Here is a 72,089-nt window from a genome sequence, read left to right as displayed (position 1 = left end):
TAAAATTGAATTTGTACCCTTCAGAGGCGAAGCCAAGTATTATGGTGTTCACGCTGTTCAGGTGCCTGTACAATTCATCATCTGTAAAACAGATATCATCGACATAAGATAATGCCTCATCATCATACGTTTGTAGTAACTCTGTTACTCTAGCTGAAAATAACCCTGGACTATTCTTGAATCCCTGTAGGAGACGACAGAAGTGACGCTGTGTCCCCATAATTGAGAAAGCAGTAAAGTACCTGCTTTCAGGTGCGATATTTTGACAGAAGAAACTGTTTGAAATATCTTATGTTGTTTTATATTTTTTGCGCACAATGTTATTCGTCAGTGCTGCACTGTGTGCATTTTGTACTGCAAACGTTTTGCAACAAGAATTTAAATGTCTGTAGTCCAAAACTAGATGATATGTATTGTCTGGTTTGGAGACAGGAAACAAAAGATTGTTCATGGATGAGGTGCATGTTTCAATCACCCCTTGGTATTCAAGTTGATCTAGGATCTTCCTGACCTGTTTTTTAGCTTCTTGCTTAACTTGATACTGCCTCTGAGCAGTAGGTTGATTTTTTAACTGGATCTTTTGGTGAGGAGAGTCCTCATCCCATCCCACCTGATTTTTATATAATGCTGGAGCCTGTGCTACAGCCTATTTTCGGGCATAAGTGTATTTTTTATGAATAGGAATATGATTGGAGAAGGCTGGCATGATGATCTCCTCGCCATGTGGGCACTCCCTGACAAATTCAGGTGGCCAGTCTTTTTCAGCCAGAAGGATGTCATAACCCTTAGATAGCTTTTCCTAAAAGAGTGCTTTTATTTTTCTAGTTATGTCCCCCTCTATCCGGAGCGTTACTCCATATAAATTATGGGGTACACTAACCCTGGTATCAGCAGTTTCAACCTAAATGTATTCATTCAGGTCCACTGTCTCCAGATGATCCTTCAGGATCTTGCGAGCTATGGTAACTTCTGCTGCGCTGTCCCGCATTGTCCGGGCCCACTCTGTATTCTTGAGTTGTGTCCTCAAGATCCTCAGTATGTCTGATTTTTAGGCTTGCTGCCTTCTTCTTGGTGAATTAAGTTTTCCTATTTTTTGGAATGTGTTGATTGTCTTTGGACTTCTTGCGTTCTTCCTTGTGTTCTGATCGTCCTCTTCTTTCGGATTTTTGAGAGGAAGTATGAAAGGTACCAGAGGAACGTGTATCAGTATCTTGATATTTATCTTATTTTCTCTAATTATCCCTGTTTCTGAGGTTATACCTCTTTTCAGAGGGCTTCTTTTGAGGAGACCTACCTCTAGATTGTAAACGCTTCTCTTTAGGAAGTGTCTGTCTAGTATTTTCCCACTTCTTTTTAGGAGTAGTGAGTGTATTTTTAATAAAAGCATTTTCAGGAATTTCTGTCAGTTTGGACTTTACTGGTTTCCCTCCAAAACTATCTCTACCTAGTTCTTCATAGTATTTTTCTATTATTCTGGCCAGTTCATATGGTTGCTCAGTTTCATCAAGTTGTTTTAGTTTTTGGCGGATTGCCACTGATGCTGCTTCATCTTTAATATTAGCTAATATTATAGCTGAGACCTGTTTGAAATCCTTCAGTAACTTCATACCGAAATTTAAAGCAGGCTCTGCCCTGTATTCATTTTGAATCTGATTCAGGACGTCCGGTATCACTGCCATAGACGGTACACCATGAGTTTTTGTGTAGATTGCAGCAAAGACTGTACCCCAAGTGTCACAGTCCTCCAGATGTGGTGCGATCCCCATTGGTAAACATATTGTTAGAATCCTGTGTTTCTCATGAGGTGTACCATAAGGAAATACTGCCTCGATCTGAGTAATTTTTTTAGCTAACCAGAATGGAATGTGTTCCCTTTTTGTGGGTAATTCACCAATGACTGATTATATAATCGGTGGTGTGATTTTATTTGTGTTCCCTTGATGAAGGGTTTGCTGTGGAATCCTGATAGTCGGTTGGACTGTTGGAGTCCGCATGACATATTGTACAAATTGTCTATGTATTTTAATTAATTGTTTTAGCTGAGCTAACAGTTTTACATCTGTCAATTTATCAATGTCAGGTTGTGGTGTATAGCTGGCTAGTACCGGCTATGTCGCTCCTGGTCTACCTAGTGGACCGAGCCTGATAATGTGATTTTGATGTTGTAGGGCGCCTTTAAACGAGAGCTGATGCTCTTGGTAAGTTAGTGGAATTTCAATGTCCTCGAAAGGAACGTATTCCACTGGGGGTTCCTCTATCTCGTAGAAGTGGAACACATGTGTTGCTCGATTTGCTTCTGGGAAGATAATCCATGAATATAATTCCGATATTCATGTGCCTCTATGACAAATATAACCCTACCACCTCTTGGTGATAGGCCATTTTTTATAAGCTTTAGAGCTATTGTTTTCCTTAGGTTTTCAGGGATGATTATAGCATCCGCGTCATTTTGTTGGAAACCTGTCACATATAAACCTGGTTGGGCTGTAGACGCTGCAGTTCCACTGGCCCCGGGATTATCCTTGTTGGCCATTTTGTTAAAAGTTTTGCAGAGCAAGTTTCAAGGAGACAAAAATAAGGTGAACAATATTTTTGGAACATTGTATCCTTCAACGTTGAACAAAACCAAAAACTAATACTTAGGATTTTTTTGTCTTACTCAGTTATGGCGGATATTTTATCCTTTAACCCACTCCAGACGTTTATTGGAGTATTTTACTGGAAAAAGTGGTCTCTGTGAAACGACTGAGTTACTCTAGTATCTAGTGTTAAATTAGTGCCTTACCAAATGTATGTGCCGTACCAAACGTTGGGCGCCATGTAGTGTAGTTCCTATATTCCCAGTAGGCTATGTGCATTGGAATAATATATCCTATAGATGTGACGTAGGACTTATGTCTACTAGGTCTCTATCGTATATATTAGACTTAATTGTGAGTGCCAGCCAGCTCAGAGGTCACTAGAATCTTTTTCGAATTTACAAGAAGGGATTAGTTTCGAACAACTTTGTTTCCCCAAGATAAAACTGATTTTCAGAGTTGTGGAAACAATAGATAGATATTTTACTCAGCCATTTGTGCATGATTTGTTTCATCAGAGGTGCAGAGAAATAGAGAGGCAGGCGTTTTCAATAAAAGTATTTATTGAACAGTCTTCTTCCTCATGCAGAAGAAATGAACTGCTACAATCGTAATACTGGCTATAAAGTATAATGCATATAGCATTTAAAATAAAACTGTAAAAGCATAGTATGGTTTCTAAGCCATAAAATACATACATAAATAGATAAAGACTAAAAAGCACTCAACTGGTGCTTCTAAAATACACCTACCTCGATGTACCTAACCTAAGTCTAGTACGAGTGAAGAAGTAAGTATGGTGTAGCATAAGTTTAGTATTTTTTTGCCAAGAACCTATCTCTTAGGGTCTAATCAGCTCCATACCTTGGTTTAGATTGAAGGAGGTCAGTCTCAGGAATCGACTTTCCAACAACCCGCAAGGTTAGCTTGGAAACACTGGAGCTTGATTTCTCGGCAAGAGAAAAGACAGCATCTTTCTCAGTGCATCTGCTGGAGGGTCAGCTTCCTTCAGCGCTTGCTGTAGCGAGATGCGTCGGGCAAGTAGATAGTCGAACAGCTCCAAATCACTGTGCCTTTGCAATGGCAAGTGGGGGCATATTTATACCTTGATGGTGCCGAGTTTGACGTAAAGGTGGACATAATAACGTCATCAAAGAGTCTCAGTTCTTTGAAAACTCCATTAGTTCTTGGACAAATCAATATTTTTAGTGGAAGTAGCCATGCCGTATTTGGACTGCATGAGCTACGTCTAAATATGGTTATGATTCCCATGCCTATATAAGGACATGGTGATTTATACCTATATAAGGGCATGAATCAGGAAAATTACACTAGGGTCCAAAAATGCTGTCGCTCCACCATCGTAATGAGCCCCTGAATCTCAAATCATTGCAGAGCTTTCACTCTTGACGATTTTATTGAGGGAACAAATTAGCTTAACTACTCTGCCTCTGCACCAGAGTTGGAAGCAGGAGAAAATATCCAGCACTTTAAAACTTTTGGAAAGGGGCGACCACTCGGTCCCCCCGAACGTATGGTGGAGTACCCGATCCCCCCGGGAAGCCATTTTGGGCGGGAGGCGCGTCTCGGCTGGTATGCCCAAAGCGGCGTAGCCGGGGCGCGCTTTTTCCCGCCCAGGAGTGGGTTGTCCTAGACACTGACGCCGTCAGCCAAGCCCCCGGAGGCGGGAGGAGGCGGGTTTACGCCCGCCCAAAGGAGAATAAAAGGAGCGATAATCCAAGGAAGCATCCTCTTGTTCCTGTGCTCTGAAGCTGCACCTCCTCGCTGCACGTGAGCTCGAGACGGAACGAAGAGCCAATTTTGAAATTTGTAATTTCTCTCTTTTCTCTTCTAGCACTAAAATGCCGGGCAAAAGAGTCGCAAAGAAGGTCAGCACCGACCAAATGCTCCGGATGTTGGTGAAAGACATGGCAGAGATGAAGAGGAAAATGGCGGCCAGGGACGGTGCGGGAAGGCCAAAAAGATCCAGCCCGGTGGAGGTCCCGGCCGGGAGAAGGAAGAGGGCCAGGAATGGGGCAAATGAGGACGAGGTCCCAGTTCCGGAGGCTCCCCCGGCGAGCCCTCCCAGACCAGCGGAGACTCCCGCGCCGGCTCCCATCGAGGGCCAGCCGATCCCCGTGGTGGTTACCCCAGTGAACGAGGGGGACATGCCCCCGGAGTTGGCCGCCCAGCTGGCGGCATGGTTGGGTAATAGCAGCGGGGGTTCCGTGGCTCCAGGGGACACGGCCGAGGAGGCCAAGCAATTATTGAGGCAGTTGCGGCAGGCACGGGAGGCCGCAAAACCACCTTGTCCTTTTGTTTCCCCGCAGGCTCCAGTAGGTCAACCCGCAGCGGGCACAAGTTCGGCAGCAACTGCGGTTACAGCTTCTAGCTCAGGTAAGCAGCTAATGCCGATTGCGGGGAAGGGGTGTGTACCCTCGAGAAGGGAGTAGTTGGCTCAGCATATTCCGATGGAAATCAAAGAACGGATATGGGCTGAGAAATATGTAAACATGTTTTCCTTGCTAACTGATCATTACGAGATTGAGCATGTGAAGGATCAGAAAGAGCTTATGCACCCGAGTGTTTGGCGCGCCAAAATGGCCGCTTTCAGAGTCGACGAGACGATAGGTAATTGGGGCAGAGCATTTGGCATATTCACTTCAATTATGGGGGAACGGAGGCCTGAACTGTTGGCCGAGTTACCCGTGTACCAGACACGTATTATGGAGTTTTCTCAGACATATGCGGGCAATGAGTGGTTTTGCTATGATAATATTTTTCGCAAGGCCAAGGAGTTCGACACGTGCCTGACGTGGGACTGTTACGACTCCATTTCTTGGCAAAAATTGAGAACTCAGGCATGTTAAAGGCGCCATTGTTGGGGGGGAACGGGGGTGAGTTTTCCCGCCATTCATCTGGGGTGCCCTTTCGGGCGGGGGCAAGCAATGAGCATCACCCAAGGTCGAATGGCAATACAGGTAAGAAAGGGGTATGCTGGAATTTTAACAGGGGAAAGTGTACGAGGCCCCAGGGGTCATGCAAGTTTAGGCACGACTGTGGAGGGTGTGGACAGTCCTCGCATCCCGAGACCATGTGCAGAGCCAAAACGGGTGATAACGGAAGTAGGGGAAGCGCCAAACAGGTCTGACATAGTCCGAGGGGCGCCTTTACCTACACCAGTTGATACCATGGCAATGATTCCTTGGCTCAGTGAATACCCGGATCATGTCTCCGCTGGGGTGTTGCGAGACGGTTTTTCGTATGGTTTCCGCATCCCGGAGGGGAATTTTCAGGGTAAAGCGCATTGTAGGAACCAACTATCGGTCCTGCAGAATACGGCGGTGGTGCAAGCAAAGATTGGGAAAGAGGTGACCCGGGGTCGGGTTGCGGGACCATTCGACATGCCACCAGTTCCTAATTTTGTTTGTTCACCCTTGGGAGTGGTCCCCAAGAAGGACCCGGGTGAGTTTAGACTGATACATAACTTGTCAGCTCCGAGAGGTCTGGCAGTTAATGATGCGATAGACCCGGAGGTGTGTTCGGTGCGGTACGCATCCTTCGATGATGCCGTCGCCATGTTGAATCGCCTGGGGCCCCGAGCGCTGATGGCCAAGTCAGACATCGAGTCAGCGTTCCGGTTGCTCCCGGTACACCCAGACGATCAGCGTCTCCTGGGCTTTATGTTTCAAGGGCGCTATTACATGGATAGATGTATGCCAATAGGCTGTTCCATATCTTGTGCTTATTTTGAGAAATTCAGTTGTTTCCTGCAATGGGCATTCACAAGAATGACGGGGTTTCAGCATGTTATGCATTATCTTGACGATTTTTTGTTCCTGGGGGCAGCCGGGGATACAGAATGTGCACAGGCTTTAAAAGAATTTTGTGGTCTGATGAATCAGTTTGGTGTGCCATTGGCGCCAGGTAAGACTGTGGGGCCATCAACTTCGCTCGAGTTTCTTGGAATAGAGCTCGATTCCGAAGAAGGTTGCTTCCGGTTGCCCGAAGAAAAGGTGCGGAAATTCAGGACCTCGCTTGAGGCATGCATTGGGGAGACTAAAGTGAACTTGCATCAATTGCAGCAGACTGTGGGTCAGTTGAATTTTGCCCTTAGAATAATGCCAATGGCCCGCCCTTTTTCCCGCTCGATTGCACAAGCCATGGTCGGTCTTAAAGAGGGGCACCACCGCACGAGGCTCTCGGCAGAGATTCGCCAGGACATGCGCATTTGGTTGGCATTCCTGATGGTTTTTAATGGTCGGGTTGTCTGGACCAAGCCGGCGGTGTCCTCCGAGGAGTTGGGGCTGTGGACAGATTCGGCGGGGAGTATAGGGTTTGGCGCCATATTTGGCAATCACTGGTCGGCTCAAACGTGGCCGTCATGGTGGCACGAGGGTGGGCTTACAAGTAACATTGCTTTTCTCGAACTGTTCCCTATTCTGGTGGCCTTGAAAACATGGCCTGAGGGGTTTAGGGATCTCTCTGTGGTGTTCTGGTCTGATAACATGACCGTGGTTGAGTGTATCAATAGTCAGGCAGCACGATGCAAATGGATTCTGAGGTTGCTCAAAGAAATTGTTTTACTATGTATGCAATTGAACGTGCTCTTTAGGGCAAGGCATGTGCCAGGGGTGCTGAATCAGGCTGCTGATGCGCTTTCTCGTTTCCGTATGCAGGCCTTCTGGGGTTTTCTGCCCACAGCGGACCCGGTGGCGGCACCATTTCCCGAAGCTCTCTGGTCTCTCGGTGCCCCGAATTACAAAACCTCGTGGGAGAGAGTTTAGCACCCAGGACAAGGAAGGCATATGAAGGGGCGTTCCGTTCCTATTGGTCCTTTTTGGGTTCTGCTAGGGGGGAGCTTTGGGGCCAGGAAGAATTCGTCATACAGTTTTTACTGTCATTACGCAGGGCGGGCAAATCGGTGGCCACGGCCCAGAGGCATCAGGCCGCCATTTCCTTCATGGCGCGGGCTCATGGTATCCAGGATCCTACAGCGTCTTTCGTAGTGCAGAAAGCGCTGCGTGGGTGGCAACGCCTTGAGGGTCGCAGAGTAGATGAAAGACACCCGATAGGTCTGGATAGGTTGGCCCTGTTACTGTCCGTACTCCCTGCGACATGTTCATCCCAGTCGGAAACAGTATTATTCCGGGCCGCTTTTGCATTAGCATTTCATGGGGCTATGCGGGTAAGCGAACTGGTGGCAAATAACAAGCGGGATACGGTGGGTGGACTGTGCCGAGAGCACATTCAAATCAAGGGGGAGACGATGATTGTCTCGTTTGTCAGGTCCAAGACCGATCAGGGGGCGGTCGGGGACAGTGTAGTAGTCCAGCGGATTCCCGGATCTCCCATGTGCCCGGTTGCATGCGTTGAGGAGTATTTGGCGCAGAGGGCTGCATCATGGGGGGGGGACCTTGCTGAGGCACGCAGATGCCACCCCACTGACGAGGTTTCAGTTCCAGCGGGTACTTGCAATGGCAATTTCGGCCGCAGGCTTGAACCCGGGCGAGTTTGGGACCCATTCCTTCCGGATAGGGGCTGATACAGAGGCTACAGTCAGGGGTCTGAGTGTGGAAAAAGTGAAACAGTTGGGGCGTTGGTCCTCGAATTGTTACAAAAGGTATGTGCGGTTGCACATGTTGTGAAGCTGATATCATGTTCTCACGCTTCTTGTCTTTGTTTGGTTACAGTTTCGCAAACCTACGAGGCGGGGCGGACTGTGCAGTCGACCCGACACCTGGGAACCAGCGGTCAGAGATCACCGGCTGATGAAAGAGTGGTGTGGGTCGTGGGCCACTCATACGTGAGGCGTGCCGCGGACGTATTCAAGGCAGGTGACATGATTCACACGGCTGGGGAATACGGGTACAGGGTGACCTTCTACGGAAGGGGCGGGCTCTGTATTGACCAGTTTCAACCTTTTCTTGAGGGTTTGTTAGGGCGGACAAGGTCACCGCCATCTATAATCATAGTACATCTTGGGGGCAATGATTTGGTGACCACTGGTAGACGACTACTTCTCGAGGCGATACTATCCACAGTAAGTTGGTTGGCGAGAAGGGTTCCAGGGTGCACGATTGCATGGTCCCATATGATTCCACGAAGGGTGTGGCGGGGGGCTAATTCAGTGTCTGCTATAAATCATTCTGTGAAAAAGGTGAATAACAAGCTTGGTAGACTGTTCCGTACCAGTACATTGCATTCGATTCCTCATGGTTGTATCAGGGGGGACAATATGTATCTAGAGGATGGGGTCCATTTGTCCCGGGTGGGGAATTCTTTACTCATAGGAGACTTTGTAGCCTGGTTAAGGAGTTTTACAGCATGACCTTTAGGTAGGAGTTTTTGTGGGGGGTCCGGATAGCTGGTCAACTATCCGGCCTGTGGCGGTAAGGTCATGATCGGTGAGCAGTCATTGGAAGATCCCTAGGGGGGGGCGTCACCCATTACGGATGGGAGCGCCCGGGGGGAGGTGGCCATTGGCCCCTCAACGGGGAGGCGGTCCCTTCTAAAGGACGGGACGCCTAAAGGAAAGGGAAGGCGGTCAAGGCCCCTCCCTGGATAGGAGGGGCTACGGGCCCTTCCTGGGAATTTCCCGGGGCCAGGACATCTGCGACGGCAGATGTGGTAAGTTGTGTGGGGTGGGGAGGGGAGTCTACGCTACCTTCTAGACACCTCACACGAGTCCTCGGACGACCACGTAGATGGCGTTGAGTTAACAGGAGCCCCCGTCAAGACAAGGGAAATTGGTATGGCACATGAGGTACAGTCCTCTGTGCGGCCGCCCCTCACAAGTGAGGGGGGAGTTCTGGTTTAGGGATCTGACACCGGTTACGACCTTGCCGTTGGCCCTTAACGTTAGGATGTACAATTTCAATTTGAAATGCATTTGTAAGGATGTTAGTATCGGCTAGGAGAACCTTTGTATTAGAAATGTGTTAAGGTTAGCCAAAACATCGTAATGTGGATATGAAATTGTACATGATATGAAACTGTTATCTTAATGTTTTTAATTTTGTTTCATATTTTAATAAATACGGCCGGGAGGGTAACTCCCTCCCGCCTTCCAAAAGTTCAGTACTGTTTCCGGTTTCCCAATTCTTGGGGATTGTGTTGAGAGGGGGTGGCGGGTATCTCAGCCATATGGAAAGGGGCGACCACTCGGTCCCCCCGAACGTATGGTGGAGTACCCCGATCCCCCCGGGAAGCCATTTTGGGCGGGAGGCGCGTCTCGGCTGGTATGCCCAAAGCGGCGTAGCCGGGGCGCGCTTTTTCCCGCCCAGGAGTGGGTTGTCCTAGACACTGAAGCCGTCAGCCACGCCCCCGGAGGCGGGAGGAGGTGGGTTTACGCCCGCCCAAAGGAGAATAAAAGGAGCGATAATCCAAGGAAGCATCCTCTTGTTCCTGTGCTCTGAAGCTGCACCTCCTCGCTGCACGTGAGCTCGAGACGGAACGAAGAGCCAATTTTGACCCACCCACCAGCCCCTGAAGACAGCAAGTTGTTTTGGAATAAAGTCATTTGACGTAGTAGTTGTTTTCTTACAGGTTGTTCTGAATAAAGTTTGTGATTCGGTTGCAATAAAGTGGATAATTCTTCGCAGTATGCTTTATTAAAGACTTGCATCAGAGTGATCAGTAATGTTTCTAGAGAGTTTATATTTGATTTGCTTAAGGTATAAATGTCTTTTCTCTCTTTAGTAATTAATCTTGTCGTATTTATTGTTTGGTCTGGCGGTAAGGTCATGATCGGTGAGCAGTCATTGGAAGATCCCTAGGGGGGGCGTCACCCATTACGGATGGGAGCGCCTGGGGGGAGGTGGCCATTGGCCCCTCAACGGGGAGGCGGTCCCTTCTAAAGGACGGGACGCCTAAAGGAAAGGGAAGGCGGTCAAGGCCCCTCCCTGGATAGGAGGGGCTACGGGCCCCTCCTGGGAATTTCCCGGGGCCAGGACATCTGCGACGGCAGATGTGGTAAGTTGTGTGGGGTGGGGAGGGGTGTCTACGCTACCTTCTAGACACCTCACACGAGTCCTCGGACGACCACGTAGATGGCGTCGAGTTAACAGGGGCCCCCGTCAAGACAAGGGAAATTGGTATGGCACATGAGGTACAGTCCTCTGTGCGGCCGCCCCTCACAAGTGAGGGGGGAGTTCTGGTTCAGGGATCTGACACCGGTTACGACCTTGCCGTTGGCCCTTAACATTAGGATGTACAATTTCAATTTGAAATGCATTTGTAAGGATGTTTGTAAGGATGTTAGTATCTCCAGTGAGCCCAGTCATTCAGTCCTATGGGAGGTAGCCAAATACATATTGCAGCCAATATGCCAACCATTCAAAATTTCAAAAGTATCATTAGTAGAAAAAAGTAATGTGCAACTAAAACAACCAATATTACCCCAGAACTAACTGAATCCTTCAACCATGAGCCTTTTCTTCTCTATGACAACAAAGACTCTAAGAAAAAAGTCTAATATTTGCGACTGCGTAATACCATAAGATAAGAGAACAATTAAATCTGGATGGGATGTTCAAATCAACACCATATACATTCAGATGTGCACTATTCATAGTAATATAAATAACACTACAATAACACTCCTCTGCATAATCTGAATTGGTAACAGTAACAAAAGATAAAACAGCAAATAAAAACCTTTTGAATATAATAATTAATTTTGAGTAATCAATTATCACAACAATAAAAACTATCCTTTTGAACAGATGAATGGATATTTGTTTCATGTTTCCCTGACATATTGGAAAAGAATACAAAAACATCCTTAGCAGAAGAGTATATGTCGGAAGCAATCTACAATTTGAGTTGACAAAACTAACTGTGTTCCGTTCTGTATCTTCTGAACATGGAGATGAATTCTACACAATGAAAATTCCATCCAACACTTTTTTCAAAATTGAGAAATATTGGCATTAAAACTTAATTATTACTGAGGAACTTCAATTTGCCATCTAAACAAGTTGTGTCATATGATGAGTGGCAGAATGGCTATTTGGCTTGTGTAGAGAGAGGTGCAACAATTAACATATGTCATAGATGATTGTAATACCTCCTTTGGGAGTTCTATAGAGAAATGTTAACATAACTTATCATTCCCTGGAAATTTTGTAAAACAAGCAGAGATTCCAGGAAATCAGGCAAACACAATGTTAAACAGGTAGCCTGCAACCCAAAGATACTAAAAAAAAGCCTAAAGAAGTGAACAAGAGAGTCCTAAAAAAGTTCATCAATTTGCAATGTTTGGGGGGACCGTGCCTAGAAAAACACATACTAAATGACTAACTGTACTACCAAAATAGAATTGATAAAAAGGGAAAATAACTTTGATATTCTGCTATGACAAACTACAAAATAATAACTGGCAAACCTCTAATTGGCTATTCCATGATATAAAATTGAAACAAACTAATTTTAATATTCTATAAAACTGAACAAAAAACATTACATCATATTCCTAAAATTGTAAATAAAAATGATATCTTACCTTCTTTTTCAGGTATTGGTAAAATGTTACATTCATTCTTCAACACCATATGGCAATGTAATTATATCTCCACAATGCAAATATGAATCCAGAAAAAGCCTAAGTCCATTGCAAGAATGTTCACAAAATAGTTTCTTTTGTTTTCCCAAGTTGGAAAAAAATGAAACTATAGATGTCCATGCAGAGTGCTGAATCCCTTAAAAAAACAAAATAAAAAGGAATATAAAAAAAATACCCATTTCCACTGGGAAAAAAGATATGCATTGTAGCAGGCACTAGGACCGCCCGCCTGTAAGGTGGCGGTCCTGCAACCCCGATCAAGATGCGACCGCCACCGTGGCAGTTGCATTGCATATACTTAGCAATGCGGAGGGAATGCGTTCAGCAACCCCAGCCACAATGCAAATACAAAGGCACTTACATATCCTTGTACTACGTGGCAGGCACCATGTGGTGCCTGCCACATGGTGCAGGGATGGTGCCCCCCACTGCACTTGTCTAAGGCCCAGAGATGAAGGGGGTAAATCTGTTTCCACCTTTCTTTTCGTGGAGGGTTGCCCACCGCAAAAAGACCAGCAGAAAGGGATATCGTAATCCCTACGGTGGTGCCTTCAAGGCACCACCGCAATGTTGTCCTATGTTTTCTTTCAGCAGGGCAGTCGAAAAGCACCACCTTTGCAGAACCGTGGTGGGGAGTCTTTGAGACCGCCACCTTTTCACTTCAATTCCCCCCACCTTTAATATGGCAGGGGAAAAATAGCGGTTCAATGGTGAAAGTACCGTCACCACACGGCTGGTGGTGGCGACCCCTCTGCCATCATTATGATGCCCTTAGGGAGGAAATGATTTTGTGTAATAAACCCAACACCCACTATATTCGAGGTTATCTCTCATGCTTGACCATTAAAAATCCACCTGATGGAAGAATACAAATTAGCTGGTTATAAAAGCAGAAATAACTCACCTTTCAAGAAAAAACACTCAAAAAATAATAAGGCTTTCACCAACAACAATAACATTCAAATATAATCAATTATATACTTCCTATTATTACACACCTCCCTTAAAATCTCATTGCATTAAATATACCCACCAAAGCGGCTGATTTAGATGTCAGATGGACCCGAGCCAATCTGACATCGATTGGGTACTGGGACTGACCGACCTCCTGTCAGTCAGTCCCAGTATCTTCCAGTCCAGCAATTTAGATGCAACCAAACACCGTTCGGTCGCAATCCTATTCTTTACAACAAGGAGCATGCATTCTGACTGGAATGCAGGCTCTCATTGTAAAGAGAAGAGCTGCAGTTCATTAAATCCTGCACCCCATGGCAGGCAAGGTGCCTGCATTGGGGTGCAGGGATCACCAAAGGGCAACATAGGTGCCCCCTCGGCCACCATTCAGAGGCCTTGCACCCATGGGGGCCCTGCTGGGGGTCCCAAAAGTCTACTTCAAACTGCCTTTCTGTGTCGGAAAGGCTGGCAAAGAAAGGCTGTCAGAATCCGACATTGTAATCCCTCGGGTGGATAGAGCCGCCCTTGGGATTACCGTTGGCTTTCTGAATGGCAGACAGGCTCTCTGAGCCTGTCGGAAGCCATTAGGAAATCGAGTTTGGATTAATTTCTGACCAACTCCATCCAAATGGGTCAGTTGGAAATTAACCCAAACTGTTGATTATGATGCTGTTCAAACAGCTCTGTCTGAGGGTCGCTGACGTTTCCTACGGCATAATAATCGCCCCCCTAGTTTTTATAAGATAAAATAAATATGATTCATACGAGAGCGGACTAGGTTTAATACAAATGTTTCTAAATATGTTTTAAATAAATCTTTGTGTATACTTGTTTAAACATTTTTGATTGTTGTGTTAACTGAAATGTCTATATTGTATTATTAAAATGTAATTATTAAATAAAAAATATTGTGTATTATCTTTTTAGACAATTTTTATTAAATGTTTAATATTGTAAAATGTCATTACAAAGTGAAACAATGACACATTAAACTTCTGAAAATAAATTCCCTCATCCCCCCAAAAATACTCAAACTCCTAAACTGAAATAATTGCCAACCTCACCCCCTAATCTTTTAAAACATGCTTTTTTCTAAAGAATGATTTATTCAAAAATCAATACTCCTCTAATTAAATATTTACAGCCTTGAATTGAACACCGCACCTTTTTTTGTATAACCCTAACATTCTGATCCTAATACAATTATTTTATTTAAAACACTTTTTTTATTAATTAAAAATGTTAATGTAAAAAAAAGCAATTAACATCCACATCCAAAAACAAAAAGCACACCTAATTATAATTATCCATGTATTTAACCACTTCCAATCCTCATCCTCTATAACCTTGCATGCCACTCCTAAGGACAACAAATACAATTTTATAAAGTTCTTTTTCTTTAAATTAAAAAAAGATTTTCATCCTCTCTCAAAATTTAATGTTCCTGTTATTTTACAATATTCTTCACCCTAATGCCCTATAAACCAGGAATCCTGCTCTTTTTTTAAAAAAATGTCCAATTCTAATAATATTGCTTTGAAAAATAATCTGACACCATGAATACCAACACCCTAACCTTAAACACACTACATACTTAAAAATCTTTATAAACAATGTTTTCAATATTTTTTATTATGTTGAGTTTTTTTTTACAATCCCTCACTTCACTACCCTTACAACATAATAACCTTTTTATAAAATTTTTGGGTGGTAAACCTCCAAATTCCCTTTAAAACTTTCAACTGTACAACCTAAACATTCCCCAAAATAGAAGTCTTGAAGTCCTACCTTTCCTCCTATCATTAAAAGGGGGAAGACCTCTAAGCCACCTTTAAACACACTCTGTTAAACCATATTTACCTTTTAGTAACTTTCTACCCAACCAGCCCCCCACCAAACCCACTTGAAATCCATTACATCTACACCGCTTCAAAAAAAAAACATTATTTTTTGGGGCTTGGAGCTACCCACCCACACCCCAATTCTCCTAATTTCTTAAACCATATTTACAATATTTTCTCCTTTAACATAATCTATTTCACTACGAAATCCCCCAAATTCTGTTTGTAAATTAAAATGTTGAGGTTTAAAAAATATATACATACATTAATCCACTAATTAAATACACCCCAGAATAAAATACACACAGCTCAAATATTATTAAGCTTAAATAAAAGAATCACCAACCTCTTCCCTATAATCCTAACTTCCTTCTTCAAATTAAAAAAAGACAATTGTTATTTAATTCTTAATTTATATTCTAAAAAATTCTTTAAGAAAAAACTAAGAATTAACTCCTAATGCCCTGTAACAAAACGTCTCGCTCTTAAAGAAAAAAAAAGCTCTTTTATAAATAACTTGTTCCACGTTTTAGAAAAATACAAATGAATTCACACATAGATCCCTAAAAAAATTCTCATAGTTACCTAAGTTTACCTGCAGACTTACATAGATATGTAGTAGACACGTGTGTTAAAGACATGCGTGGTGAAGGCATGTGTGACAAATATATACTCATGTTAAACTCTGTGCGGTAAAGGTACCACATGGAAACACTGTATTGTAAAGTCTGTATAACCCGAGAACTCCGCCTTGTCTACATAGACCAGTATCCTACGTAGAGACTCCTCTGTCTCCACCCTTGGACACAGGTGATTTTGGATGTCAGCATTATTTAGTGGGCTTCTGCCTCTCCTACTGCTGAGCATCAATTGTCTTGTGCTTTCATGTGTTTTAAATTCACCTGCCAGCAACTCTACCACAACAAATCCTAGTTTGCCAGTTGCCATTGTTTATCAGCACTCACCATTTGACAGAACTTATCCATGTGCAACTGAAGGACTGGGTTCTTTTAAAGACCCAGCGGTGCCAGGGGACAACACCTGAAACCTTCGTGGGTAACCTGTTCCGGCGTACAAGTGACAGAGACACGGGACACTTCCTTCGGCGTCAAAGATTCGAGGTTTATTACTGCAGGGAACACAGAAGTCACAGCAAGTACAACACGTGCAACTTGGGGAGACTGCTTCGAATTGCTACTGTGGATCGCTCCTTTTATACATATTTCTCCCATAGGTTTACATGGTACACAAAGGTTTACGACTCGGTTCCCATAATTATCCCCGAGAGGGGTCGCTTTGGTCACTTTGATACATTCAAGGTCCGGAACATAAGTGCGGAAACATTTGGCGGTTCCCAACTGTAAAAACCCATCTTCCCTCCATTAGTACATTCCAATCAGCAGTAAAACAGATCGAAGAAGGAACAAGGACAGGTGCAGAGGAAGATGGAGACAGTGGGGAGAGTGGGAAGGGTGTAAAAGGGGAGGTATCGGGAAACACGAGCTACAGGCATCAAAGGGACGTGCCTAATGAGATGCACGGCTGAGACAATAAACCGGCATGGCGAGATGAGCCTCGAGCGGGGCCATCTGCCTTACAGTATCATCCCCCTCGTCATAAAGACACTTTCAAAGGACATGTGTCTTCCGCAGATATCTTGGGAATCCCAGGGTCGCGAAGCGGACAACGTCCGTTCGCTGGCTACTTGAGGGCAAGAGACAAAATGGATGCCGTATCTAAGATGGAACCCGTGGGTACAGATAGAAAAACCCACGTAACAGACGAACGGTTTAGGTTAATGCAGCGAAACTGCGTACGCCCACTAAACTCGTCAGTTGCGGTTCGTAGATACCAGACTCGACCATTTTCGTGCGAGTTGAAAACACCACTTACAATTTCCACGGAACCTCAGACGCTCCTTTTGCCCTCATGTAGGCAAGCACTAGTCGGAATCATACTCGATATTCATCAGACCATCGAGATGTTGCTGTAACATAGCTCTGTCCAATCGAGCTCCTTTGGTGACAGGCGGTTGTCTTATACACGTTGTAGCACAGAGGCCACATAAGGCAGGACCACACTGCACACAAAGGCAACACGTGAACAGGAACGCCACAACAACTCCGATAATCATCAGAATCTTCCAACCCCAAGTCGACATCAGGCCCCAAAACCACCCAAGTAGCGTCCAATCCCCTACATCCACGTGTATGGATTCAGAGATTTTATGCAACTTTGAGATGGCTTGATAGACAGTCGGAGCGTTATCTGGAATGAAAATACAGCAGCTCGAATGGATCACCTTACATACCCCACCTCGATCTGCTAAGATCACGTCTAAAACCATACGGTTTTGTAACGTCATAAGTCTATCCGCCTGAAGTTCTGTGGTGATATTACCAAGGGCACTGGCAGTAATATTAGCTGTCGATTCTACCACTCGAGTCAACTGTCTCAGGTTCCTACTATTAGCCATAGGCCCCCAAAACGGGAGGAAACCCTTGAAAAAGTCTCCTGCCTCTTGACCGGCAGTGTCCTCTTCGCTAATTACTCCTCTCACAACTCTAGTCTTGTGATAGTCTGCGTCTACAGTGAACGTCGGAGGCAACAGATTTGCGATAAAACATGAGCCCACAAAGTCGGAGGGCAACCATGCATACGCACGATCATGGCAGACAAAGTATGTACCCTTGGCAGCCAGAAACAAAGGGGACGAGACCATCGGCAGAATGTAATTCTCGGTGCAAGCACTCTCTCCAAGTCGAGCTTTCGATCTTCGGCCACGACCCATTAAACAAAAATTACCAATGTGGGGTACGACCCATATGGGAGGCGAGCTCTTAAGCTGTTTATCACTCGTGAGCACACTATACTCGACCTTACTCAGGACCCTATAGGCTTGTACCTCTTCCTCCGGGATGAGCGATGGCTCATAGATATCTCTATCCAAGTCTTCTATCGCTATAGACAAAGGCTTGTGATACGAGCCAGGGCCAAAGTAGGGAGAACGTGGCTCTCGACTGGGGTAAGAATCTAGTGCGCTTCGAAACATTGTTTGAAATGCTCGAGCGGAACCCTGAGAACTATACGGTAAAACCAGATATGGAATTCCCTTATCTGTGGTATGGGGCATCAGCCCACACACCCAACAATTAGTAGTGTTAACCACTAACTGGTGCTGGTGAAGGAGCTGAATAAAGGAATTATTGCGGAATTCTGCACGTCTAGCCTGCTCGTGTTCAGGTAAGATATGGAAAGAATGAGGGGATGCAGTGGAGGTAAGTTTAGGGTCAGAAGTAGGAGTTGGTATGGCAGAAGGTAAGAAGTAAGACATCGTGTAATACACCCCACCCGCCAATAGTGCAGAAACAGTCAAAAGCAATATGAATATCTGAAACATAAAACATTTGGTACGACTAAGTTGTTGTAGCTTGAACCTTTGCGCCTGAGCTTCTTCCAAGTCCATCAGCTTTGAAAACGTCATCCCCTATGACCGTCCGCAACGTTTCTTGACGCACTTCGTTCTGTGTAGCAGTAGTCAATCCCTAGGAGTTCCCAGGAACCGACGGTCTTTAACCTAGCGTCAAGACCTGCTAACCAGAAGGAAGTACACGCGCGGCCCTACGGCCTTTATTTACAATGTATATGCAAAATGTCTCTCAGCTGTGGAAGCAAAAATACATGTGGAACGAAACTTCAATATATACAGAAATAATTACAATGATACAGGTGTTCAGACTGATCGTGGAAAACGGGATAATGCAATTGTCAAGGGACAGAACGAAATCTTTTTATTTGTCCTTAGTACTGGATCGCAAAAAGTATCGAGTTTTCCCAGGACGTGTCTGTTCGTCAAACAAAGGATCCGTTGAAGGAACAGAGTTCTGTTGATCAGTCGAATGTTCTGGTCTTGAGTCTTTTGGTGACAAATGTTCAACAGTGTCTTTCTGCTGCACTGAGGATTCTCCGACAGGTTGTGCGTCGCTAAAAGGTACAAACGCCGGCAATCCTTCGGATTCAGCTGAAGCAATGCCCCTCCTCACCCACGAGTCTGCCGGTAACGGTATAGGAACTTTCTTCGTATGGGTGGCATGCACCCAATTTTTCCGGCCCTCTAGACGAACAGCAGTTCTCGTGGCGAGGAGGACCTGGTAGGGTCCAGTGAACCTGGGCTCCAAATTCTTCTTACGCGCAAAGTTTCTGGTTACCACCCAGTCTCCGGGCTGGAGCTGGTGGCCTGGACCCTCCGTCTGCGTCGGCAATGCTTCGTAAACCTGTTGGTGAATTAACCTCAGTGTAGCAGTCAGATCATGAAGATAGTCAATCAACATTGGATATTCAAGGCTGGAGAACACTCCCGGTCTAGGGACCCCCCAAACATTCGCAGGACGACCGAACACTATTTCATAGGGACTGAGCCCTACTCGGGAGTGCACGGTTGCCCTTGTTGACAGTAAAGCTAAGGGTAAAGCGTCAGGCCACGAAAGACCAGTCGTAGCCTGAATCTTCGCTAGCTTTAGTTTAAGGGTGCCGTTATACCCTTCAACCAAACCAGCTGACTGGGGGTGGTTGGCGCTATGGAATTTTTGAGTAATTCCAAGGCCCTTACACACACTCTTCATCACACTCCCCACAAACTCACTTCCGTTATCAGACCACACAATCCGAGGCATTCCGTACTGAGGAAAGTATTCCTTCAGTAGGATTTTTGCAGTTGACAAAGCAGTGTTGTCTTTGAGAGGATAGGCTTCAATCCATCGGGAGAACGCGCAAACCACAACTAAAACGTATTTCAGGTTATTGCATCGCTCCATATGGATGAAGTCTAATTGAATCACCTCAAAGGGACATGAAGGGGGAGCAAAACTACCAGGAGGTGTTGGAGTTCCCTTACCAGGATTGTATAACATACATACCATACAATTCTTAACCAATCGTTCAGCACATTTCGTGATACCATCATTCTTCCACACAGGAGACAGCAACTTACAAATACCTTTCACGCTGATATGTGCTAACCCATGTGCCATTGTCACAACAGCCAGCACATACGCATCTGGCAGCATCCATCTCTTTTGTTCCGACAAATCAATCCAACAACCATTCGCATCCAACTTTCCCGTACTTTCTTTCCACTTCGCCTTTTCAGTTTCGGTGGCCTCATTCTGTATCGCTTTCACACTCTCAATAGTATCCTCACACATACTAGACTCTGTAGGCCACCTAACCGAACTCATCACATACATTCGAGTGCTAAGGTTCCGGGCAGTCTCCTTAGCGGTCTCATCCGCAAACGCATTACCACGTCCAACATCATCCGTCACCTTACGATGCGCACTACATTTAACAATCGCTACCTGCTTAGGCAGCGTAAGTGCATCCAAAAGATCATTCACAAGCTGACCATGCTGAATCTTCATACCATGCGATGTCATAAAACCTCTCTCTCTCCACAACCGTCCAAAACTATGGGCGACGCCAAATGCATATTGGCTGTCGGTAAACACATTCACACGTTTCCCTTTCGCTAACACACATGCTCTAGTGAGAGCGATCAGTTCTGCAGCCTGGGCAGAATTCTGATTTAATCTCGCAGCTTCAACAACAGTATTCAAAGTTAGAACAGCATATGCAGTAGTCACATCACCATTCGGCAATTTAAAACATGAACCATCCACATACAACGTTCCATCTGGATCTTCCAAAGGAGTGTTTTTAAGGTCCACTCGACCTTTTGTTTCCTCTTCGGTCCTCAAATAACAGTCATGTTCTGCTATGTCATCTGACTCTGTGCTAATGGGTAACAAAGTCGCCGGGTTCAGAACATTGCAATGTTTTATCTGAATATGACTTGCCAACAGCGTCAACTCGTATCCAGACAACCTCGCACTCGTCAAGTGCTGAGTTTTTGTACGATTTAAAAGAGTGTCGACTGCATGCGGAACCATCACCGTAAGCATATTATCCATGACCAATCCTGCTGATTGTCGGATGGACACCGCAGCTGCCGCTGTTGCTCTCAAACAACTCGGCAATGCTCTAGCTACCGGGTCCAAGGTCGAGGAAAAATATGCACATGGACGTTGCTTACCACCAAAAGGTTGCGTTAAGACACTCAAAGCACAACCTTCCCTCTCGTGAACATATAATGTGAACGGCTTACTGTAGTCAGGGGTACCTAACACAGGAGCCGAACACAATGAATCACGCAGTTCAGAAAAACTCTTCTGACATTTTTCCGTCCATGGTAAAGGAGTTGAAACATCCTTGCACGTAAGAGCCACCAATGGTTTCGCTAGCAATGAAAAATTTGGAATCCATTGCCTGCAGTACGACGTAATACCTAGAAAGGCACGCACATCTCTTTGGGTTGTTGGCACAGTCATTCGCGCAATTGCTGCAATTCTCTCTGGGGTCAACCGCCTTCCCTCCTTTGACAATAAGTGACCTAGATAGGTTACTTCTTGACAACAATATTGGAGTTTAGAAGGTGACACCTTGTGATGTAAGTCACAGAGATGTTGCAGCAACGACACCGTAGCAATTTTGCAAATGTCCTGAGTATCCGCAGCCACCAATAAGTCATCGACATATTGGATTAAGGCCGCACCAGCCGGCAACGTAAACGCATCCAGTTGACCCTTCAAGGCTTGACTGTAAATCGATGGACTCTCACAGTAGCCCTGAGGAGCGCGTTTAAACCGGAAGCTGCGTCCACCAAGAGAGAAACCGAAAAGGTCTCTGCTCTCTTCTGCAATCGGAATGCTGAAGAACGCATTCTTCAAATCGATCACCGAAAACCAAGATGCAGAAGCTGGAATCAGAGTCAGTAGCGCCGTGATGTCAGGCACAACGGGCAACTGAGGAATCACAATTTTATTTACCTCCCGTAAATCGATAACAAAACGATAAACAGGTGGTTTCGAAGGATCAGTACGTTTTAGAATGGGCAGTACAGGGCTGTTGCACACGTTTCCCCGAGTTTCTTCAATAACGTCTTTCTCGATCAAATCATAGATGATCGCTAACAGTGCTCGTTCACCATCAAGAGAGATACGATACAGGGGAATACGTGGCAATCGCACATTAGATTTCAGCTGAACAACATAAGGGGAGATGTCAAGCAGGCCCACATCATTGGGACCTGTTGCCCACAAAGATGTAGGAAGAGAACTCAATTCCGGTGGAAGCTTATCGAGAGACAAGTACATAGGAGAGACAACCCTCTCACCTAACGTAAGCTTTACACCCGCAGGAGAACAATACAAAGTTGCATACAAACGTTTTAGCAAATCCAGGCCCAAAAGATTTTCACCACAACCCGTAGTCAAAATCAACGGAGCTTGAAGCTCACGTGGCCCAATTGTAAGGGGCAAAGGGCGCGAAACTGGATTGCCAACGGGGGCGCCAGAGAATCCAATGGAAACATTTGTTAAGCCAGACAAAGGTGCGCCAGGGAGTTTCAAATGCATTATGGAACTTTTCGCTGCACCAGTGTCCAACAGAAAAGGCTCAACGACGCCCGATGTAGCAACTGCGACGTAAGGCCCTCTCTGATCAACCGGAACTGATACCACTCCCTCTCCTTGTCTGGGCTGTCCTAGTAATTACTGTCGTCAGTTCCCTGATCGACGTAATAATCGTCTACATTGTACTGCGCAGATCGTCCTTGCGATGATCCACGTTGATCGAAACAGTTATTGGAATTCGATGAGTTATCTGAACGATCATTTTGAGCACCACGACCTCTACCGCGTGATGTCTGCTGCGAACCACCACGACCTCCCCTAGAGGAGTTACCACTATTTTGATCATTTAGAACAGGACAATTGAATTTTAAATGACCCTCCTGTCTACAATAGGCACATTGATTGTACCCTAATGAAGATCTTTGGGAAGAGGAGTCATTTCGAGATTGTGATCGATTAGATTGCGACTGCGATCTATTTTGCTGTGAAGCATTCTGATTCGAACGCGGAGGATACGCTTGCTGTAACAACACTTTAGTTTTAAGTTCTTTCGTCTTTTTATCAGCGCGGTCGTTCTCCTCTTTCTCTCTGTTCTCATAATACTGTGCTGTAGCCAATATTTGAGCCGAGGTAGAAACCGCCCACGCACTTTCAGAGTTTTTCAACTTATTGCTCAAGTCGGGCAATAAGTTAGAGACAAATTTGTCCACGAACAACCGTTGACCACCCTCAGTGCCCATATCCTGACCACTATGATCGATGAATGCCTCCTCAAATCTCGTAAAGAAATCGGAGACACTCTCGTCCTTCTTCTGTCTACAAGCTGACAATTTGTCCCAATTCACCCTCATAGCTGGCATAAGAGTTTTCATTAGCGTAATTATTCTCTGAGGAAGAGCAGCAATCAACTGCTCGTGTTTAGCACCACCAGTTTGCAACCCATCCGCCGCTACAAGGGCAGCCCAATCACCGCCTAATTCGTTAGGATGGTTTTCCTGACGAATCTTAGCCCATACCGGTTGCGGTACTACATTGCCAAACAGCATATCAATATCGGCAAAATTCATTATCGTAGTGTCTACGAGCTGCGACAATTCCTTATAGTACCCTGCAGGATTTTTGCGAGGGTCAGGCAAAGATTTCTTCACCTGCAACACTTCTGATCGTTTCCACGGGAGATGAATCCATACTCTCTGGAAATGCGACAAAATCGGTGGCTGAACTTGAGGGTTAGCTGGCATCCATACTGGAGGGACTTCATGCATGGGAAACTGACCAGACGCATCTAACTGCCTCTCAACGTCCTCAACAAACAAGGCTTGAGGTATAGGAGTGGGACGGAAAGATAGCAACCGCTTAACAGCACGTCGAACGTTGGTATCCACTATCAGTCCGTTCGAAAACTGAAGCTGTATATCAGACAAAGCGGTCAACACCTCGTCAGGTGCATCGGCCGATATCTGATCGCGCAAAACCTTGCACATTTCTCGAACACATATCTTTGTGTCGGTACATTGAATTGACAGAACGTATCAAGTACAGCACGTGGAGTATTTCTAAGAGGGTGTCTCATCCAACCCATCGCCATATTATATAGTGAAGCACGTTCCCTGTTACCGGGAAGCTGACTACGTCTCTGAGGACCATCTAAACCAGCGGACCCAAGAACAGGTCCGAGAGAATGAAAGAAGCTAGCCGCAACAGGAGAAGTACGACTACGAGTAGATGGAGAAGTATAGCACAAGGGACTAACAAGAGAAGAGGTAGAAACAGAAGAAGCAACAGGAGTAAGTAGAGCAGGAACAGTAGCGGGAGCAGGAGTATGTGGAAGTGGAGGAGCAGTAGGAATAGCAGTAGGCAAAGGAGCAGGAACAGTTGGAAGAACGGGTGCAGGTTGAGGAACAGGTTGAGGAGCACGTACGGGGGGGACCACAGGAGCTGCGGTACCCTGTACATACGGAGGTGGTGACTTCATAAGATAAGACATTAAAGGATCCTCAACTGATTCTTCCTTCTTATCCGACTCCGTAGGCAAAGCAGGATAGCATTTATCTATGGACATACGCTGTAGCCTATCAAACACTTCCTTTTCCTTATCCTCCTTATCACGCTGAAACTGCTCTGCTTTCTTTACAATGGTAGCAACACCATCTCTCTGATTACGTTTAGTCTGTCTGATCTCTTTCTATCGGGCTTCTTTACGCCACAACTGAAAGGCATCAAACATGGCCGGCCTCGACTTTTTCGCAAACAATTTAGCCTCAAGATTATCTAAAATCGGGGTCTCAAAGCTACCATGAGGTGGCCAACTAAGGACACCATCCTTTTTAGTGTAACGAATCCAATATTCATTGAAAGTAATCGGGCCTAGCCCGTGTTTGCTGTAGAGCTCATAAGTGGGAGTTCCAACCGGAGGTATCGGACACGAGTCCTCCAGTCGGGAATCCGTACCACAACGTCTGAAACAACTAAACAAAGTACAGCGACCAGGCATCTTGCACACTAGCCGTGTTTCACAAACTTCAAGGGTTACGGGATTTACCAAGTCCCAGCAAAGAGCAAAAACCCTCGGTTTTTGGCGGCTGCAGTCGTCAAATATCACAACAAAGTACCAAGAACCACAAATGCAATGGAACCATGCAACAACTAAGTAACCACAACCAAGAACTCTGGGAGCGACCCACAAATACTTAACTCAAAGATCGATGGCGTCACCAGGAAGGCCCGTCAATCGTCTCGCTATACCAAGGTCTACGCCAGGCGCCATTTCAGGTCTACAGTCAGGGCAGCAGTCCGTCGCAGCCGTCAGGAGGCGGGAATCTTCGCGGGAAAAGTCTTCGGGCCACTTATTTCGACAACAGGATCGATGAAGCGGAGTGCACCTTCCCTCGGAGATTTCACACGAAGTTCCTCACGATCGTCGAGCTTGGACCGGTACCACTGATGCAGCCCCACGTTGGGCGCCAACTGAAGGACTGGGTTCTTTTAAAGACCCAGCGGTGCCAGGGGACAACACCTGAAACCTTTGTGGGTAACCTGGTCCGGCGTACAAGTGACAGAGACACGGGACACTTCCTTCGGCGTCAAAGATTCGAGGTTTATTACTGCAGGGAACACAGAAGTCACAGCAAGTACAACACGTGCAACTTGGGGAGACTGCTTCGAATTGCTACTGTGGATCGCTCCTTTTATACATATTTCTCCCATAGGTTTACATGGTACACAAAGGTTTACGACTCGGTTCCCATAATTATCCCCGAGAGGGGTCGCTTTGGTCACTTTGATACATTCAAGGTCCGGAACATAAGTGCGGAAACATTTGGCGGTTCCCAACTGTAAAAACCCATCTTCCCTCCATTAGTACATTCCAATCAGCAGTAAAACAGATCGAAGAAGGAACAAGGACAGGTGCAGAGGAAGATGGAGACAGTGGGGAGAGTGGGAAGGGTGTAAAAGGGGAGGTATCGGGAAACACGAGCTACAGGCATCAAAGGGACGTGCCTAATGAGATGCACGGCTGAGACAATAAACCGGCACGGCGAGATGAGCCTCGAGCGGGGCCATCTGCCTTACAGTATCATCCCCCTCGTCATAAAGACACTTTCAAAGGACATGTGTCTTCCGCAGATATCTTGGGAATCCCAGGGTCGCGAAGCGGACAACGTCCGTTCGCTGGCTACTTGAGGGCAAGAGACAAAATGGATGCCGTATCTAAGATCGAACCCGTGGGTACAGATAGAAAAACCCACGTAACAGACGAACGGTTTAGGTTAATGCAGCGAAACTGCGTACGCCCACTAAACTCATCATTTGCGGTTCGTAGATACCAGACTCGACCATTTTCGTGCGAGTCGAAAACACCACTTACAATTTCCACGGAACCTCACATCCATTTCTTGTCAATTGAATAAACACAGGCCTCAGTGGAGAAAAATTCCAATGCAGTGCACTAATGCCTAGAGTGTGACATAAATGACTGTGAATTGAATTAATATGTAGTTTTTGAGTACTAAGTAAAAAACATTTCATGTTATTATTTCAATATGAGATATGTTTTAAATAATAAGTTTACTCAAACAAGGAGGGCTATCTGTATTCTAGGGTATATAGATTAAATCATGCTTTTCAGTAATTGATAAAGAAGGGAAAAATAAAGCATAATAAGGGCCTCATTACTAATTTGGCAGTCCGACCACTCGAACACCAAGGCGTCTAGGAGGCCGCAGCCCAGTGGTCTATAGACCGCCGTATTACAAGTTTTCTGAGGTGACCGCAGTGTGGCTGCAGAGATTTTGCAGTGGTGGTGATTATTTTTCCCTATGTATTGATGACTATGTGAGCATTTTGACTGAATATGTGTTGGATGCACACATATGCATGATACATGTGGAAAAATATCACCTACTCATACCCGGAATCGGGCCCATATGGAGCAAGTCAGGCAATGAGTATATGGTACAAAAAAGGACTCACCTGTACATCGCCGCAAACAGGGTTGTAATCCTTAGAGTCAAGATGCTGCGAAGGGGGGTCCTGAACAAAGGGATCCACATCGAACTCTTGCCAAAAGAACATGATAGGGGTAAGTACGCACCCCAAATACTATGTTTCTGCTAAGTTGAAGCTGGTGGGCTCACCGTCATGGTCAGCTTATGGAAAAGCCGACTCGTAATACCGACAGCATTGAAACTCTCCTTTACCATCCTATGACAGCAGCCTTTCCCCATCTACAATGCCTATGGTCTGTGGTATGCTGGTGGTGTTGGCGGTTCAGCCGTGGTCTTCCCCAAGTAATCTACATCCCCCGACCGTGTAATAAGACCCTAAGTGTTTAACCCTTTCGATGCTGATGACGAGCTCAGCTCGTCATCACCCACGGGTGTCGTGTGCTGATGACGAGCTGAGCTCGTCATGGGAACAGCAAAATGGCAAAATCCAGCACAGGAGGGGGAAAACGCCTAGCAGCCAAGGTGATAAGGAGATCTGCCACTTGGCATCTATTTTATTCCAACTGTGATTAATTCTATATTATCTTCTACTATGTTATTAAATTTGAGGGATTTTTTTAAATAATCGCATACATTTTTACTTATTGGGATTACTTTGACTAAACAATACAACTTTTTTCATTGATTGCTTTAAAATGGTACTATGTCTCTTACTGTCTCTTACTGTCAAGGCAATGGCGGCTACGGAGAGAGGAGACGCTTTGTAATGTGCTGCTCAGCGGACCGTCTGAGGCACTGTGAGAGCGATATTTGAGCATATATTGTTAAACTGTTGTTAATTCAGGAAGTACCCAGGTACTCACAAACAAGAAATGCAATTGGAAGATTACAATTTCCTGATGGGACACTAATAGTCATTTTGAGTTGAAACATCGACAACACCCCCCAACACTTTTGGTTGCTTAGCAGTTGTATATCACCAGGAGCTATTGAAGACATACATATATTTTCTCCATTTGCATTATGCTAACTCATTGATCATCATTTGAGGCATGTACAGTGTCTTTGTAGGAAAGTAATCCTTTTTGCCCCAATCACCCCAATTTTTTGGACTCATACTGGTGGGTACTGACTCTGAAAGTGTCCTTGAGATCTGTTAACCAGACCCAGGGCCTTTGCTTTGTCCTTAAAAGGAACATGGTCATTGGTGTAAGACACCTGGGTGGACTGAATTCTATTAAGTGTGCACTGCTGTGGTGTCTGGTGTCATTTTAAATCCAGACCTACCTTGAAGACTGGTTTTATAATAATACTGTGTTCTTATTCAACTTTGGAATTAGAAGTATTTACAAAGTCCAAAACTGCTTATTTGTTACCTACATGCCACTCCTAAGGTCTGCCCTAGGTGTCCCATGGGTAGGGTGCATTGCTATAAAAAGCAGGGTCAATATGAAATATGTTTTATGTGCCCTGATAAGGGAAACAAAGCCAAAGTCCTTCTTCCTCATAGTAGTGCTGCTATCTGTATAGGCTATCATTGGAAGGCTTTATTAAAATTTTATAAAGTATAATGTCTCACATCAGTTTACCAGCAAATTAATTCAAAGTGTCACAATTACAGTTACAATAAATCCAACAACTTTTCAATGCCAGATTTATTATAAGTATTGTTGGAAGTTCATTTTTGAGCTTACTTTCCTGAAGTTACCTAAAATAGCCCTGCAGCAGCCTCTTCTGATTATCCAGCCTCTGACAGCATGAGTCAATGAGCTCCCTGATTAGGTGTGAAGAAGCCTGGGGCTATAACAATACAGCCATTTGGTGGGAGGAGATTTTCTTCCTGGAGCAGCCAGGAACAGGAAGGGGGCTGCGGAAATAAACTGGTCTTCAAAGTTAGGAGCACAGATGTCACAGGACCCAGGCCAACCCTCACTTCCTTGATCCCCCGGCAGATGGGAGACCTTCTAAAAAAATAAGGAGAGGGGCTGAAAGAGGGGTGTAGGCAAAGTTAGCCACACCTAGGTGTTGGGTTAGCAAGACCTATATTCCAAGGAGAGATTTTCTCCATTTTGAATTTCAAAGAGATGTGCATTCTAGGACAAAAATATGCCATACTTCCCAGGATTTTGTCATAGCAGAAGGTGGCAACTTGAACCATATTGGTTGGTGTGTCCCTCCTCTTGCCAACCCAAAATGGACAATAAATATGGAGAGCTGCAAGAGCACCTCCGATCACTATCTGAAACATCTAAAGAAGGGCTGCCATTTTGGACCATTGGACTGCACAACAGAAGACTACACTCAGAAAGAATGCCTTTGCCTGTCTTTAAGGTTAAGGATTGAACTGCCTGGGCAGCAACAGGCAGAAAAGTGCTAAACGAAGCTACCTACAACATCCATTAAGAGGACAGCTCAAGCTGACTAGCTTTACCTGGGATTTCCTGGACTGGCCAGGTGCATTGTGGGAGTTAGAGCCCCAGACCCCCAAGAGGATAACCAGAGGTTCTGAACCTTTAGCTGGAGCTGCAGAACCTTTCTGGTCCTCAAAGAAGGTTTCAGGAGAAGAACTGAATATTTTTTGGACCTTTTTGCCAACTTTGAGAAAAAGTTCCAGAAGAAAGCCAGCATTGACGATGAGAGTCAAGCCGGCGACATTGAACAGCGACTCGGCCTCACTCTACAGGTTTGCCCAGATGAGAGCTCTGGAGCGCCTCACAATTGACAACAAAGACAAAGACCTCTAGGGCTCACTGAGCATTGCACTGCAACAGGCTGCCATTGTTGAATCGAAACCTGGATCCAAAGACATGATTGAAAAAACTCCCAAAAATATGACTAAGTCAGAAAGTCTTTAGCCCAGTCCAGTGCAATCAGGTAGTCACAGTTGGCGGTGTACACTTTTTGGCACTAGAAAGCACTTTTTTACTTCATCTTTAAAAAAAATCATATCTCTAGTTCTCTGCATTGGACTTTTGTTGTTTTGACTTTGTGTTAAAGATAATAATATTCTCTATTTTCATAAATTAGTTTTGGATTTTTATTGTACTCTGTATTTTACTTATTTACTGTTTTGGTAATATTAAAAGTTTGACACACCTGTCTCCTGAGTTAAGTCTGACTGCTGGTCTGCTAAGCTGTCAAGGGTTGAGTACCAATTAATTTGACAGGACCTTATTTGTGATTGTAGTGTAATTGCTAGCTGTTAGTAGTTACCTGCACCTACTAATAAACTACCTTCCAAGATTCTTGTTTTGTACATATGTTTACTATTTGAGCACAGTGTCGTCTGCACTTTGATCACATTGTGTATTTCACACCTTGCCCAGATTAAGGCTGAGTAAGAAAGTGTGTCTACAGAAATAGAGTGTCCTGTATTTATTTCTAATTGTATTCATGATGTATTAAGGATTGAAATGTACTCTTGAATTGAGTATCTCGGATGCATACCTGAGGTACCTTGTGGAATAAGTGCTAAAGGACAATTGTTAAATTATAATATATGTTTCACATGACAGCAAATATTAAGTAAATAAAAATTATAATAAAGCATTCAGTTGAAATTCTGGAAACACAGAAAAAACGAGGATTCATACATTAAACAGACCGTAATGCGGGAGAAGGGATTATCATTCAGAAATGACAATCAGCATCATAGATAAAATATGTAATCGCATAATGGAGTAAATCAGCCTTACGTTTTTTTCAACGAATTTATCCATCATTGTTTTGAGCAGTCTGTTCCCCTGTCATTCAGCTCGGAGGCAGGTGATGACATCGTCTCAGACAAAGCACAAACCCGGAAAAAACAAGAACAGTGCGGGTCTAGCTTGAGTGACAGCGGCATCGTGCCAAGGGACACCATCTTAAAGATTGCAAGAGATTCTACGGTTCTAGGAAGATCTACCAGTCCTTGGTGTGAATGTGGAAATGCATTTCACCGTGCTTCTACGCACAATGAAGTTACACTTCTCCATTTTAATATTCTTAAGGCGAAATCGCGCTATTTTAGTTAGCAAAGGAAATCTAACCATCAGCAGGAAGTAAAGCGAAATTTCCATTACCCGCAGGCTTCCCATCTGTCCAAGTAGGTATAGCTTAGGCAATATGGACGCATTGACGTAAATGCGCCATTGGTCCGAAAATAATCCTGGAATACCAATTGGCCTACATAGTGTATACATACGGCATTACATTTCAGAACTCTGTATTACATTATATTAACATAGACAGTGCATTGTGTGTAAGTAAACCTCCCACCTGTCAAAATGTTATGACAATAGTATCACAAGATGCCATTTTCTTGCTGACTGTGCATTCGTTTTATTTCAGCATCTTCAGGAACACAAGAAACAGACTGTTTTTCACTACAACTTAGAAAAAGAGCTCCATAAAAATACATGGCTTGACTGATAAGGATATTGTACAGAAAGATAGAAAGCTGACAATTACGGAATTCAACTGAAAACATGAATATACACGATCCCAAGGAAACCGCGCATGTATTCTCAGTGTTAGAGAGACCTCTATTCAACACTGCAGCTGCATGAGCAAGTCGCGTTTCTATCGAATGTTTTTAACAAGCGGCATTTCCCTTAGACTTTTTTAATACACACATAAAATATTTAATGCACTGTTTCTTAGATGCGAATCTAGTGTATAATAATATTTCCACGTGCAGTAGATTTAGAGGTTCTTTCGCGCTGATGGTAAAATACTGCTTCTGAGTTTAAAAACAAATGAATGAGCAGAAACAAAATTCCATATTTTGCACAGCCCAATATTATTTGCGATTACAATTCTGCTTATCTTGGTTGGTTTCCATAAGCTATCTTTTCCATCTATCCAAACGTAACCGTTTGTTAAGATCTGCCTTATGTAAAGCTTCATTGATTAGCACGCTGTTCTCAATATAAATGTACTCATTCATTTTCCTGCCTCATGTCAATAAACATATTCTATGAGAAAACAAAAAAGTCAAAAAAGTTGAATCTTTTCGCCTCGAATAAGTAATGGCTGCACATGTTTGAGGGGTATTGCTAAGAATACTCCCGTGTCAGCTACCCCTCCCTCATCTATTGAGACAATGTCTTTCATCAGCCATTTAAGCCTTTGTAACATTGTTGTATTACAAAGGGTTGATATAGCTGGCAAATTTCCCAGGCAAAGTGCGATGAGCTGCTCCAGTCCAGGTCTTTTCGTTGATTTCTAGAACTTATAGTCCTGGATTTACATTGGTATAAACAGTTCTACAAGTCCAATGATTCAAAGAAAGAAAACCTTGTCTAGAGCAACTTGTCACACATTGACATGGAAAATTTGGCAGGGCTGGCGTGGAAGTAAATATCCCAGCATCAACAGGTCATGTCATAGCCAGCATCACACAACGAAGTTTGGGTCATTCCGGGTTATGCCCACAACCTGACGCTCAGCTAACATCAAAATATTCCCTAGCAAACTCAGCTGACCGGCCGACAGATAGGATTATTTCTAGCTTCTTCCATAATTCATTGGTTGCTTTAAATATACGATGTTATACACACCTTTCTATCAAAACACCTCAAAAAGAAATTCAAAACTCTGACACCAGTAAACAATATCAACCTCTATCTCGTTCCATCTTTTTTACCAAAGACCAGAGTCTCAATCTCTCCTGCAGCAGGATTGGAAGAAACATCACCAGACTGCTTGACACCAACCTAACTTTGATTTGTGGCTGCCCTATGTTATGAGTTCAGGCATTACTTCACCACCTCAACAATACACCTGAGAGAAAAGAAGTGGGTCCTTCTCCATGTTAGTTAGTTGAATGTCTTCTGCATCACAGTTTATGCCATCATTGAGTAGAAGGTAGACCCCACTCTTGCTATGTTATTTATATTTCTAAAGTGCAGCTACTACAAAGATTCTGGACACTGAATGGGTATTATAACATTTGAAAAGAACGACGGAAGGGAGGTGCTACAGCAGCCAGGATTTAAAGGCATTTCTGAAGCTGGCAAGAGATGATCCGAGAAAACAGCCAGAGGGAGAGAATTCCTACGTTTGGCTGCCAAGATTGAGAAGGAGTTATCCCCTAGTGTAGCCATTCTGGTGTGGGGCACAATTTGCAACAGTGGGTTAGCCAAGTGCAGAGATCTATTCAGCTGCTAGAGCTGGAATTTCAATGTCCAGAATTGAGGGGAGCGTGGACGAGTGATTTTGTTTACTATGTTTAGCAATTTAAAAGCTATTCTTGCCCAAATGGAGAATACATGTAGAGGGTGTAATATACTGTATCTTTCGAAATTTCTGTGAGATTCTGGCTGCAGTGTTTTGTACCAGCTGGAGACGATGAATTGGTTTTACCCGAGGTAGCCAGATAGTCAGAAATGGCATAAGCTAATCTGCATTGTGTTAGTGAATTGACCACTTGTATCTGCTACTGTGGAACTTTAAGATGTACATAGCACACTCTAGATACCTTTGTTACATATGTTTCTATTGTCAAATTGGATTTAAGATCAATCCCACATTACAAATAGCTTTAGTAGAGGAAACAGCTTGCATGGTTTCAGTGTAAATTTCACTAAGAATAGACAAAGTGGTATAATGAGTGAGCAGAACCTTTGTCTTTGTTTGATTACGTTTTATGAAGTGTGTTGTCATCCACCAGCGTATTACAGACAGGTAATTGAGTAAAATGGTGTTTCCAAACTCAGTGAGCTGATTGTTCTAATAATCTGATAGTTTGAATAGGATTTGGGTATCAGACGCTCCCCGACCATGAACACGTTCAGGAAGGACCTCAAGACCTGGCTCTGCGACTGATCCGGAGCCGCCCCCCCCCCCCCCAGTGCCTTGAGACCCTCATGGGTGAGTAAACCCCTGATTGATTGATTGATACATGTGGAAATGGGCCCGCAGATGTTGCAACGTACCAGCCAAAAGTTCAATGTACAAATTAAACAATAATAGGGTCAGATTTAAACTCTGTGGGACCCAATAGTTTTGATAAGTATGATAGCAGAGAAGTAATCTGCTGATGGTCAAGTAATGATGAAGAAATCCAGTTGATGGTAATAGCACTGAAACTGGCTTTAAGACTATGCTTTTATGAGATTGGAGCGGTCAACAATATCAAAGGCTATAAATAGGTATAACACCAAAGTTCCAATGTCCCCATTGTCCATCAGATGGTGTATCATTGTTTGTTCTAGTCCCTGCTAGAACCAAACCCTAGCCCAACTCAGAATTCCTAAATTTCATACAAAACGTATGAAATGTCATCTTACTTTAAGAAAGTGAATCTAGAAGGATTTGTCGCAGGAGCTCAGGCAGCCTCATTCTCTCCAGACATTCAGAAGAAGCATGAAGACTATGTGAATGTTTGATTTATACAGCATTCCGTCCATCATTTATTTGTGTAGCACTTTTCACTTTAAGTAGGGTGGGCATGCCCAGACGTGGGTCCATTGATCACTGTGCAACTAGATTCAAGCTAGACTGCGGAGGAGGGGTGATATCCTAAAACTGGTTCAGGGAGGACCTGGCTTAGCAGTTTGGGCGGACTGTTCCCATGAGGAGCAGGGTAAATACTGATTTGCAAAATGGCTGGGTCTAAACTTGGGTGGCATGGTGAGCAAAATAACAATGGATTTAAAACGGATCTCTGGAATGGGGGGTGAATTTTGATTCATTTAGCATTCTGTCAATCATTTGTTTGCGTAGCTCTGAAGGGGACAGTGACCGGAACTCAGAGCTGTGCATGAGATGAGAGGTTGGAGTAATAATTTCCACTAACAGTGGAGGGAACAGATTTCCCACTGCCATGAATTGCAATGGCTGGCTTTTACTGCTTTGTAGCATTTACCAACCAAAACTTCAAACTGTCAACACCGACAGAGTTCTAAGCTCTTCTGTCATGCACTACCATTTGCCTGCAGGTTTACAGCCCCAACCCTCAGTGACCAAACCTATCTCCTGCCCTGCCCTCATACTGTCTGTTTTCTCTTCTCTTTCCTGCACCTCATGCCTGTTCACACATTTCCAGCCACAGGGTGCCGACCGAGAGGGTATCTTGCAACAGGATTTCCTAACATGCAGTTAGCATGGCAGTGTTAGTGTCTCCTCTGGTGAGGCATGCAAAGTGGGCATTTGCTCGCAACTTATAGGAATACCAGTTGCAGTAGCGGCTCCTGGAGGGAGTGCTGTGGAGCGATGGTGTGGGGCGGGGGAGGGCAAGGGGCAGGGTGGGGGGTAGTAAACTCCGGCATACAGCTGATCGGAGTTCGGTAAAAAAAATATATATAAAGCTTTGTGTGCGCTGCAATGCATTTGGCGTTGCAGCACGCGCAATATAATTCATTTTGATTTATTTCTTTACCTAACTCCGATCTGCTATATGCCAGAGTTTACTACCCCCATCCTGCCCCTCCCCCGACCCGCCCCGCAGCACTCCCTCCAGGAGCCGCTACTGCGCGTTATTAATGGCCTTTTAAAAAATACTGACCGTACACGTCCATCTACCCTTGTTTTCTTAGCTAATGATTGTTTTCTCTTGTAATAGGTACGTTGAAGTTCCTGTCTCTACATTTATTCATACCCTTAGAAGTCTCGGCTTTCAACAATGTCTGGACAAACAAATAATCTAACTGCTTGGCTTGGAGCCATTTGGTCAATGTCCCATAAGAAACCATAGACTAAAAGTAAAAATTACATCTGAATTACACATGAATAAATGAGTTCAAGACATGTTTAAGAGATGACACACTGAGGACATACATATATGCTCATTTCAAAGCAAATAAATATTCCTGCAAAATCACTCATGTATGGCGCACATACGCATGCTTATTCAATAAGATACAATCTCTTTATATCTCTGCAAAATAGAGAATATGTGGGTAGAGGATACTTCTTTCATTATGATTCGTTGAGAACATTATCATAGCCATGGTACATCAACTATTTTGAGAGTATAATGTGTTCAATGCACAGGAAAACAGTTATCAAAAATTGCCTTTCCCACTTTATGTTGCCATTTTTCATCCAAAATTAAATGTTTAATACTGAGCCAATACGCGTTTACCAACACTCCCGATCTGTTATTAATGCTCGTGGCCTTCACCTTCTATCATCAGTTTAATGTGAACATATTTGTTTCAAACGATCCTTTTCCTCTTATTTCAAATCCTTTTGTTCATAGTTTGTATATTCAAAGTCATCAAACTAGGTTTTCATACAATTTTAAAAACATCTTAGCCTCAAAGATTTTATTGTGGCGTCAGACATGAATGGTGGAAATTCAAATTTTATAGCCATTTCATATTGACGTACTCCATGGTTTATTCGTTCATCGATTTAATCAACGACTCAATAGCCGATTGGCTCAATGATTGATTAAAAACACAATTGATCGTTATTGGCTTGAGATAATAAATGAATGCTTCAGCCACCAGGTATATTGACCAGAAATGAAGTCTTCAATCAACAGATAGCTGTCCCTGTATTCTTTCTTTATAACATTAACATACACTTATTTTAACCCCTTTCAAACTCACGAGTTACACAAAGATTTCTTTTAACCTAGTAACCTACCAAAATGTAAACGGGCTAATTTACAGTAGATATTTTTAGAAAAGAGTTTTCGAACTTAGTAGCATATGTGTGACACTGCACTCATACACACTGGAACCTTTTCCAGCACCACCATGAATTGTGGCCAAGTGCTATAGCTATTTGCATAGTAGGCAGCAAAAGCAGTTTTCTATTACTTTAAAAAGCTGCACGTGTACTACTGCAGAGCCATTCCAAGCACAGCACATATTACAATTTATTGCCATATTATCCCACAAGAGTAAAACCTCAATCAGTGTACCTCCGAGTCCCCTTCTACTGATAGTGCCACGTACAGTCAGCTAAAGTGTATTTTGACAGACATCTTTTGCATAGAGCTTTCCTATGTAGAAATTGAAGCAGTGTACTATGAGAATGCTATCCTGCCTACGATGTGTTCACACCATTCCACCCAAAATGCCACCCGGAAAGCACTTTCAAGGCGCAAACTGGGCACAGAGTCATGTCACCCAGCTTGACATCATGTACAACCCCACAGTGCCACCTAAGCAGAGCAGATATTGCACTCGATGGCCACGTTATCCCAACTGAGTGAAACCTCAATCAGGGTACATCCCAATGTACTCCCCAAGCAGTAGTGCCACCTACAGCTACAGTGTAGATTGGCATGCCATTACTCACTCAGTGATTTCCCTTCCACCGAAATGTATTTACACAGACAATACTACCCACAGTGTCATCCCATACAAGGTGCACCCCCATTTGATTCTAGGGGGCTATCCAACCCACAGTGCCACCCTGGATACTGAAATACCTCTAACACACACAAGGATTGCTGAAGTTATGCTACAAGAACAATTGATGGACAGAATGCAGAACAATGTAATGCATTCACCCCAGTACGGAGATCTGGGGGCATATTATCAAGACTGGGCGATAAAATTATTGCCGCTTTATCGGCAGGAAACTGCCACTAAAGTGTCGATAATGGGCTTGATAATGTGCTCTATGAAATTCCAATCGAAGCTCATGTTAATGTCCTTCACATCTAACATGAGCTTCGATTGGAATTCCATAGAGCATATTATCAAGCCCATTATCGCCACTTTAGCTGCAGTTTCCTGTCGATAAAGCGGCGATAATTTTATTGCTCAGACTTCATAATATGCCCCCTGGGCCTAAATCCATCGTTTTGTTGCTCACCATGCCATTCCAGTTTGGACCCAGCCATATGCAAATCAGTCATGAACCTGCATCCAATGGGAACAGCCCAACCCGAACTGTCATGCCAGGTCCTCCCTGGACTGGAAACAAGCATCCTAGGACCGGTTGGAAGTTATCCTACAGCACCCCATCTCAACCATAGTGCTGATCAATTTAAACTAGCAATTCAAGAATATTTTACAGCACCATCCTCGTCTGAGTGTCACTAAAAACACTTAAGCAGTGTCATCCCTTCCACATAGCAAATATCACTCCAAATGACACTTGTAGGAAATGGCCATCTTTCACATGGTATATCCCCATAATGCTGCCGTAACTCCTGACTGTAGAACTCAGTTTAAACAATGGTAAAGTGCTGCGTGCCTCTTTTCAATATTATGAAATTGTTATATCCCTAACTAGTAAACCTAGCTTGGCTATATATATAATTCCCTAGTATATAGTACAAAGTGCACCCAGAGACTGCACATTAAATGCCCCTAGTGGATTGCCAACACTGTTAGAAATGGTGGTCTTTAGTTGGCAGAGGTAGGTACCTCTGTTCAATTAGGGACCCTTCTTACTAGTCAGGATAAGGGAGTTACACTCCTAAAATAACCCCTGCTCACATGCTTGGTAGCGTAGTATGAGCAGTCAGGATTATATTAGAAGCAGTGTGTGAAGCATTTACACCTATTCAACAGTAATACAGTGTAAGCACTACAAAAGGACACCACACCAGTATAACAAAATACCCAATATTTTGATATACTTAAGACAAGACCAAAAACGATAAAATCCACAATACAGTACTTAGAAATCTTTAGTAATCACAATAACCTTAAAATACAGTTCCTTGAAGTCGATAGCCCTGGCCGGGGTTATCACAGCATTGTGAACAAACAAATTCAAACAGTTCTGGTTTTCTGCGGTGTCGCAGGCCAGCTACGATGTCGAGAATACCCACAAAACAGTACCTTTAGAAATGCAAGGCATCTGCAACCTCTTGTTGAGCTTCCGAAAGCACGGTTTCTGCAGGCGTTGATTCTGGAGGTCCATGTGGGAGTCGCCGGGCCCTTGAAGTCACACGTGTTGCAGATCAAACTCCTCGCGGTTGAAGTGTCTGGTGCTGCGGTGCAAAGTGCAGCGGTGCGGCGTGCGATGCATTCAGGTCGGGGTGCGAGCAGCCACTCACTGGCGGCATCAGATGGCCTTGTAAGTGAGACCAGGGTCGCGGTGTGAAGTGATGCGGTGCTCATCACGGTGCTGGCCGGTCATGGTGCAAGCAGCATCGTTGCTGAAGCACTGTCATCGGCTGATGAACTGGAGTCGATGGCGCCAGGGTCAGTAGGTCAAGGCTGCGGTGCGGGATGAGGGCGGTGAGCCATGTAACTTTGCGAGTGGTGCCCTCGAACCAAGATGCAAGCAGAGGCATTGATTTCGGCGTGGAGCAGAGTTTTCAGGGATACCAGGGTGTTGTTGTGAAGCAAGGCGATGCAGAGTGTGGTGCCCACACTTCGCGGTGCAAGTAGTGGCTCTGTGGCAACATCAGCAGGCATCGTCATTGAGACCAGGGTCGCGGTGCAGCATTGCGGCGGTGCCCTATGCAGTGCCTTCAAGACATGGAGTCAGCAGCGGTGTCGTAGACAGCGTTGGGTTGCTTTTTCTTCTGTTGCAGCACAAAATACACAGTCCCCAGTGCTGAGGGCAGAAGAACTCGAAGTCTTTGCTGTTCCTGAGACTTCTTGAACAGTGGTCAAGCTCTACCTCAAGCTCTTGGTGACACTCACAAAAAGAGATTGAAGAAAGTTCAAGTACAGTCCTTTCACTACCCAAGACAAAAGCAGCCTCTGTAGGCCAACACAGCAAAGCACCCAGCAAAGTGGTAGTTCCTCTTCACAGCTTCTCTAGCTCTTCTTCTTGGCAGTCCTCTTTGTCCAAAAGAGTTCTAAAGTTCAGGGGTTTGGACCCCACTTTTTATGGCCCAAAATGTTTTGTCCTCTCAGGCAGAGAGTGTCTGTGCCCAGCCAGAACCAGTTCTGCCCTCTCTGGTGTAGCTTCCTATCAGGAGGTGGAGACGGCATTTTCAGCGGCAGACCAGGCCCATTCAGGTGAAAGGAATCTCCTCCCCCTACTCTAAATGCAGCCCAAGTCCATTCAGCCTTTTCCTGACCCACCTAGACTATCTGGAGCCACTGCCCTTCCCCAGCCCCTGTGATCCAAAATCCAGACAGTCAATCCACAACCCCAGCAGAGGCCTACTGGATGGCTGAGCTAGAAAATACCTACTTTCTAAAAATGTTATTCTCAAACACAGAATGTAAAAATCACCTTCACTAAAAGATGCACCTTTACATTCTGAGTTCAAGCATACTAAATTTTATTGTTCTACCTAATTCCCAGTGCCAGTTATGTGTATAAGATGTAATAAAAAAAACTACCCATTCTGTCCTATAGGAACAGGTAGCCTTGCAATAGTGAAAAACGAAATTGGCAGTAATTCACTATCAGGAAATGCCACACACACCAGGGCATGTCCTACCTTTCACATACACTGCACCCTGCCCACAGGGGTACCTTGGGCCTACCTTAGGAGTGACTGACATGTAAGAAAAGGGAAGGTTACGGCCTGGCAAGTGGGTACACTTGCCAAGTCAACATGGCAGTCGCAGACTGCACACAGGCTCTGCAATGGCAGGCCAGAGTTACCTTTTCAGAGCGTCTCATGTGGGTGGCACAATCAGTGCTACAGGCCCACTAGTAGTATCTGATTTACAGGCCCTGGCATACTCAGTGCACTTTACTAGGGACTGACAGGTAAATCAAATATGCCTATCATGGCAATACCAATCCATAATACAGTTTACAACAGGGGCACTTGCACTTTATCACTGATCAGTAGTGAGAAAAGTGTGCAGAGACACTAAGCCAGCAAAAACAGAGTCAAAACCGGGAGGTCAGAAAGCAAAAACTCAGGGAAAACACACCAAAAGATACCAAGTCTAACAAGCACCCATTGTGCCAGCCAGTAACGTGACAGGCCAAACTTGCCTGCAGACCTACCATTTGTAGGCAGGCTGTGGCAACTTTAAAATGCAGTTTGACCTCTCAAAATGAACACTTTTGAGAGGTTAAAACCTCATTTTAAAATATTAATATGTCTCCCCTAAGTAGGCCTTAATGCCAATAAGGTAGGGTTCATGATATTTCAAAGTAGGACATGTAGACAAATGTACTGTTATACGTCCCTACAGTGGCACAGCCCTAAAAGCTGTTTTCATTGTAGTAAGGCTGGCTGTTGCACAGTAAAGCATTGGGATGCAGTACTAAATTCAATAATGATATCTCTAGTCGGGACACACCTTGAAATATTGTTCTTGGACTCTTTGAAATACTCATTAACTATTGTGGAAAATGTAGTTTTAGAAAGGTACCTTTTACCTGCCCACAGACTCGCGAAGCTACTGTGCATTAGCCTCCAGCTGCAGCACTCTGACTACTTAACCCTGAAAAAGGTATGAAAACTCTCAGGCTTGGGTGTGGGGGGTGTTTCTGTTTCTCTGGCAGGGTGGGCCTATTGGGCAGTGTCCAGGAACTTAATTATCTTTAAAGGCATCTCATATATCACAGGCAGATGTCAGTTGACACTTGCATAGACTCCTTCTCTATTCACTCAACCAGCCAGGCTTAACTCGAGTGGGATAGGAGCTGCCCACAGAACTTGTGTGAACTGACTACAGAGGAGAGGTTGCTCATTTTCCTGGCTACACCACTGGGGTGGGCACACAGGTTCTGCACCAGGGGAAAAGGATTACACCATCTTGGAGTGAGGCAGAGAATGGCACTGTGGGATTATTTGATGTAGGGCACACAGGAAATGCTGCAAAAGTGGGTTGCATAAGCCCTGGGTACATTTGCTCAATTGTTTAGGGAGAAGACTGGAGTCACCCCTACCCAAAGTCTGATGCCAGGCATAAATGTGGCACCCACAGTACCCTCCTTAGAAGACCTATGGACATGTGGAAGATCAGAAGAGGACTGAACCTGCTGTTTGAGACCTGAAAAGTGCCTTAAAGACTGGACCGGCTCTCCCTGTTGTACCCAAGACAAAGAAGTGGAGATCAAGGATCACAAAGCTGACCTACTGTTCAAGCTACTGTGAAGATCCTTTGATCCTGCCATGGGGTGGTACTATTTGCTACCGTGTTGCTACATGAAGACCTCTTGTGACAATGCTTCTATTGTAAACTCTAGTTTGGAACCAATGTTAATTCACACACTTTGCAAATCCTCCTGGAAATTTGATCCACTCCAGTTTCCATTCCAGAGTTTACTTATAAATTCCTAATGCATTATGTTTCTTGTATGCCTTTGCAAAGGGTGAGAGCTGGCGAGAATTTATTGGATCCTATTATACTACGACCTCTATCCTTGGTCCTCTGTGAAGTTTTATTCTACCCACTGGTTGCTACCTGGAACTTCAGTGCACTCCCTCAGGCAGAGAGATGAAAGAGGGACTTTCACTGGTCTCACTTGAACTGTGCTGGTGCTGGCACTCACCTGTTTTGAGTTTCAGTCATCCTGGGTGACTGTGAGCTGGAGAGGTATTGAAGACTGGCTTCTACAATCAGAATTTGTGCTTCAGCTGCCATTGCTAGGAGCTTCTGATTTCTTCTCCAGTTACCTGCACTGCAGAACCTTTGAAATCCTGAGGAGTCATGTATCCTGCTACTACGATTTGTAGTGTCCTGCTTTCCTGTGGCTACCCTGTGCATCATTGTGCTTACTGTGTTCTTCTTTCTTTACAGTCTCAACTTTCTCTGTTTTCCTTGTTAGGATTTTGACCATGAATTCACTGACCTGGCATCATTTCCCTTTACTTCTTTGCTCTGATTTACTGTTCTGACCCTGGTCTAAATATCTGTGTCAATTCTATGTGCCACTGCCACCATGACATTGCATGTTGGGTACTTTCTTGAATGCCTTGGACTGATTCTGATTTCCATTTCCATGTACCAACGCGGCATTACTTCTCCCTGTGACTGTTGGGTACTGCCTTATCTTGATCCCAGTAGTCCTGTTCTTGATTTCTAAAAATGTGTTCATAATTCCTTGTCTTTGTTTTCTCATTGTCTACTTGCTGCCTTGTCTGTCTTGTATTCTGATTATTGTTTCCAAACCACTGGTTTTCTGTTCCATTCCAAATTGTGTCCACAAGGAAAGGACTTCTGTTGCATCCAGGTACCTTTAGAGTCTTGCCGTGGTTCTGAGTTTGCTCCATCATGCACTGAATAGCAAAGTCTCTCTAACAGCAGGCCAAACTATGGCTTCACTATATGACTGTTTGTAGGTGCAATGTGCTGGTCTCAGTCCAAAGGGCGTTCTCAACAGTACTAAGTGACCTCTTGTCATATACCAGTGCATCCCTTACTTTACTCGACCTTGTTCTTGACTGTCTCTGCTTACAGTCATCTCTTCTCCAAACTTCATCTATGACTTTAGTTATACTTTAAGTAGCCTAGTATTTACTTTGCCATGTTTTCTTGCTAAGTGTTACCACTGCAATCACCTGCCCCTTCCTTCTCACCCTGACATCTACAGAGATACAACAAGCTATGGGTGGCCTTTTCTGCAGCTGCCCTTCTCACCAAGTCTAAGTGGACCTGCATTGGTCACTGCTGGTGGCTTCCACCGGAATGAGTCTTAACCCCTACATTCAGATCTTGAGATCCTGGAACCCTAAGCTGTGTCAAAGTGCCCTCCTCTGAATATCGCCTGAAACCAAAGATCTCTGGAGGACTGTGCCAAATCTGCCAAAATGATTCAACAAAGGTGCATTGCCGCTGGGCCGAAGATTCAAATTCCTCCCACTCAGAGATTTTATGTATTATCAAATCTGATTCAGCTGGACCATCTGGAGAAGTTATATGTCCTTGTGGAGACCTTTTTTGAATACAGCCTCCAGCCTTGCTTCACTGAATGAATGTAAGCTCCAAAAAGCTACTAAGCATTAACATTAAATCTTTACCGGGCAAAGCCATCAAAAGCATGTGGCTAGTGATGGACCTTCCCTGGGTGTGTATTTCAAACTTCTCCCACTCTGAGATTTTGTGCCATAAGTCAACTTCATGTAGACCTCATTTACTGGATATCTAATGACTTTGTGCCCTCCCTTATTACAGCCTGCTGCCTTGCCCTGCTGAGGGTTTTTGACTTAAATTTCAGAGTCTAAATTCAAAGGTCAAACTTCTGTCCAGGTTGAACCTGGTTTCTGTGACCGACCTGAGCTTCATCATGGTCACCCTCATATCGTGCCTATGTCCCAGTCCACTGTGACAGGTTGACAGCAGTTGATGCTTAACCACTTGGCTGCTAGGCGTTTTCCCGTCCTGCGCTGAGTTTTATTGTTTTCCTTTATTTCATGACGAGCTGGCCTTGTCATCCGCGCACGGCAGGTAAGCGCCATGACGAGGCCAGCTCGTCATTAGCCTCGAAGGGGTTAAAGCTATTTTGCACCTTAAAAATTCATATATCCATGTCACTTATTGGATTTTTTCCTTTGGAGTCTTTTTATTTATTAAAATGTGCTCTATTTCTCTCATTCAGTTTGAGAATATTCTTATGTTTTGTTTTGACTTTATCCCTGTTTTGATGCTGTATAATTACTTTATACATTGCCTCTATGTTATGCCTGCCAGGTATGTGCCATAGCTACCTGTTGGCTCATCTCAGGTTAATTTAGTGATTTTAGTGGATCTCCCTGACAAGGATTGTAACTATTGCATATGGCGGGTCATCACCCTCTTAACTTAAACCCCCAATTATAACAGTGTCTTCCAAAAGCCATGTGAAAACTTCAAAGTTGTAGGTGCACTCCACACTTCTACTACTTCAAGAATACCAGGCCATGCACATCTAATCACACCATATGTCAGACTTTACACTTTTGGTCCCCAATTGGAAAATGCTGGATGATGTGGTTCAGTGATCCCTTTGTTGTGACAGAAAGTATGTGTCTTTGGTTTGTACATGGACACGAAAGTCGAGGGGGAAGGCGTAAAACAGAGGAGTATTTACTGTCATACTAAGTTGAACAGGTCCTGGAAATAGCATTGTAGTAATAATATTATAATGCTCTGGATATGGAAACATTACTACTAATAGTAAATGTAAAATAAAGAATAGAAGGAATATTGTGAAGCACTGTAAGTGAAAGACCACTATTATTGACAACACCCTTGCAAAAATGATGGTTAGAAATTTGCAAATTTGATTTGAGATCGGAGTACGTGTTCCAGTGCTATTCTCAATTGATGTTACAGAGGAAGTGATGACATTTGCCACTTACAAGAGATGTGCAGCTGCTGTCCAATATATGTTCCCACTCATTGTGCGAGGACTCAGAAGGCGACCATAGTTTATGCAGACTTTGAGCCTCAGGTCATGATTCACGGATCGAGTCCATGACTGGGCATTGACACATTTTTGCGTATTGGGCCCTAACCAATGTTATAGCCCGAGGTGGTGTCTTGCATGCGCATTATATGCCTCTTGCATGTTTGTACTTCAGCCTTTTGGTTGGAACCATTAGAAAACTGCTGCTTTAATGTACTTCATGCCTAGTGTATGCACAGTAGTGTTTCTGTGTCCGGCAACTGAAAAGACCATCATCTGCTTCCCTTGCTTGAGGTGAAACATCTGTCATCTCATCATTCATATGCAGAGCATTTTTCCTGCATCCAAAAGAAATTCCTCTGATATCTTCTGCTCAACAGAAGGCAGGGCAGGATTTGCTTCAAAGGAGCGTCTGCACAACAGAAGGTTATTAGTAAAAAGACATTCAGTTGTTCCTTTACGACGCACCACATTCAGCTTGGCACTCGCCACTACAGAATGCCTTTTAGGTGACTCCATTTAAGCAATTTCTTTGGAGTGCACTAAACGTTTATTCTTGGTGAAAAGTTTCACTTTTTAAGTTTGAAAAGCTGAACGTTTGAAAGCAAATTGTTCAAGCTTTTAGTTTTGAATTTTATTACAGATTATATCATCTGCATTACATTTGAAAAAAGTTTCGATTAGATTATAATTGTGCTCATATACATCATTTTCTTAGTAGTCTATCATAAAGGGAAGTACCCTAACTCCAACAACAACCTCCTTACCCGAGGTCTAATGCAAACCTAATCTTGCACCTGTACCTTAACACTTCCTATACCCACACCTCACACCCCCGTAATCTCATACCTTACAATTACCCTAGCCAGATATCTCACTCTCTAACCCTACGAGTAACATCTTCACTTTCTCCATGCTTCAAAGTAACCTAAGCTTTGATAGTCCAAAGCTTACGACATCTCAGGACCGTACCCAAGTCTGGACCTTACAACAAACCCAAATGAAGGCCCTCAAACCCTGTCTCCCAATCATATCCATAAATCCAACCCTAATTCTAATGCTAGCCTAAATACTATTCTTTGCTATATACTCAGCTCTATCCCTAACTTATCCCCTTACCGAACTCACATCATGTATTCACTGAGAAAAATATATTTTTGACATTTTATAATGTTTCAAGCTAAGTGTTTTCACGTTTTAGTTTTTTTCAAGCTTCCAGTTTGGGGTTTAGTTCTATCAATTGTTTTTAAACTTTCAACTAAAAACTATACACCTCATATAACCACCAGTAAGGTGAAATGTAGCAGATCTCAGAAAACATTATTTGATTAAACGAACCCTGTCCTCCCACACTTGGAAAATGTTTGCAAGCATCTCGAGACCCTGCTTGCTCTATGCTGGTAGTGTTGTAAATACAAATGTGTACATGCTTGTTCCATATAAAAGTAAGGTCTCAATAGGCAGGCGTACTAATGCATTTAAAAATGGCTCTTTATATATGATTTGGCACGTGACAAAAAAGTCCAACCATGGCATCCTTTGCCCAGCACTGAGCTTCACATTCCTGCAGCGGCCCTTCTCCTCCGCCCTTCTGCCCAGTTCCTGCACCATCCCTACAGGTGACAGCAAGGCACAAACTCCAGAGGGATCGTGGTGGTTTAACCACATGCTGAGAACTACTTACAGTGAGATGCTGCCCTCTGCGGGAGAACCACACTTTCTCCCGAACACTTGCAATCTCCGATGAGCTCTTGCCACCGATGTAACATTTCCTTACACAAGGATATATTGGAAGGTTTTTTTGTAATCTAAATGTATTTTGAAAAATGGCCCCCATCGTGTGAGGTAGAGCAATGAGATGATGAGTGACTCTCTGGCCTTAGATTATTTCCTTCTAGACAATGAAGTACCTAACGAGCTGGAATTCGGTATAATGACTATGACATATTAATAGACAATTGGACTGTTGGGAACTCTGTTGAACGCAGTGGTTTAGTCAAGGATGATTAATGGATGGACCATGTCCTTTGCATTATCAATTCAGTGTTTGGCTTTCTGTGTCTCTCTGTTTAATTTAGAACATTCTGCCCTCAGTGGATGGAATGATCTATTAGCATTATGCCCCTCCTGCCGAGAGGTATCTATTGCTATATTATACTTGTTTCCTCAGGTCAAAAGATGGATTATTGTATCGGTTACTTCAAACTACAAACATTGGAACTTTTGATGAATACCCGACAAAGCTAACAGATCATTTAACAATATTTCTGCTTTAGAATATTGTATTTCTTTGTTAAGCCTGATACAGAAACTGAAAGAATGAAAAATAAATACAAACTAGGGCTTTATATCATCATGAAAGAACATATTTTGCAACGGGCTGTCGATCACTCATCTCTATCACTGTGTTTCTGCCTCCTGTTGTGTATATAGCAGTATTGGCCATGCCACCTGCAACCAACTCTCTGATCTACTTGCTCGATGGTTGTGATAATATTTTGCTTGGTGGTTGCTAGTGCATTATGTACACAATTTCTAATTTTCTGCAACAATGTTCTTTTTCGTAGCACTATTTTACTAGTTTGTGATTTTTGTTATTTTACTTCCAGCAGCAAAAAGGCTGAACATATTTCTCTTGATTTAATTTTAAAATTGTAATCATTTAGAATTGTGAAATTGTACTTTTTTTGAGCATGGCAATGTTTTTTTAATGTCAGTTAACTGTAGATTATCAGATCACAATGTTGGTAAACATTCTGAACTCAGCTTCTCACACAAATGGCTCGGGGAATAGAGCTGGAAACCATGAACAGCTCATTTCGAGATATGTTGAGGGACTAATTAATTTACATAGAAGCCGTTTTAAAGCCAAGCGCATGCTGATTAGCCATAAAGCATTGAAAACAAATATTGAATCTCTTTGAAAAACATTTCGTGCACGATTTGTTGATGTGCTTCATCGAACCCATCCAGCCTTCCGTATTTGTCTTTACAACAAATATTGCAAAGCATTTCCCCTCTAATGAGAACGAATTAAAAACAGGTGGTAGTTTTAATCCTTTGATACTGTGGATGCCTAGATAGTAGAGACTGAGAGAGACGTACTTAATGAAACCTACTGTGGACTTAATTTTTCTTTGCAAAATAAAAAATACATTAAAACATTTTGAGCCTCTTTCAAAAATGATTCCGAATTAGTTGTATGAGACTGTTAGCGTGACTGTAGTTCAGCCGAGCAGATAGCTTCAGTCCAAGACTACCTGAGTGTGAGAACAGTGGCAGTGAGTGGAGAAATGGCACATCAAGGTAATGGTCATTGAAGGTGTAATGGTGGGGTAAATGAATTGGTGTTGAGCCTACGCACCAACCCCGCAAGGCATTATACTTCAAAGTACAATCTCAGGTGAAGATCAGCACCAGATAAAACACTATTTAACAATTTCATCAATTCAGACTGTGTGAAACTTTACGTGTATTTCAGGACACGTTGGTTAACAAAGAATGCAACACAAGAGTAAGATCAGCAACAGTCTGAAATAAGAACACAGTGCAGCAAAATCCAACTAAAGCTGATTGGGAAGGCTATGAGATGGTAAAAGCCACTTATTTCAGATCGGTGGACAATGATCGGTAAGGGAAAACTCAAATGGCAGCATATTCCCCCTTTATAGAACAGATATTGGATATTTTCCACCCCAACCAGCTCCACAATGTCCATACTTGATGAAAATACATACTGTGCCAGGAGATAGAGTTGATTGTGAGAGCGTTATTAGTTTCACCACCGTATAAGTGGGAATGGGATATAATGTTTATGTGATGCTTCATGCAAAGCTCAATCAACTTTCTAGACTGTACGAATAGGCCATACCACAGACCCTATACATTTTATAGAGGATTGTACACTTATGAAAGATTGAACTGGTCATTGATGATTTAAAAATCAGGGGGCTAATGAGAGGCTTGCAACACCTGAGGTTCACTTTTTTAATGCCTCGGAGGCGCAAGGCTCTCAATCGTACCTATGAGATTACGCAAAGCCACTCTGCATGGCTTTGCATGGCCTTGTAGATATGGAGTAGGATAATGCAGCACAAGTCACTGCATTGCCTTTTTCAGTGGCAAGGAGTCGTTCCATGGGTGTCACAGTGGGTTTTCCTAAGCCACACCCATGGATTTTGATGCATCCCCAGATTTACTTAATAATGTAAAGCTGGGCCATTGTCAAAACTGTACACCTCACCAGAGCAGGTGTAATGAGGAGAAATATTTTTTTTTCTCCTTGTTTTTTTTCTTTCTCCATACATGCTTCATTCATAGAAAGAGGAAACCGCCTCTTAGGATTATTTTTGTGTAGGAATGGCCCCTTCCTGCAGAAAAACAATCCTGCTGCCAACTTAGGCCCCCTTGAACTATGGGGCAAGGGTACTTACGTTGTTCATTGGAAACAAATTGTGTGAAAGCGCAGGGGGAATGGAAAGAAATGCACCATATTTAATAAATATGGTGCATTCCTGTCACATTGGCATAGAGCTGCGCAGCAAGAAGACCTGCGGCATTGCCCTCCCCCAAATCCTCATAAATAAGGCCCTTAGTGAAGTGCAACCAGATTTTAGAAAAAAAGCACATGAAATATGTTTCAAGATACCAATTCGCAAAAACCATTTTAAGGCATATTATTCACCTTGAACTTTGTTTATCTATCAGCTAATAATGCTCACAACATGTGGGTGAGTATACTAAAGCACATGCTGCAAAAAGTAACAAATGGATATTGTCACTCTCTAGTTGTTGTGCTTGATACCGTGTTGCAATGCCAATGGAAACACAGAGTGCAGTGGGAGGACGTGACGTGGAAAGGGAAGAAGGAACAATGGGGATTGATCATAGGAAGAATAAGACATGCTTTGAAGCAAGTTCAGGACATCTGAAGGACTAATCAGTACTCATAAAGGAAAATAAAATGTCATTACATTAATATCTTCTTATACAGTGTTCCTTGTGGCCTACAATATCTCACAAAAACAATTAACCTCGGTTAACTGTGCTTATAAGTGGTCTAGACTCCTCCTTGTTTGAACTTGTTTCTCTGGGGTTGCTTTAAGGGAGAGTTTGTGAGCCATGATCGCATAATACCAAAATTTAAATTTAAATAAGCAGTTCTAGAAGATAAGTGCTTGACCTTCGGTTTTGAGAAAGTCCATTCAATTGACTAGCATGATAACCCAACAGTTTAAGTACTAATAGCAGAGATTGATACGTTACCTGATTATCAGTTCAACATCTAAGTACTCTGATTAAGACATTCATCAGGCTAAGGTTGAAGGCTATGTTTTCTATGCCATTTGTAATTTCATCATATACAGAATGACTGAATGTCAACTGCAAAAAATGAGATAATAGGCATGGTATAAATAACTAAACTCCAGGGGCCCTATCCTCAATGGTAAATGTATCTGTGTAGATTTACTCATATGTAGATTTACAGCATCATGTATTATTAAGTTTACACAGTCTTGCTATTCACTGTTTCTGAATGTGCCAGCTTACATGTCTCCACGTACTCAAACCTGGGAATGGGGCCTGTTGGAATAGGATTCACAAGTGTAAAGTTAATACTACTAATTATTTACATGTAGGAGGAGGTCACCACTACCAGGAACAAGAGCTCTCTAATATAGAGTACATAAAATAATAATAAAGTGTAATCATTATTAACAGAAATACCACACTATTTTGTTGTAAATAATGTAAATTACCTTGAAATCATTATTAAGAACTACTAGAACTTAAAAAATTGAATGGTACAGTACATTAATTTATTAAATGAAATGTTTCATAAATATATTTACATTTTTAAAATAAATGTTTTAATTAATATTTACTATTAATAAATATAGATATGTTTAACTAAATATCACACTCACCAAAAGTTTTATAGATAATTATTATTTATTAAATTGTATTAAAACTCATTTTACATAGTTGATTTCAGTTATTATACTTTGTAATTAAAAGTTGAAATATTATAGCATTTAAATTAACCATAAATGTATCAAAATAAAAATATTTCTAAAATGAATATAAAGCTCAACAAGATAAAAAAATACGTTTTGAAATTAAAATTCGAAATTATGATTTATTTTTAATTAACAAATTGCTATTGAGTGTTCTTTCAAGCCACTACCTCCAGTATTTTATATTGGAGTGTGTTGCAGTACCAGTGAGTGGCCATGTGCACTTGTAGAAGTACTCCAAGGCTGGGTTAGAGTACATTTACAATTGTCTTGGCTCCTTATTGACTGAAGTAATTTTAGAACTGCAATATGCGAACAGCAATGGGCTTACAGTTTTGGGGTGGGTGTTTGAATGTACATGTCTCTTTCTAAACCACTCTTTAAGGTTACCTAAGCATCTTCTTTTACCCCTCCATATCCCTATAATTTAGTACAGAGTATTCATTATTTTCCAGACACTCCCTCTGGTTCCTCCCACATGTACCACTAAACACATACCCGTGTGTGTGGAGACCTCTGCAACTGAACAAAAAGAAAGGAAAGGCAGAGGTCTCAGTTAATAGATTTAAGAATAATGTTTTGTAGTACATGAGTAGTACTGTTGTACCTCTATTAAGAATAATACAAAGTGAAGATTGGAAATAGCCCTCTTCCTGCCTAAGCCACATACTCTTTCAGCAAACAGTTCAAATGTTTGGAAGAGTCTACCAATCTAGATGTGATGAACCATTCTCTTGCTTCTTAAGGTAGTAATACTGAGGAAAGAGACAACAAACGTATTTAGGCTTAATGCGATTGTTGGGACATGGCTATCTCGAAGCACTTAATTCCCCATCAAGAACCTGCTGAGTCAACAATTTAGAAAAACACTTTCTATATTCAATTAGTAGAATCATTCACTTCTTCTGAAAAGGAAGTATGCAATGGCCATGGGAAATTTCCCCCACTTTTTCATTGACACTCAATTAAAAATACTTTTAGTTGATACCAAATCAAAAGACAAATATATTGTGTAGAAAATTGTCATGGCAAGGTTATGTTATATTATGTTATATTTAATTTATACAGCACGCAGATACTCAAAAGTGTCCCAGTGCTAACTGAGGTAAGGACCAGAATGAGCACAGAACAGCGACTAGAAAAGCAACATTTTCAGTTTTTTCTTAAAGAGCAATGGGTCCTGGATACACTGAAGAGCCAAGGGCAACATGTTCCAAGCCAAACTGGCTTTTCGCAGAAACGAGTTACCACCCAGTCTTTGGCGGTTGAACCTAGGGTTCTGTAACAGCCGCTGAGCGGACGAGCGCAGCTGTCTTCCTGGAGTGTAGAAAATAAACTTCCTCTGCAAAAAGATGGGACCAAACCCATGGAGGACCCTATGAGCGATAGTCAGCATCTTAAATTTCAAACGTGAATCAACTGGAAGCCACTGCAAAGAACGCAAATAAAGGCGCACACTGTGCCTTGATGTCAATTCAAAGAGCAGTCTGGCCGCCAAATTTTGAACAACCTTCAATTTCTTGATATAGGGCATTGGCATAGTCCAGACTGGACAAGATGATGGCCCGGAGCACAGTTTCTCTGGCACTGCCTGGCAAAAAAGGAAGAAACTTTCTCAAGATTTTCAAGGTGCCAAAGCATGTGCCCGACAGCTTCCTTATTTGTGTAGAAAAATTCAGGTTGTCATCGAACCAGAAGGCCCACAGTTTTTGCGACACTTTTGTCTGCCAAAGGACGGGGAAAGCCTGGAGGCCAAAGCCTTTCTTTAAAACCCAAAGTGAATGAGCCATAGAGGTGTACTTCCGATTTCCCTTTGTTACATTTTAGCTGAGCATTGGCCAGCCTCTGGAAAACCGAAGACAAACAATGTTGGGCCGCCACTACAGAGTCAGCCTCCTTGCTCCATGAGAACAAGAGCTGGGTGTCGTCAGCGTATGCATCACTTTATCCCCTAGTGACTCCGCAAGATAAACCAGCGGAGTCACATAGATGATAAAAAGTAGGGGGCTCAGTGATGACCACTGCGGTACCCCGGTGGTAACCTACATCAGCTCAGAGTCACATGGAGGGAGCCAGACCCGCTGTGTCCGGCAAGGTGTGTCCAAAGGTCGAAAGAGGTACACTAGGCTTTTTAAGAGGACAGTGGCTCACTTTTAGCAACGTTTTAGCATACACAAGATGCCATGTTAAAAGTGCAAAAAACAACAGTTACAGAAATACAAAAGTAAAAGGTTAAAACTAAATTTAAAAGGAGAAACAGACATAAGAAAAATAATATTTTATAAAGTAGACTAATCAAAAACTTCACCATTTCTGAAAAGCAAAATACAATCACTACGAGTAACAACGGGGAATATAGCCAAATACTGTAAGCCTGAAACATTCCAAAAATAGCAAAATCTCATATGGATATCTTATGTAGAGAAGTTAAGATGACTTTTAAATATCTACTGTCACTATGAATAAAATGTTATGGCAAGAGGAAAATTTATCTTCAAACATTCAAGGAGTACTAATTCAAAAAGACTAAAATAATTTGATCCAGGATGTGATTGAATGAATTAATTGATTATTTAATCAATAAACCAATGATAGTTTTTCAAGTGCACTGTTACCCTACCATGGTAACAGAGCTGGTGCTAGTATTTAATAGAGGGGGCAGCTAGCTAAATAGACTTCTTATCATCTAGGTCTTGAGCTTTTTACAGAAGTAGAAATAGATTTTATCAGGGGGAATTGCTAGATGGGGCCAATTCCAAATTTTAGCAATGTGGATTCTGGAGATCATTTGAAAGATGAGTTAAAGCAGAATGAAGAGGCTTACATGAAGATTAGGTGAGAAGACTGTATTGGACGAATAAAAGACTGCATTTACTCAGCGTGTAATGACCAAAGAAGAGTGCTTTGAATAAAAAATGATTGGGTCAGATAGACATTAAAGATTGGTGAGATGGAAAGAGATTGCATAGTGTGCTGAAAGGCCCTAGAAAAATATCGCTGAGGAATTTTGAATGAGCTGAAGTTTTTGAATAGAGCTTTTGGGAAGATCAAAAAGTAAGGAATTGCAACAGCTGAGTAGCAGCGCAGTAGTTCCTGCTGGTGCATATTCAGAATACAGAATACAAAAATAATGAGTTGCCAATATCGTGATACAACAATATCGACACCAAGAATATTGCGGGCCAGAATATCGAATTTAAGGTAAGAAATATCGTTCTATTTTAAAAGTTTGTGATTTACTTTTTTTAAAATAAGTATTGCTTTTGTTTTTAAATATATGTGTTACATTTTTAGTAGTGATTAATGTTATGTAAATTACATTTTGCGTTTTTTAGTTCTGTAGGGGGCTGTGGGTTTATAGGGGAATAGGGTGGGAAGTAATTTAATTATAATACATTAATTAATATTTTTTATTTAGTTATATTTATTTAATTTAGATTGTATAGTGTTAATTGTTGTAATTCATCTATTATTAATTAATTATTAATTGGTTGTTAATTTTTATTAATTACTTAATTATTAAGTAGTTCAGTTCAGTTCGTTTTTTATTTCGATAATTAAAAATCATCATAAAAATACATGGTAAACAGTGCATAAAATGTTATTAAATTACATTTCTGAACATTTACGACTATTTAAAAAAATTAAAACATTGACTGGGCACATTGTACATGGATCATGATTCGACGATGAGGTTCGTGCTAAAGTTAATTTCTTGTGTTTCTTAATCTAACAGCTATTTTTAGAAAACTTCAAATGGCGCACAGGGTACACGTATCATTTGCTTTTTGTAGAAACAACAGGACTGCTTTCGCATGGCGTATTTTCTGGCTTTTAAGTATGTGGACCAGAAATCGACGCCTAGGCAAATGATAAAATGAACATAAAAGTACAAAATGAAGGGTGTCCTGCGGAGACCTATTGTCGCAGCCGCAGGCACCCTTCTGCTCAATCGTTACAGTAAAGCCCGAAGGATAGGCTAAAATATTAGGTAAAAGATTGAGCCTAAAACGACACATTAAAAATCTGTCCTGTTGATTATACATTAAAAACAGATAGGTTTCCATGCCCACCCCGTTGTCTACCAGGCTATGTGCTGTTACTGATCTCTTAAGTATCCCCGCTTTTAGTCTGGCAGCTGCAAAGCTTTCTAATAACAGTTTCTTCACTGTCGTTTTACAATTCTTTGTAATCAACGCGTGATCAAGAAACAAATGAGACTGGTGAATAGTTGTCAGAGTAACATTAACATATTTCAACCAGGGGATTTGGAGTGCATTGTCCCTTAGCAGACAGTCTTTTGCAATTTCCCTGGTTAATTCAGCCTCTGGGTTAGTCCATATTCTAATCCAAGCGGTGATAGGCCTAATCTTCACCTCGTCCGAGATGTATCCCATCCCCAATTCTTGGTTCACAATGACTGAGGAGGTAGATTTTGGAGTTTTGAGGATTCTACAGAAAAACTTGTCTTCTTCAATTTGTAATTTTGTCGGGTCCTTGAATCCCCACACCTCAGCTCCATATACTGCTTTTGACTTGGTGATCGAACCATAGAGCGTCATTATTTGTTCAGGACACCACCGGCCAAGTCTATTCGCAAAACTTAAAATTGCCCCATTGGAGGATATGAGCTTTGAGCAATGTTCTTCCACTAGCGATTTAAAGTGCATGTCACTATCCAACAAAAGGCCCAAATAGGTAAAGGTGTTAACTGTTTCAAGAGTATGTGTCCCTATCTTGAACACTGGCTTCTTAGCTGGTTTTTTGCCGGCCACCATGACAAAAGACTTTTTTAAATTTACTGCAAGGTCCAGGTTAGCCATAAACTCCACGAAACAGTTTACCAGATGTTGTAGTCTCCTCGGTGTGCGGGCCAGCGGCACTGCGTCGTCCGCGTAAAAAATTACTGGGATTTGACACGATCCTACTCTTGGGCAATCCAGGGCAAGGGAGATGAGGGAGCTTTCTAATCCATTGATATATAACGAAAAAAGAAACGGAGCAAGGATGCAACCTTGCCTTACTCCTCCTAAGCAAGGGAAAGCTTCCGTACGTCCCCCCTCTGGGCTAAATCTCACTTTAGCCGTAGTGTTCCAATGGAGCTCTTTTAGGATGTTGATGAGCTCCACTTCCATGCCCATCGTGACCATCATCGCCCATAGTTTACTTCTGTTGACATTGTCGAATGCGGCTGCCAGGTCCATAAACCCCATATAAACAGTGTCCTTGCTGGCTTTGGTATATTTAGCAGTTAACAGATATAGGTTCAAACACTGGTCGCTAGTTGATCTACCACATCTAAAACCATACTGGGTGTCCACTAGGGTATGGTGTTCCTCGGTCCACTCTGTTAGCCGATTTAATATCACCCTCCTCAGTATTTTTGCTGAAAGATCGATTAAAGAAATCGGCCTGTAGCATTTGGGATCTTCTCGGCTCCCTTTCCTAAAAATGGGTACTATCAGTGCTGTGGACCAGGAGCGTGGCAGGCCAGACCTAACCGCCGCATTTAAGACCCTTGTTAGGATAGGTGCCCATAGGTCTATGTTGCTTCTATATAGATCCGGTGGTGATCCACCAGGGCCTGGTGCTTTATTGGGTGTGAGCCCTTGTATCGCTAGTTTGAGTTCTTCGAGTGTAAAGGCTAGGTCTACACTCCTGTCACCTTCCCACAATCCCTCTTGTGTGGGCCCCTTGGTGTTATTATACAGGCCCTCAAAGTGTCTAACCCACTGGTCAGGGAGGATATTTGCACTAATAACTGGGGTAGTGTTATCCTGAAAACAGGGCCTATTCACAATTCTCCAAAATTCAGAATAATCCCTGTTTTCACCTGCCTCTCTCAGGTCTGCCCATACCTCTGCCTGTAGTACCAGCTTCCTCTCCTTTGTTTTGGCTTTGTAAATTTGTCTACAATTGGCCACTAGTGCTGTGTCCCTTGGTTTGCATTTGAGGGCTTTTTTTAGGTTCCTTAGTGCTTTGGAACAACTTGTATCGAACAAACGTGGGTGAGTTGATTTCTTAATGGGGCCTTTTATTTCCAGCAATTTATCCGCTAGTTTTGTTAGGGATTCAAAAGAGGCTACAGGTCTGAGCCTTTTATTTGGAGATCCAAACACTCCTCCACATATTTCCCGCCTTCCACTATTAGTGTTTTATAGAATTCCTGCGGGTTTACTTTTGTCCACTTAAGGCGCCTTCCTTGGGCTACAGGCTGCAACCTGCCCTCCCTTTTGTTGCTATTAGTTCTACGGCCCCCATGGTTTAAATCTATGGTTAGTGGGTTATGATCACTAAAGGGGCTCCATTTTGTTATTACCTTCTTGACTCTGGACAGAGCAAAAGAAGAGATGATTATGTAGTCAATCGTTGAGGAGCAACCTCTACCTTTGAATGTAGGAACATATGAATCCTCCCTCTCCTGGGCTACCATGTCCAAAGTGTGGACTAGTGAGTAGGTATCTAGCATAGTGGATAGTAACGTGCCCTCCTGTGTGTGCTCAAAATGCGACCCCTTTCGTAGTGGGCAGGCATCCCAATCTATTTGTGTAGTGGAAATATTTGGACAGAGGTGACAATTAAAGTCACCCAATAATACAGTGATTGAACTCCCCCCCTTGCTTCTCTGTTCCGTCTCCTCCCTTAATCTATTGCTTAATTCCAGTAGTGCTACATGTGCTCCTTGTGAGGGCCCTGGGTTGTAAAGGTTCAACAACTGTATTTTCTGCCCTCTACCTTTGTAACTGAGTGCCTGCAGGGTATGCGACGTCCAGGATGTGACTGTCCATTTACCTTCTAGAGTTATGTCAACATAAATGGATAACCCTCCTCTCGCTCTCCCTGCTCTACTTTCCTGTGCTGGGACAGCAAAGCACTTGAAACCTTCTAGTTGGTACAGTGCCGGGTCCACTGCCCAGGTCTCTTGGAAGGCTAATATGCTATAGCCCTGAAGTTCTTTTCTCCAATCTGGGTCTTCAAATTTACCCGCTATCCCTGCTATATTCCAGGAAATAACTCTTATATTGCCATCCCGGGCATCACCTTCAATTGGACCCTGGTGCGGTGGACTAGCCTGTGACCCAATCCCCTCCCTTCTAGTATTAGGTTCAGGGCCCACTGAAGCTTGCATTCTTAGGGCATTTCTTGGCTCCATAGGTGCCAGGTCCTTGGTCCTCCCCCTATTGTCTATGCCCACTTCAGCCCTGCATGGCAGCCCTAGTCATTCATTTCCGTCTAGCGTGTAAAGGGGGTAAATCTATTGGTCCACTGGGGGCCTACTTGGTGTGAGAGGTACTGCACAATGCTATCATTATGCCTTACTCAGTGGTTGTCCACAATCCTTCCTCTAGTCCCCTGATTGGGGTTTGGGGGATAGGCAACCAGTTTTCTTGGGTAGAAAAAACCTAGTGGCATTGTCCTGATTGTACTCGTGGTGTTTCTATTGTGATTCTCCAGTATGTACTGTACTAAGTTTGGATTCTTAAAATTTGCAATAACGCAGTTGCCTTCTCTATCTTTTCGTCTACTGCCCACCCAGCTTACCCTTCTGACATGTATGATTTCCCCCTCCTCTTCAGCCTGCAATGGTCTATGAAAGTTTAACCAATTAACAATTTTCCCCTTCAGTTCCATCTGGGATTCTCTCTGCCCTATTCGGAGTTCAGGGACCCCTGTGAATATAACTGCAAACGGGCTTGCTTCCGGCGGGTGGCTGACATATGGAAGATGGGCTTGGTGTCTATCGTAGTGTTCAAAGTCATGGTTTAGTGTAGGGAGGGGTCCTTGTGGCCTAGACACAGGGTTTCCCTGGCTTGGTGTTATGTCATTACCCCCAGTACCCTGCCCTTTCCTTGCTTCCTTCTGACCCCTATTTGGTGGTGTATTCGGTTCAGTATGTACCTGTGCGATACTGCATTGGGCATTGCTCACGCATTTATTTACCCTGTCGGGATTGTTGTGGTGGGGCAGTGGAGTCTAGTCTGGAATTGACCGGTTGATTTGCAGTTTGTGTGTCCTTAGCCTTTCCCTGCTTCTGGATTTCATGTGTTATTTTATCCAGTCTACTAATCAAAGGTTTGATTTGATTAACTATGAAGGTTTCTAGGTGCTTTTGCAGATCTAGAACTATATCGTTCAGCCAGCCTGGTGGAACAAAGCGGGCACTAGGTTCTGGAGTAGAGGGCACATCTTCCCTAACTCTTACTTTGCTACTCCTGGCAGGGAGCTTCAGGCGTCGTCTTTGTATCGTTTCGTCCCCCCTTTTCTCGCATCCTTGCTCGTTGATAAGGATTCCCCTGTGCTTAACACTGATTCGTCCTCCCTGGGTAACTGGGCGCATGGGACCTCGTCACTTGGATCATTTTGTGTGTCCCTATTGGAAATCTGGCTGCAGTTCCCGTCCCTCGACTGCGTGGGTGAGAGTGGCACTGTTATTAATGACATGGATATGCGTCTTTGCGTTCACTCTATCTCCCCCGCAACCTTTTTTAGCATTAAGTCTATTACAGTTGGGGTACCCTTGAGGGGTGCCGAGGTAGCATTTTCAACCCCTGCCTTCTTGGGTCTCGCAGGTGTGCCTAGTTTATTTTTAGTGGAACGAGTTTTAGGCTTTGTAGCCATGGTGGATTCTGTTGCTATAGTGTGCGCCTTTCTGTTACAGTGGTCTGGTCGGTGTTTCACTAACAGCTTGCTATTTTTCCACCCTCTGTTAAAATCGCTTTGTCAGTACCTGGGGTGAGCGTGTCTTTTCAGGATAGCCATGAATTTGTGGCCCGTCCCGTTCCCAGTCGTCCACGGACGGCCACAGACGGCCCGCCCTCTGCCCGGGCTCAGCCCGCGCGCGTCCGGCGACGCCCGCGCGCGTCCCGCGACGCGCTGGTGGAGGTGGGGCTTTATGCGCTTCCGGGTGCCGATGGCTGTGCGTGGCTTCCGCTGCCGCCGCTGAGGGTTGTGGGGGGTGTAGTCCCCTCCTCCAGACTGCGGCCGCAAAGGTCTTAGCTGCGGCGGCGGGAGGGGGGAAGACAAACACCTGTGAGTTGCCTGTAGCCTTTGGAGGGTTTAATGCAAGACCAGCGTCGCCTTCCACTGCGCCGGAATCGCCCCAGGTAAGTTCCCGGTACTCCAAGCAAAAACGATCTTTCTCCCCTTCTAGACCTTCGATGCTGGACCGCAATGCATGCTGGAGCTAGCAGTCCCGCTATTACTATAGCTGTCCCCAGTAACAAGCCTTTTCAGGGTCCACTTCAGGGTCAGATTTCTCATGACAGACGCGTTTTCACTAAAAGCCCCCTGTGCGTGATGACATCTATGCCACAATGCAGGCACTGCAGACCGCAATCCGGGGTTTCTAGACAGGGGTAGTTTCCATACTACCATTCGGCACCCGAGCTTTAAATCCTCAGGACCATTGGCAATCTCAAATTCAAACCCCGCGGCTGCCTCTGCTCGAGCGTGCCGTTCAGCCTTCAGCCCCCACCTCTCAAGAATGTGGCATGCCGCGGACAGGAAGCGCCCCACCTCCGGTGTGGTGCGTGAACGCAGTCAGCCTGGACGCTCACCTCAGCTTTACCGGTCTCAGCAGTCCGGCGGTTCGGCAGTTTACGGGTCTCTCAGGCTCTCAGAGCCCTCAGCTATCAGTCCTCCAGGCTTTCGGGGGGGTTTTTGAGCGTCTACTCGGGGAGTTTTCAGCCGTCAACCTCGCGTTTTGCATGGAGCGGGGAAGCAGCGAGGAGCAGCAACATTGAACAGCCTCTATTTCTTTTAGGAGCTGGTTGGGGGTTTATTGGGGAATAGGGTGGGAAGTATTTTATTTATAATAAATTAATTAATATTTTGTATTTATTTATATTTATTTAATTTAGATTTTCTAGTGTTAATTGTGGTAATATTTTATTGTCTGTAATGTGTGTGCTTGTTCTGATGTGTCCCTCGTATTGATGTGTGTTACCAATGTGTATTTCCTATCTATACCAATCATTCTTCACTACTCACATATTTTATCCTCTTTCTATGAATCCTGTCTATATTTCTTATATGCATTTTTTGAATTCTTGCTCCTCACTACAGTTCCGTCTAGCTTTCATCATCTCCCCAAAAGGTATGGTATTATTTTGGTGTGATCTGGAAGCATGTAGCACTGCATTACATAATGTGGATTTATGGAAATGTTTGCTATGCAGCTTAACCCCCTTTACATACAACTCCACATCCAAGAATTTAATTGCTTTCATACTATATTTTGATGTAAACCTTATGTTGACGTCATTTTGAGTCACCTGTGTCTAGAACGGGAGTGGGGTTGCAGAGGCTTTTAACTAGTTTTAACAAATTTATGAATGACCTTGGCCTGAAGACAAACGTAGCTAAATCCAATATTTTGGTGGTGGGTAAATCCCCTGCAATGTTAACGACATGTCTTATAATTAATGAGAAATTGCGTTATGTACCCACTTTTTCCTACCTGGGAATTCTTTTTGAATCAAATAACACCTGGTCCCACCTGTTAGAGGCTAGGATTGGGGGTTTTAATCAAAGCTCGGAGGAAATTTTCAGGTTTACAAAAAAACTAGGCTCTACATATATTAAGGTAATGGCTGAAATTTATAAAGCACGTACGTGTACTGTCACACTGTATGGTGCTGGAGTTTGGGGCTCTTGCAAAGTTTAACGCCTGCAAGGAGCCGAGAATAGGTTTATGAAACGATTACTGAGCGTCCCTAAATCCACCGCTGCTACCATCTGTCATAGCGAGCTCGGGGTGACTCTTATGTCCTTTCGTATACATTTGCTCCTTTGTTGTTGTGGTACAACATTTGGGCAAAGGAAGCGGCAGTCTTAAATCGCGCCATCATCACAAACTACTTAAAATTGGATTGGATGAGTAAAATCCCATGGTTCTCTTATATCAGGGCGCAACTGGAGACTCTGGGATTGTTGGATTGTTTTGAGAATCCCGGGAGCATTGCCAAAATATCAAGGGAAAAGTTGAAAACGGATTTTCTAACACACTCTTATTCTCTGAGAGACAAACAGGAAACAATGAAGAAAAGGGTTGTAGACCATTCACTTCTAGTCTGCTCTCCAGGTATGGAGTTTTATTTATCCCTTCACCTCAGTCACGCCAAACTGTATTATCTTATTAGGTTCAGGTTTGGAATCTCCCATCTGTTAGTTTCATATCCCCGAGATGTATATTCTGATGCCGATTTGGATTTATGCCCCCGTGACTGAGAATCAGCACAGAGCACATTGCATTGTATGTTGTTTTGTAATCTGTATATTATTGAAAGACGTGCCTTTCTAAAACCATTGTTAACATTTCTAGATATTAGATAATGTCGGGCTGACCTGTGTCATCTTCAGCTTTTAAATGATGAGTACACCTGTTTAATGGTTTATAAATATATTTCTTCCGCAGTTCGGATACAAAATATCATTGGAAACTGAATTTTTATCTTATTTATTTTTCCCACAGTGAATATTTTTGAAACCTACTCATAAATTGTGTTATTGATGCGTGTTCTCTAGACATGAGACATGGCTCGTGTTTCGGGCCAAACAACCGTCACAGGCCTCGCTGCCTCTCAGGCGCGCAGGTGCGTCTCCAAAAGCTTGTAAGCTTGGCGATTAACGGGAGCCCTATAACAGGAATCAACGATGGGAGCACACTGCTAGCCTCTCCGCCGGATCGCCCCTTTGCATTCTGGTATATGCAGTGCGTTTGACTCGAAGAGCTGGGAAAAAGTTCATGAGTGTTTCACCAAGGTTGGTGCGAGTAAGTACTCGATATTTCCAGTATCTCTAGACACGAGACATGGCTCGTGTTTCGGGATAGTATCCCTCATCAGTAGAGAAATATTCTGGGGTGGCAAAGAAGGCAGCCAAACAACCGTCGCAGGCCTCGCTGCCTCCCAAGTGCGCAGGTGCGTCTCCAAAAGCTCGTCAGCTTGGGGGCTCACGGGAGCCCTATAACAGGAATCAACCATGGGAGCACACTGCTAGCCTCTCCGCCGGATCGCCCCTCTGCATTCTGGTATATGCAGTGCGTGTGAATCGAAGAGCTGGGAAAAAGTTAATGAGTGTTTCACAAATGGTTGGTGCGAGTAAGTACTCGATATTTCCAGTATCTCTAGACACGAGACATGGCTCGTGTTTCGGGATAGTATCCCTCATCAGTAGAGAGATGTTCTGGGGTGGCAGAGAAGGCTGCCAAACAACCGTCACACGCCTCGCTGCCTCTCAGGCGCGCAGGTGCCTCTCCAAAAGCTCGTCAGCTTGGGGGCTCACGGGAGCCCTATAACAGGAATCAACGATGGGAGCACACTGCTAGCCTCTCCGCAGGATTGCCCCTCTGCATTCTGGTATATGCAGTGTGTGTGACTCGAAGAGCTGGGAAAAAGTTCATGAGTGTTTCACCAAGGTTGGTGCGAGTAAGTACTCGATATTTCCAGTATCTCTAGACACGAGACATGGCTCGTGTTTCGGGATAGTATCCCTCATCAGTAGAGAAAAGTTCTGGGGTGGAAGAGAAGGCCGCCAAACAACCGTCACAGGCCTTGCTGCCTCTCAGGCGCGCAGGTGCGTCTCCAAAAGCTCGTCAGCTTGGGGGCTCACGGGAGCCCTATAACAGGAATCAACGATCGGAGCACACTGCTAGCCTCTCCACCGGATCGCCCCTCTGCATTCTGGTATATGCAGTGCGTGTGACTCGAAGAGCTGGGAAAAAGTTCATGAGTGTTTCACCAAGGTTGGTGCGAGTAAGTCCTCGATATTTCCAGTATCTTTAGACATGAGACATGGCTCGTGTTTCGGGATAGTATCCCTCATCAGTAGAGAAAAGTTCTGGGGTGGCAGAGAAGGCCGCCAAACAACCGTCACAGGCCTCGCTGCCTCTCAGGCGCGCAGGTGCGTCTCTAAAATTACGTCAGCTTGAGGGCTCACAGGAGCCCTACAACAGGAATTAACGATGGGAGCACACTGTAGCCTCTCCACCAGATCGCCCCTCCACATTCTGGTATATGCAGTTGGTGTGACTCGAAGAGCTGGGAAAAAGTTCATGAGTGTTTCACCAAGGTAGGTGCGAGTAAGTCCTTGATATTTCGAGTATCTCTAGACACGAGACATGGCTTGTGTTTCGGGATGGTATCCCTCATGAGTAGAGAGAAGTTCTGGGGTGGCAGAGAAGGCCGCCAAATCACCGTCACAGGCCTCGCTGCCTCTCAGGTGCGCAGGTGCGTCTCCAAAAGCTCGTCAGCTTGGGGGCTCACGGGAGCCCTATAACAGGAATCAACAATGGGAGCACACTGCTAGCCTCTCCGCCGGATCGCCCCACTGCATTCTGGTATATGCAGTGTGTGTGGAAAAGGGCGACCACTCGGTCCCCCCGAACGTATGGTGGAGTACCCCGATCCCCCCGGGAAACCATTTTGGGCGGGAGGCGTGTCCCGGCTGGTATGCCCGAAGCGGCGTAGCTGGGGCGCGCCTTTTCCCGCCCAAAGGAGGGTTGTCCTAGACACCGACACCGCCAGCCACGCCCGGGAGGCGGATTGGAGGAGGGTCTACGCCCGCCCGAAGAAGGATAAAAGGAGCGACAAGCCAAGGAAGCATCCTCTTGTTCCTGTGCTCTGAAGCTGCACCTCCTCATTACACGTGAGCTCGAGACGGAACGAAGAGCCAATTTTGAAATTTGTAATTTTTCTGTTTTCTCTTTTAGCGCTAGAAGCCTTGTCCAGGACCTTTCAGTCACCTATCGTGAGAAAAGATGCCGGGCAGAAGGGTCGGAAAGAAGGTTAGCACCGAGCAAATGCTCCGTATGCTGGTGAAGGACATGGCGGAGATGAAGAAGAAAATGGCGGCCAGGGACGGTACGGGCCGGCCTAAAAGAATCATCGGGCCAGCGTTGCCGGGGGTGGTCCCTTCCGGGAGAGGGAAAAGGGCCAGGAACAGGGCAAATGGAGACGAGGTTCCAGTTCCGGAGGCTCCCCCGGCGAGCCCTCCCAGACCGGTGGAGGCTCCTGTGCCGATTCCCGATGCAGGGCAGCCGATCCCTGTCGTAGTTACCCCTGTGAACGAAGGGGATATGCCACCGGAGTTGGCCGCCCAGCTGGCGGCATGGTTGGGCAGAAACAACGAGGGTTCTGTTGCTCCGGGGGACACGGCCGAAGAGGCCAAACTAATAATGAGGCAGTTGCGGCAATCCCGAGATGCCGCAAAAGCACCTTGTCCTTTTGTTTCGCCGCAGGCTCCCGTGGGTCAACCAGGATCGGGCGTTGGTACGGCGGGGCCTACAGTTACGACGGCAGGTTCAGGTAAGCAGCTTTTGCCGATGGTGGGGGAAGGATCAATACCTTCGAGGAGGGAAAAAATTGTTCAGCATATCCCGATCGAGGTGAAAGAGAGGATATGGGCAGACAAATATGTGAACATGTTTTCCTTGTTGACCGATCACTACGAGATCGAGCATGTAAAAAATCAAAAAGAGTTTCTACATCCTAGTGTATGGCGAGCCAGGATGGCCGGTTTCAGAGTTGAGGAATCAATAGGCAATTGGGGCAGAGCGTTTGGAATGTTCATTGCAATTATGGGCGAACGTAGGCCCGAATTGTTGGGAGAATTGGCCGTGTACCAGACACGTATCATGGAATTTTATGAAACTTATGGGGGTAATCAATGGTTTTCGTATGATAATATATTTCGTAAATCCAAGGAGCACGATTCATCCCTGACGTGGGATTGTTTTGACTCCATTTCATGGCAAAAAATGGAAAAACCTGGCGTGGGGAAGTCGCCATTGTTGGGGGGTGATGGGGTTGAGTATTCCCACCATTCATCAGGGACGCCCTTTCGGGCAGGTTCCAGTAATGACCGGAACTCAAAGAATAGTGGCAGCTCAGGTAAGAAAGGGGTCTGCTGGAGCTTCAACAGAGGAAAATGTACTAGGCCACAGGGTTCTTGTAAGTTCAGGCACGAATGTTCGGGGTGTGGGCAGTCCTCGCACTCTGAGATTACGTGCAGAACCAAGGCTGGTGATACGGGGAGTAGAGGAGGCACCAAGCAGGTCTGAAAGAGTCTAAGGGGCGCCTCTACCTACCCCGGTTGATATCATGGCACTGATCCCGTGGCTGAACGAATACCCAGATCATATCTCCGCTGGGGTGTTGCGAGATGGTTTCTCATATGGTTTCCGCATCCCGGCGGGGGATTTTCAGGGTGAAGCACAATGTAAGAACCAACTATCGGTGCAGCAGAATGCGGCGGTGGTACAAGCAAAGATTGGTAAGGAGGTGGCCCGAGGTCGGGTTGCTGGACCATATGACACCCCGCCAGTTGCTAATTTTGTTTGTTCACCCCTGGGTGTAGTCCCCAAAAAAGATCCGGGGGAATTCAGGTTGATACATAATTTGTCAGCTCCGAGGGGTCTTTCGGTGAACGATGCGATTGACCCGGGAGTTTGTTCGGTGCGGTACGCATCTTTCGATGAGGCCGTCGACATTTTGAATCGCCTGGGGCCCAGAGCGCTGATGGCTAAATCAGATATTGAGTCAGCGTTCCGGTTGCTCCCGGTACACCCAGATGATCAGCGTCTCCTTGGTTTCATGTTTCAGGGTCGCTATTACATGGATAAATGTATGCCAATGGGTTGCTCCATCTCGTGTGCGTATTTTGAGAGATTCAGTTGTTTTTTGCAATGGGCTTTCACAAGAACAACGGGGTTTACACATGTGATGCATTATCTTGATGATTTTCTATTCCTGGGGGCAGCCGGGGACATAGAGTGTGCACAAGCTTTGAATGAATTTTGTGATCTCATGAGACGATTTGGCGTGCCATTGGCACCCGGTAAGACAGTGGGGCCGTCTACTTCGCTCGAGTTTCTTGGAATAGAGCTCGATTCCGAAGAGGGGTGCTTCCGTTTGCCTAAAGAAAAGGTGACGAAATTTAAGGCATCGCTTGAAACATGTATTAGCAAGACGAAAGTGAGATTGCATCAGTTACAGCGGGTTGTGGGTCAACTAAATTTTGCCCTTAGAGTAATGCCGATGGCGCGCCCATTTTCCCGCTCCATTGCTCAGGCCATGGTTGGCCTTAAGGAAGGCCACCACCGCACAAGGCTCTCGGCAGAGGTCCGCCAGGACATGCGCATATGGTTGGCATTCCTAGCGGATTTCAACGGTCGGGTCGTATGGAGTAAGCCCGCGGTTTCCTCTGAGGAGCTGGGGTTGTGGACGGACTCGGCAGGGAGTGTTGGATTTGGCGCAATTTTTGGTAATCATTGGTCAGCTCAAATCTGGCCGGCAGAGTGGCACGAGAGTGGGCTCACAGGTAACATTGGGTTTCTCGAGCTGTTCCCTATTCTGGTGGCACTGAAAACATGGCCTGAGGGGTTTCGTGACCGCTCTGTGGTGTTCTGGTCTGATAATATGACCGTTGTCGAGTGTATCAATAGTCAGGCTGCCCGCTGTAGATGGATCTTGAGATTGCTGAAGGAAATTGTTCTGCTGTGTATGAGGCTAAACGTCCACTTTAGGGCAAGACATGTGCCAGGGGTGTTAAATCAGGCAGCTGACGCGCTTTCTCGTTCCCGTATGCAGGCCTTCTGGGGTTTCCTACCCTCAGCGGACCCGGTGGCGGCACCATTTCCCGAAGCTCTCTGGTCTCTCGGTGCCCCGGACTACAAGACCTCGTGGGAGAGAGTTTAGCACCCAGGACAAGGAAGGCGTACGAAGGGGCGTTCCGTTCCTATTGGTCCTTTTTGGGTTCTGCTGGGGGGGAGCTTTGGGGCCAAGAGGAGTATGTCCTGAGGTTTCTGTTATCCTTACATCAGGCAGGCAAATCAGTGGCCACGGCCCAGAGGCACCGGGCAGCCATTTCTTTCATGGCACGGGCTCATGGTATCCAGGACCCCACAGCATCTTTTGTGGTACAGAAGGCGCTGCGAGGGTGGCAACGCCTTGAGGGTCGCAGAGTGGACGAAAGGCACCCGATAGGTCTGGAGAGGTTGGCCCTGTTAATGTCCGTACTCCCTGCAACATGTTCGTCTCAATCAGAGACAGTACTATTTCGGGCCGCTTTTTCATTAGCATTCCATGGGGCTATGCGGGTAAGCGAGCTGGTAGCACGGAACAAGCAGGATACGGGGGGGGTCTGTGCCGAGAGCACATCCAAATTAGGGGGGAAACAATGGTAGTCTCGTTTGCCAGGTCCAAGACCGATCAGGGAGCGATCGGGGACAGTGTAGTAGTCCAGCGGATTCCCGGATCTCCCATGTGCCCGGTGGCATGCGTTGAGGAATATTTGGCGCAGAGGGCGGCATCATGGGGGGGAAGCTTGCTGAGGCACGCCGACGCCACCCCACTAACGAGGTTTCAGTTCCAACGGGTGCTTGCGATGGCAATTGCAGCCGCGGGCTTGAACCCGTGCGAGTTTGGGACCCATTCCTTCCAGATAGGGGCTGCTACTGAGGCCACAGCCAGGGGTCTGAGTGTCGAAAAAGTGAAACAGTTGGGGCGTTGGTCCTCGAATTGTTATAAACGGTACGTGCGGTTGCACATGTTGTGAAGCTAATGTCATGCACTCACGCTTCTTGTTTTTGTTTGGTTTACAGTTTCTCAAGCTTACGAGGCGGGGCAGACTGTGCAGTTGACCCGACACCTGGGGACCAGCGGTCAAAGATCACCGGCTGAGGAAAGAGTGGTGTGGGTCGTGGGACACTCATACGTGAGGCGTGCCGCAGACGTATTCAAAGCAGGTGACATGATTCACGTGGCTGGGGAATACGGGTACAGGGTGACCTTCTACGGAAGGGGCGGGCTCTGTATTGACCAGTTTCAAAATTTTATGGAGGGTTTGTTAGGGCGGACGAGGTCACCGCCATCTATAATCATAGTGCATCTTGGGGGCAATGATTTGGTGACCATTGGTCGACGAGTACTTCTCGAGGTGATACTATCCACTGTAAGTTGGTTGGCGAGAAGGGTCCTGGGGTGCACAATTGCATGGTCCCACATGATCCCACGGAATGTTTGGCGGGGGGCTAATTCTGTGTCTGCTTTAAATCATTCTGTGAAGAAAGTGAATAACAAACTTGGTAGATTGTTTCGTACAAGTACATTGCATTCTATTCCGCATGGATGTATCAGGGGGGGATCAGATGTATCTAGAGGACGGGGTTCATTTGTCCCGGGTGGGGAATGCTTTACTCATAGGAGACTTCGTAGCTTGGTTGAGGAATTTGCAGCCATGACCTTTAAGTAGGAGTTTTGTGGGGGGTCCGGATAGCCGGTCAACTATCCGGGCCTGTGGCGGTAAGGTCATGATCGGTGAGCAGTAATTGGAAGATCCCTAGAGGTTTGGGCGTCACCCATTATGGATGGGAGCGCCCGGGGGGAGGCGGCCATTGGCCCCTCAAACGGGGAGGCGGTCCCCTCTAAGGATGGGGACGCCGAAAGGGAAGGCGGCCATAGGCCCCTCCCTGGGGAGGAGGGGCTACGGACCCCTCCTCGGAATTTCCCGGGGCCCGGACATCTGCGACGGCAGATGTGGTAAGTTGTGTGGGGTGGGAGGGGGGTCTACGCTACCTTCTAGACACCTCACACGAGTCCTCGGACGACCACTAAGATGGCGTCGAGTTAACAGGGGGCCCCCGCTAAGACAAGGGAAATTGGAAGTAGGCACAGAGGTACAGTCCGCTGTGCGACCGCCCCTCACAAGTGAGGGGGGAATTCTGGTATTGGGGATCTGACACCGGTTACGACCTTGCCGTTGGCCCGTAACGTTAGGATGTACAATTTCAATGTTCAGAAATGCATTTGCAGGATGTTTAGTATCGGCTAGGAGAACCTTTGTATTAGAGATGTGTTAAGGTCAGCCAAGAACATCGTAATGTGTAAATGAAATTGTACATGATATGAAACTGTTATTTTAATGTTTTAATTTTGTTTCATATTTTAATAAATACGGCCGGGAGGGTAACTCCCTCCCGCCTTCCAAAAGTTCAGAACCGTTTCCGTCTTCCCATCCTTGGGGAATTTTTGTGTTGAGAGGGGGTGGCGGGTATCTCAGCCATATGGAAAGTGGCGACCACTCGGTCCCCCCGAACGTATGGTGGAGTACCCCGATCCCCCCGGGAAACCATTTTGGGCGGGAGGCGTGTCCCGGCTGGTATGCCCGAAGCGGCGTAGCTGGGGCGCGCCTTTTCCCGCCCAAAGGAGGGTTGTCCTAGACACCGACACCGCCAGCCACGCCCGGGAGGCGGATTGGAGGAGGGTCGACGCCCGCTCGAAGAAGGATAAAAGGAGCGACAAGCCAAGGAAGCATCCTCTTGTTCCTGTGCTCTGAAGCTGCACCTCCTCGTTACACGTGAGCTCGAGACGGAACGAAGAGACAATTTTGACCCACCCACCAGCCCCTGTTGACAGCGATTTGTTTGAATAAAGTTGAGTGACGTGATATGGTTTCTCTTACAGGTTGTTTTTGAATAAAAGTTGGTAATATGGTATGTAATAAAGTGATAATTTTCGTTTCAACATGTTTTTTCAGCAAAAATGGTTGCAATTGAACTAAACAGTGATGCTCAGTAGAGTTTATACTTTGAATTGCTTAAATGTGATTGTTTTTCCTTTTCGTTAGCTTAGATTTAGATTGTCGTATTTATTTTTGGTCGGGCAGTAAGGTCATGATCGGTGAGCAGTAATTGGAAGATCCCTAGAGGTTTGGGCGTCACCCATTATGGATGGGAGCGCCCGGGGGGAGGCGGCCATTGGCACCTCAAACGGGGAGGCGGTCCCCTCTAAGGATGGGGACGCCGAAAGGGAAGGCGGCCATAGGCCCCTCCCTGGGGAGGAGGGGCTACGGACCCCTCCTCGGAATTTCCCGGGGCCCGGACATCTGCGACGGCAGATGTGGTAAGTTGTGTGGGGTGGGAGGGGGGTCTACGCTACCTTCTAGACACCTCACACGAGTCCTCGGACGACCACTAAGATGGCGTCGAGTTAACAGGGGGCCCCCGATAAGACAAGGGAAATTGGAAGTAGGCACAGAGGTACAGTCCGCTGTGCGACCGCCCCTCACAAGTGAGGGGGGAATTCTGGTATTGGGGATCTGACACCGGTTACGACCTTGCCGTTGGCCCGTAACGTTAGGATGTACAATTTCAATGTTCAGAAATGCATTTGCAGGATGTTTAGTATCGGCTAGGAGAACCTTTGTATTAGAGATGTGTTAAGGTCAGCCAAGAACATCGTAATGTGTAAATGAAATTGTACATGATATGAAACTGTTATTTTAATGTTTTAATTTTGTTTCATATTTTAATAAATACGGCCGGGAGGGTAACTCCCTCCCGCCTTCCAAAAGTTCAGAACCGTTTCCGTCTTCCCATCCTTGGGGAATTTTTGTGTTGAGAGGGGGTGGCGGGTATCTCAGCCATATGGAAAGTGGCGACCACTCGGTCCCCCCGAACGTATGGTGGAGTACCCCGATCCCCCCGGGAAACCATTTTGGGCGGGAGGCGTGTCCCGGCTGGTATGCCCGAAGCGGCGTAGCTGGGGCGCGCCTTTTCCCGCCCAAAGGAGGGTTGTCCTAGACACCGACACCGCCAGCCACGCCCGGGAGGCGGATTGGAGGAGGGTCGACGCCCGCTCGAAGAAGGATAAAAGGAGCGACAAGCCAAGGAAGCATCCTCTTGTTCCTGTGCTCTGAAGCTGCACCTCCTCGTTACACGTGAGCTCGAGACGGAACGAAGAGACAATTTTGACCCACCCACCAGCCCCTGTTGACAGCGATTTGTTTGAATAAAGTTGAGTGACGTGATATGGTTTCTCTTACAGGTTGTTTTTGAATAAAAGTTGGTAATATGGTATGTAATAAAGTGATAATTTTCGTTTCAACATGTTTTTTCAGCAAAAATGGTTGCAATTGAACTAAACAGTGATGCTCAGTAGAGTTTATACTTTGAATTGCTTAAATGTGATTGTTTTTCCTTTTCGTTAGCTTAGATTTAGATTGTCGTATTTATTTTTGGTCGGGCAGTAAGGTCATGATCGGTGAGCAGTAATTGGAAGATCC

The sequence above is a fragment of the Lissotriton vulgaris genome, chromosome 1_1 (assembly GCF_964263255.1).
Source record: "Lissotriton vulgaris chromosome 1_1, aLisVul1.2, whole genome shotgun sequence".
Classification (NCBI taxonomy): Eukaryota; Metazoa; Chordata; class Amphibia; order Caudata; family Salamandridae; genus Lissotriton; species Lissotriton vulgaris.
This window is presented reverse-complemented; position numbering follows the sequence as displayed.